This window comes from Hemiscyllium ocellatum, chromosome 27, assembly GCF_020745735.1.
Source record: "Hemiscyllium ocellatum isolate sHemOce1 chromosome 27, sHemOce1.pat.X.cur, whole genome shotgun sequence".
Lineage (NCBI taxonomy): Eukaryota > Metazoa > Chordata > Chondrichthyes > Orectolobiformes > Hemiscylliidae > Hemiscyllium > Hemiscyllium ocellatum.
The window spans coordinates 13,046,521-13,118,609 of NC_083427.1; the positions used below are offsets into that span (position 1 = coordinate 13,046,521).

At 44.2% G+C, this 72,089-nt stretch overlaps 1 protein-coding gene and 1 long non-coding RNA gene across 3 annotated transcripts; one reads left to right on the forward strand and one right to left on the reverse strand.

The window, feature by feature from the left end:
* Positions 1-16,916: 16,916 nt before the first annotated feature.
* LOC132828735 (gastrula zinc finger protein XlCGF26.1-like) lies at positions 16,917-36,225 on the reverse strand. 2 transcript variants are annotated; one of them, XM_060845857.1, is made up of 3 exons: positions 36,132-36,225; positions 35,231-35,276; positions 16,917-24,459 (listed from the first exon to the last, which is right to left on the reverse strand). In XM_060845857.1, exon 3 carries the CDS (start codon positions 24,125-24,127, stop codon positions 22,442-22,444), a length of 1,686 nt encoding a protein of 561 aa, XP_060701840.1. In that variant the 5' UTR covers positions 24,128-24,459; positions 35,231-35,276; positions 36,132-36,225; the 3' UTR covers positions 16,917-22,441. The 2 variants fall into 2 exon arrangements, with proteins under 2 accessions (XP_060701840.1, XP_060701839.1); XM_060845856.1 differs by having other exon boundaries at positions 35,922-36,225.
* On the forward strand, positions 36,218-59,441 carry LOC132828736 (uncharacterized). The gene is made up of 5 exons (XR_009646149.1): positions 36,218-36,401; positions 46,693-46,851; positions 47,733-47,803; positions 50,024-50,178; positions 59,139-59,441. It is a non-coding gene; the product is annotated as an uncharacterized LOC132828736 (long non-coding RNA).
* The last annotated feature ends 12,648 nt before the right edge of the window (positions 59,442-72,089 follow it).

Below are 72,089 nucleotides of genomic sequence, written 5' to 3' on the forward strand. Positions count from 1 at the left end.
CCCAAAAGAAGACAATTAACTCTTTTTGATGTAACATAAAGGATGTTGGAGAAAGAGACACTTTTAAATAGCAATTGCAACTGGAGAAGATATGTTTGTTACCAAGAGCAGTTATATCATAACAACATGGAAACAGGCCTTTCAGCCCAATAATTCTGTACCCGTCCTCCAATTAGCAACCCATTCCCCTACAGTATGTTTTCTCCCTGACTAATGCACCAAACCTACATATCCCTGACCATTATGGCAATTTACCACAGTTACTTCACCTAATTTGCACACGTTAGGATTGTTGTAAGAAACCAGAGGGCCTGAAGGAAACCCACACAGATACGGGGAGAATGTGCACACAACACACAGATAGTCGTCCGCAGCTGGAATCAAAGCCAGGTTCCTGCTGCTGTGAGATAGCACTGCTAAACACCGAGCCATTGGGCCGCCCTAAATGATTCACTCAGACCCACAAAAGTGTATTAAAAAATTGAAAGGAAGTGATGTATTAGCTTAAATATTGGAAGGAAAGGCACCTCAAATTCCCTGATCACAATTTGTGATGTGTTTTCGGCATGCCATAATAAGTTAGCAACATGAAGCCACTAAAATAACTGCAATTCTTGAATTTCTGATGGAATGACTTCGACCAGAGATCACCAGCGTCAAGAATGTGGATAGTTCATTAGATACTGTGGTGTTTTAAGCCATGAAGCCATTCCTGAAAACACTGAAGATGCACTAAGCAACAATGGAGACGATCGTTGCTCATAATCCGAACTGAAATATTAAAAACATGTCTAAAACAGTAGACCAGACGCTGGGAATTTTGCAGCAAATTGCTTAGCCCTCTGCTTTCAAACTCCTCATCAGTGTGAAGTAATATTCAAAACTTACCTGAATGAATGTAGCTCCAAGAACACACAAACAATTCCTTACGTTATTAGAGAAGGTCAAAAAAAAAATGGACTGGATGCCTTACATTAACATTTAACCCCTCAAGTACAGATGTACAGAGAGTAGTGTGCACATTTAAATTGCAACTGCGACAATTTGCTTAAGCTTCTTTCTCAGCCCTTTCCAAACCCGTGACCTGAGGTTTCTTGAGCCAAATACACACTTGCAAAGGAAAGCCATTGGCTACACAACATACTGTCTTGAAAACTTATCGATATTCCTACACCATCACGTCATTGAAACCCTGGAAACATTTTACATAGGGATCGAGACGTGTTCAAAACATTTATTGGTTTCTAACGTTGACTTACCAGGACCTTCTCAAAGAAAATTATGGATGAGCTTTGTGATGACAAATAATACTGAACTTACCAACATTACTGGAACACTGTCAAAGGACTTTTAAAAGAAATCATTTAATAGCACTAATTACCTGGAATGCCAATAGACGCAAGGACTGGATAGCAAATGGCAAACACCAGTTCTTTTCTTGACCCATGCATCTCTATAGGAAATCCTCACTGAGGTTTTAATTGCATTCAAGGATTATTGCACTTATACCTGATGTTTACCTTCAGGGAGAAAACTAGACCATTTTATCATTCAAATTAATCATGTTAATTGAAGAAAACAGACTACAACATCTGCTAGCGAATTTATGATAACACTTTAATGAACTAAAATATATTTAAGGAAAATTAAGTATTGTACATGGAATAAATACAGACTATGACAGTGTTGTACATATGATTTTCATACTGTTTAAGGATTAAAATGTATTCTTGTGCTTCAGAAAATTGTGACATTGTTTTTCTCAACGCTGTATAGGATAGCCTTCGGAAAATATTTAATGAACAACGATGTTACGATGTTCTGATGCAATGGGAAATGATGTAAACCCCTGGTTCCATATTCTTTTCACCACGTTGGCAGACACGAATTTGGATAGCATGATCCTGGCTTCTAAATCCTCCAGGAGAAAGTGAGGACTGCAGATGCTGGAGATCAGAGCTGGAAATGTGTTGCTGGCACTCCACACTTGTTCACATTGTTTTAACAAGTCTATCCACTACTCTCTCCATCTATCTATCTATCCATCTATCTATTTATATATCTATCTATCCATCTATCTATTTATATATCTATCTATCTATCTATCCATCTATCTATTTATATATCTATCTATCTATCCATCTACCTATACGTCTGTCTGTCTGTCTGTCTGTCTGTCTGTCTGTCTATCTATCTATCTATCTGTCCATCTATCTGTCCATCTATCTGTCCATCTATCTGTCCATCTATCTGTCCATCTATCTGTCCATCTATCTATTTATATATCTATCCATCCGTCTATCTATCTATATATCTATCCATCTATCCATCTATCTACCTATCTACCTATCTATGCAATGAAATATTTTTTCTCTTAATGTGACTGAACAAGACTCAGACCTATTTTACTCAACACATTTAACTTTGTTAAATTCAATGCATCCTGTTCCTGATTATTGATGCGGTATTTGGGATAATCTGAATGTCTGCAAACGTTATTTACATTATGTAACCTTGCCGGTTGGCAGCATCAACGTCAGCAATGTTACAATCTTCCTAGGACAAGTGTTGATTATTGTAATGAAATTCACTATGGACAAGACATGTGTCCTCTAATTTCCATCCTGAACATCAGTGTAATATCTAAGTCAAAGTGAAAAGAAAAGGAATGCAATAAAATACAAAATGCTACCTCACTGATGTCTTACAGTGTCAGGGACCCAGATTCGATTCTTGCCTTGGGAGTCTGTCTCCACAGACTGTGTACGCGCTTCCCGCACCGGCATGCACTTAGAAAAAAAACAAAGAACAAAGAAAATTTACTGCTCAGGAGCAGTCCTTTCGTTCTTCCAAGCATGAGCCGATCGAATTCCACTGTCTAAACCTGTCGCCCAATTCTTAAGCATCTGTATCCCTCTGCTCCCCACCTTCACATGAATCTGTCTGGACACACCTTAAACGAATCTATCGTGCCTGGCTATACTATCACTGCTGGCAACGAATTCCAGGAACTTACCACCCGCTCTATAAAGGACTTGCCACGAGTATCCCCCTTAAACTTTTCACTTCTCAACTTGAAAGTGTGACCTCTCATTATTGAATCCTTCACGCTGTGCCCAAAAGCTTATCCCGATCTAACCTGTCTACACCCTTCATGATTTTTTAGACCTCAAACATGTGACCCTCAAACTCATTTTTTTCTAATGAAAACAGTCCTAACCTACTCAAATTCTCTTCATCGCAAGCACTTTGCATACCAGGCAACATCCCCTTCTCTGTACCCTCTCCAAAGCGACCTCATCCTTTTGGTAATATGGCAACTAAAAGTGTATACAGTATTCTAAATGCTGCAGAACCAATGTGTTGTACAATTTTAACATGACCTGCCAGCTCTTATACTCAATACCCCGTCCGATGAAGACAAGCATGTCATTTGCCTTCTTGACCACTCCATCCACCTGTGAAACAACCTTCAGGACACAATGAAACGCAACTCCCAGATCTCCCTGATGATGAACTTTTAACAAGGTTCTTCGGTTTACTGTATAATTCGCTCTAGAATTAGACATCGCAAAATGCACAACCTACATTTGCCAGGATTGAAATCCATCTACCACTTCTCCATCCAACTCTCCAGTCTATCTATATTTTCCTCTATTCTTTGACAGTGCCCTATGCTTTCTGCTACGCCACCAATCTTCATGTGGTCTGAAAATGTACTGATTGTACCAACAGTGCGCTATTTCAGATCACTTATGTATATCACAAACAACAGTGGCCCCAGCACTGATCTCTTTGGAACATTACTGGTCAACTGGTTTCTTCACTGTTTGCAGCCGGTTTATTCACAGAGTTAAAAGGATGTGCTGTTTCCGTGGATTGATTATGATAAATTGTCCAGTGTCCAGGGATGTGAAGGCGAAATGGAAAATAAATGGAACGGGGAGGGTTACATGGAGAGCATAAGGGACTGAGTCTGTGTGATGCAAATTGTCCGTGCAGGTTGATGGGACAAATGGCCGCTTTCCACATTACAATCATAGAGTTCTAAAGTACAGACACAAGCATTTTGGCAAAATACTGGCTCCTGCCAAAATCAGATATCCATCCACATTAAGCCCATTCCTCTGCATTGCCGGATTTCCTTCTAATCCTTTCCTGTTTATGCCTTTAAATGTTGTTAATGTGTCTGTTTCAGACACTTCGACTGGCAGCTCAACCATTTGCATACTCTCCACTGGTTATAAAAGTTTTCCCTGAGGTTCCTTTACATTCTTTCTCCTCTCAACTTAAACTCATGCACTCGAGTCCTCGAATCCCCAACACTGAGAGAAAGACTGAGTACACTCACACTGTCATGATATTATGCACTAAAATAAAATTCTCCTGCCGTTTCCTACACTCTAGCTTGTCCAAAGTCTGTCCATAACTCAGATGATTGTGTCCAGGCAACATACGTAAACATTTTGAATTTTCTTTTTAATTTAATCACGCCCTTTTCATGTGACTAAAACTCCAAGTTTGGCTCAGAAACGTCACGCATTACGACAATGTAACTTCCCGATTTCTATATTCAATCTCCTGACTGATTTGGGCCAGTGTGCCAAAAGCCTTCTTTCAATGCCCTGTCTACATGTGACTCAAATTTCACAGAACTCAGAGCCTGAACCCAAATAGTCCTCTCTTCCACTGTCCTCACTAAGGCTCTACCATTCACCCTGGAACTTTTACATGGATTTGATATTCCAAAATGCAGCACCTCCCACTGTACCTCAAGGGATTCTTTTGATTACAGCTCCCTGAACCAGAAGAGGAGTCTCCTTTCTTTTCTGTTCAAAGTCTTCGTATCTCCTGTTGTCCAGGGTTTCCTCTTCATGCCAACCTTGTCCTTCACGATCACAGGAGCATATCGACCTTGAACTCTAGCAATCTCACTTTTAAAGTGGTTCCAGATGTTCGATTATCTGCAAACAATCTCTTCCAATACACCCCTGCAAACTTCTGTCTGATTGCATCATAATTCGCCTTTCCCTAATTTAAAACTGGAATCTTTCGTCCCTTTCCATATTGTTTTTTTTTAAATTCGGAGAACTATGACCACTACTCCCAAAATGCTCACCCACTGTCACCTCCACCACCTGTTCTGCACTACCGATAGTAGGTAGGTTTTGCCCCTTGCCAAGTAGCACCCTAAAGATACTGCTGGAATAAACTTTGCTGAACACACTTAAACAATTCCAACACATCAACGTTGTGGCAATCCCTTCCGTGTTTGGAAAATTATGACGGCCCTATTGCTCGTTAAAGATCTCCCTAATTTCAGTTGAGTATTTGTGGGCCTCTAATACAACACCAAGAGCGTCATCATCTCCTGCGTGTTCCACAGGTCTACCCAGAAAGCCTCACCAGGTGATTCTTCAGTTATATCGACTCTGATTAATAATGTAATATTCATCTTAATCAAAAATCTACCTTTCCTTCCCTTCTTTCTACCACCTCTGTCCAACATAAAACACCTCTGCCCTGGCACATTAAGCAGCCAGATCTTTCTCACCATTAAACGTGTTTCTGTAATCGATATAATGTCCCAGTCCCAAGTTCCTGTTCACAACCTCAGTTTATCAACTTTACCAGTCAGCCCTCTTGTACAGCAATAAATACAATTTAGTGAAAAATGATTTCCTTAGTTCCTGTCGTTTTCAAGCTTGACCTCTCCTTTCAACTTAATGTTTCTTATTACGAGATGTCCTTCGACCCTTGCACTTGCCTCTCTACTATTGAGGATCCCTATTCTAGGGATCGTATGATTCTTTGATTTTGTGGGCATCTGTGGAGACAGAAATGGGGTCAATTCTAAATTGTCATCACTTTCCAACAGAATCTTTAAAAATTTACAATGTACTGTCTATTAACTAAAATAATAGACTAGGTTACAAATATTGGCTGATGTCATGGCAAAATAAGTGAAGTCACAAACGCTTTCCTCTTTCAAGAAAAACAAAGTTTGGATTACACAAAATTTATAATTACAACAGATCTCAATTGCAAATTAGTTAGCGGGGTAGTTTGCAGAAAGGATGTAATCCATCAAACAGAGAGACGAAATTGAAATTGCCAAAATGTTGTTTTGGGCGGCACGGCGAATGATTGTGTGGAGTTTGCACGTTCTCCCCATGTCTGCGTGGGTTTCCTTTGGCTGCTCCGGTTTCCTCCCGTAGTCACAAAGATGTGCCGGTAAGGTGAAATGGCCATGCTAAATTGTCCATGGTGTTAGGTAAGGGGTAAATGTAGGGGTATGGGTGGGTTGCGCTTCGGCGGCTCGGTGTGGACTTGTTGTGCGGAAAGGCCTGTTTCCACACTGTCAGTAATCTAATCTAATCTAATCTGAACACAATTCATAAATTGTACTACATTGCTTATGAGCAGAACAGACTCGGATTTTGCCATCGCTGTTCTGCATGGCGAACCTTATCATATGATCTCAATCTTAGGTTAGATTCCCCACAGTGTGGAAACAGGCCATTCGGCCCAACACCGACACTCCAAAGAGCAGATCACTGTGTCATATTTCCCTCTGAATAACGCATCCATCACGATGGGCAATTTAGCATGGCCAATTCATCTGACCTGCCCATCTTTGGACTGGGTGTGAAACCGGACTGCCAGGAGGAAACCCACGCAGACACGGGGAGAATGTACAATCTCCACACAGACAGTCGTCGCCGAGGCTGGAATCAAAACTGGAACACTGGCGCGGTGAGGCAGCAGTGCTCACCACTGAGCCACCGTGCTGCCAACCTCTGATACCAATATTCATGCTCGATCTTCTCACGGTAAACTGCCCATATTCAGCCTGCTGCCTTCATCCAAAAATGCCATATCTACGAAGTTCATCTCAGCTTTTCAATTGCTTCTGGGCAATCTTCCAGATCAGATTTCGAGGAATTGTGATTCCAGACCATTATTAGTGTACTCAATATTTTCCATTTCCCTTAATGGCTCGTTTTCTGTTTAGTTTTCTTATTGCTTGCCTAATTCCAGTCACGCCTATTTGCTCATTTACCAGGAACATTGGTATCACTTCACTGGTTGTTCGACACATTTTCATTTCATTGCCAAAATATCATGTGGTCAGTATATTTCTCTACAGTGACATCAAGTAATGTTGAGAATGGCTACATACAGATCCTTTTATAAAAAAAATCATTCAAATCTCAGTCACGCCAGGGAGGCTGCAAAGCGTTACTCAATAAAGGTTGTTGACATATTGAGCCAACTTGCTCTGACAGGTGTTTGACACATACTTTTCTCAAGTCGACATTGTGGCTGAATTTAGAACACAGAATCATAATGTTGAAGTCGATAGCTTTAACCAAGACCAGGAAGAAAGTACGATCATTGAAGGACAGTACCTGTGAGCACTGATCTATCTGATTGACAGAAACAGACACTAAACGTGGAACAGCATCGTCTCAAAATGGGAGCTTGATATAAAATAAGGATTTGTTAGGCAATATGCACCAACGCCAACAACAAGAAGAAACGACAGTAGACAGACAACAATCGAAAGTGAAGAAAACCACTTTACAAATATTTGTTACAGAAAGTGTATTACGTTCAAGACAATTAAAATGTGTGCAGAACTTTCCATCCTCACTGTTCAGGCAATCAGGCAAGAAGTATATTCAAATATCCACTTCACAAGTGAGTAAAATTATTCCAACATTTATTGATAAAAGTTTCCCCTGCCCACTTTTGCTCGGATTATACCTTGGCGTGTTTTGCATTGTATTAACTCCGAGATTCATGTCATTGGAGTAGAACACGGTCATAAAAAATAGGAATAATCCCACAGGTGAACACTTTCTATATTTTTCATCAGAAAATGCTGGCAAAGCATAGCAGGTCTGTCAACAGCTGCGGACAGAGAAACGGGGTGAACGCTTTGTTTGCAATCTGAGTATTTCTTCGGGCAGGAATCATATTTTGTATTTTGTTTTTTTTACCACAAGCTTTCAACTTCTGTGTCTTCCCCACCCTGAATATTTCCACACGCCCCCACCCCACAAACCCAGATTATTTAACAGTTATGAGGAGAGAGAGATTTCTCTGTCAATGGCATTCTATGTTTTGATTGAACGCTGATCTACAATTTATTCTCTTGCCATGCTTTCCAATTGCCATGTTAAGGTTCACGTCATATCTAACGTCATATCGTTAATCATTTGTTGCTGAAATCTCAACATCTCACTCTATGAAGGAAGAAATCCTCAATTGGAATTTAGTTATTTATTTCAATCAGGAGCAATCTGTACCACCAGCATTTTGTTCCAGTTCCCAGTGGCAAGCACTTGTAATTTTCAAACCCTCTACTCTCTATGGAACCGCTCATAATTTTGCACATTTATATAAAATGTCAAATGACACTCTCTATACCAAAGGGATGCACTGATAACAATACGTACTTTAACTTTATGCGGCTTACTATGGTTTTATGCTAGCTTTGCTTTTGCCAGATACAGAAAAAAATTATTCACAGCTGACATTAGAAAGTTCAGTGGTAGTATCACTGTTAATCTATAATACTTGATTATGTTCCAGAGACCCGTGTTCGAATCCCACTCTGGGAGAAAGGGTGGAATTTCAATCCATACGTATTTAGGTTTAAGAATCTAATGACGATTATGAATCAGTTTCCCAATTGTTGGAAAACCCATCTTTTCTCTAACATCCTTTAAGGAACGGAAGAGGCCATCCTTACCTCGTTTAGCCAACATGGGTTGACTGTCAACTGCTCTCTGGGGCAATTAGGGATTGACAAAAAATGCTACCGAACCAGTAATGGTCCAATCCTGTTAAAGAATAAAGGAATTTCTGCATTGTACAAATCTTTGATTGTAGAATCAGCATACGGAGAAAGCTATTACAAAAGCATGCATACATTTCAACTGATTAAGATAAAAGTTCCAGAATCTGCGCAAATTTTACCCCACGATCATGTGTGGAGGCACGATTGTTCTGAGATTAGCACTGCTACCTTACAATGCCATGTTCCTGGATTCGATTCCAGCCTCTGGCTACTGGCTGTGTTGAATTTGCACGTTCTCCCTGTGTCTGTATATGTTTCGACTCCAAATCCAAAGATGCCCAGATCCGCTGGATTGGTCATGCTAAATTGCCCATAGTTTTGGAGTAAACATAGGGGAATGTGTCTGGAAGGGTTACTTTTCAGGGGGTCAGTGTAGACTGGTTGTGCCAAATGGCCTGCATCCATGCTCTATGAAATCTAATTAATAATTGTGCTTAAAATGCAAATATTGTAAGACAGAATTTCATCTGATACGTTAAATTGATACACCTCCACTTCAGGAATCAATATGTACAACCCAGCACACGTGGACAGATTTTGCTCGGTTTCATTTTCTAACTTTATGAGTTAAAATTTCCATCAATCTATTACATTATATAGCCAGGTTATGAAAAGTAGGATGAAGGGATTCTTCTGCATTTTACCTTTCTGTCTGTCCATGACTGAAGAAACATGATTCATAAACGTAGTGTCTACCGTTCCTCATGAATCATGCGCTGTCAAGAAGTGATGACAAAGTTGAACATAACTTATGGAAAGATCCCTTGCTAAGAAGTCACCAGATTGCCAATCGCCAGGAAAAGCTGCAGAATCTTTAGCTAGTAAGAATGTTAACGTATCCATCCAATTATATTTAAAAGGTGACAGTCACACATTACTCTCCTTAAACAGTCATAGCTGCTCAATGAAGAACAGGAAATCATTTCATTATCCATATCGACGGATCAGTCAAATGGACAGAAAAAGGCACATTCCTGATACTGCAGTTAAACTTGCCGGAGTGCAAAAAGAAGGAAGGGTCAGTAGATCCAAAACGTTAATTCTGAATTATCTTCACAGATGCAGCCAGACCGACTAACCTGTTCAGCAACTGCTGTTTATAAGTAAGGGTTTGTTAAACAGAAAAAAAACCCCTCCAATATCGGCAAGAGAAGACGGTAAATAAATTCAATCTGGAAGCAAGGCACTCTGTGCACAGATGTTAAGGATGGATTTTCCACCATGATACAGCAGCTTATTTCATAAGGAAATCAGGAGGGTGAAAAGTAGACACTAGATGTCCTTGGGTGAGAAGATTAGGGCGAATCCAACCAGACTAACTAGAATAAAGAATAACTAGAAACAGAGTATGATCATTAAACGAGCAGTGTGAAAATGTATATGTGGAAATGCGGGAGTTGGGTGAGGTTCTCAATACATATTTCTCCTCTGTATTTACCGTGGAAAAAAACCATGAAGCATTTGCTGTTGGGGAAGTTAGTGTTGATAATTGAGGACAGTCCATATCACAGTAGAGAAAGTGTTAGATGTATTAGAATTCGTGAAGATGAATAAAATGCAAGAGTCTAGAGAATAAATTGCGGAGTGCCTGGCTGATACTTTTGCATCACCATTAGCCATGGGTGAGGTTCCAGGAAACGGGTGAATAGCAAATGTACGCTTTTCAAAGAATGCCCACAAAGAACAACCTGGGCAAGGAAACTTACCACATCTGCAGCAGGTCAGTAACTTCAGAAGATTCTGAAAGGTACGATATACATGAATTCAGAAAGTCAGGGTTTGCGTAGAAAGTGTGACATTGTGCGTCAGAGATCATGCATCGACATGGATTCCAGTAACGTGTTTGATATGTTTCCACGTGGTAGGCTGCTTGGCAAATTTAACTGGAATAAAATCGACACTGGAATCCAAGGTAGACAAGCAGGAGGCTGGAAGAGCACAGCAAGCCAGGCAGCATCAAGTGGTGGAGAAGTGTTAGTAGGGAAGTTGAAGTCACCCACGACAGCAACCCTGTTACTTCTGCACCGTTCCAAAACCTGCCTCCAATTTGTCCCTCCTTGCCTCTATTGCTATTTGGAAGATCTTTAGAAAACTCCCAACAAAATGACTGCTCCTTTTTGTTTGCGACTTCCACCCACAATGACTCAGTAAACAAATCCTCCCTGACGACCTCCCTTTCTGCAGCTGCTCTATTATCCATGATAAGCAATGGCATTCCCCCACCACTTTTATCTCCCTCCCGATTCCTTTAGAAACACGTGAACACTAGAACATCCAACAACCACTCCTACCTCTGTAATATGCAAGTCTCTGTAACGGCCACAACATCATAGCTCCAAGAATTAATCCATGGTCTAAGTTAACCACCCTTATTCCGGACATTTCTTGCCTTAAAATAGACATACTTCAACCCATCACACTGACTGCAATTGTTTATTCTTTGTCACAGACTCCCTCACAGATATAGCCAGTAATGCGTCTGAGACAATTATATATGCTGAATATAACCCATCAAAATTTTTGGACAAAATTAAGGACAAAAATTCCAGACAGTTTAGATAGAGCTTATTATGGCAGTCATTCAATTTGAAAATTATGGACGTGGCAGAACGTGAAAGCACAACTGCATTCTCATTGTTGAGACATGGATAAAAAACAGACTGAGGTGTTTGGTGGCAGGAGTAAACAATAGACAATAGGTGCAGGAGTAGGCCATTCTGCCCTTTGAGCCTGCACCACCATTCAATATGATTATGGCTGATCATCCTCAATCAGTATCCTCTTCCTGCCTTATCTCCATAACCCTTGATTCCATTATCCTTGAAAGCTCTATCCAACTCTTTCTTAAATGAATCCAGAGACTGGGCCTCCACTGCCCTCTGGGACAGAGCATTCCACACAGCTACCACTCTCTGGGTGAACAAGTTTCTCCTCATCTCTGTCCTAAATGGTCTACCCCGTATTTTTAAGCTGTGCCCTCTGGTTTGGCACTCACCCATCAGCGGAAACATGTTTCCTACCTCGAGACTGACTGAAACAGAATGTAGTATGTAGAATGTTTGCATGCTTCGAGTAAATGTAATATACGTGTGTTGTCATGTGATAACAGAGTAACACTAAGAAATTTAAACGGAGCCATCTTTGTATATTGATGGTACTTTTTTTTTGGGGGGGGCGGGTGGAGGGGAAGTGTGATGATGCCGTCACTTTTACAAGATTATTGTGCCATTTCTTTTTGATGTGCGGTCATGAAGGCAGAGTTACCAAAGTGTCTAGTTAAAAATGGAAGGGATTCTCACAGTTCAGGTATCTTCTCATGTGTTGTGGCTAATGAAATGTGAGAGTCTGAAGAGTTGCAAGCTTCAGTAAAGATATCCCTTGACTTTCTTCTGAAATTTCTGTCTGAAAGTTCTCCCACATTATCTGTAAGAGTCTGTTTCAATGTACTATTTTGCCAAAGGCTATGTTTATGGGATGTTACTGTATTAGAACAGCTAATTAGCAATAGTTACTGCTCTGGGTTGGTTAAGTTTTTCAGTGGTTAAAGTATTTGAAATTTCACTTTATTTTGTTTATGTTTCAATTTGCTTAAATGAATGGTTTTACATCAAGCCAAGTGGTTGACCAGATGCATCACACATGGAACACTCACTTCACATTTGCCTTTAAAATGAAAAAAAAGTTAGGGACTAGGCTAATAACTTGAAATATTTTGAGGGGGGTCATGCCTCATCTAGAGCATGCATCATCAGAAAATTCCATCAATTTAACTGTACTATGTCCATTAGTCTCACATAGTCTCCTCTACACTGGGGAGACAGGGGACTTTTAAGTTAACCCCTATGCTGCCACTGTCACAGTAGTGACTGGTGGATTATTTTAAGGGCTGCTTTACTTTCATTTGCAAATGGGCAGAGGATTTTTTTCCTACAATGAGTTAGTAAGTTTGTAGACGACACCAAAATTGCTTTGTGTATTGGACAATGAAGGTTATCTCACAGTATAATGGGACCTTGATCATGTGAACCAATGGGCTGAGGAGCAACACTTGGAGTTTAATGAGATAAAGGTGGTTTTGCATTTTGGGAAGGCAAACCAGGGCAGGATTTGCAGAGTTTGTATTAAAGCCCTGGTGAGTAATTCTGAGCAGAAACCTGGGCATGTGGGTGCATGGTTCCTTGAAAGCACAGTTTTTTGCGAGTCAGGGCATTGAAGAAGGAGGTGGCATGCTTGCCTTCAGTGCTCAGTGCATTGAGTATAGGAGTTGGGATGTCATGTTGTGGGTGTACAAGACATTGGTGGGGCCATGTTTGGAATCAGTGTTCAATTCTGATCTCCGTGCTATAGGAAAGATGTTGAACTTTGTACTCAGAATTTTTTTCCAAGGATGTAACCATGTTTGAGCTACAGGGAGAGGCTGAATAGGCTGAGGCTATATCCTCAGTGTGTCAGAGGCTGAGGGGTGACTTTGAAGGGATGTATAAAATCATGAGGGGCATGGATAGGGTGTGTAGTCAAGGTCTTTTTCGCAGAGCAGAGGAGTCCAAACTTGAAAGAGTAGGTTTAAAGTGAGAAGGGAATGATTTAAAAGGGAGCTGAGAGGAAACAGGTCGTACAGAACGGAATGTGCTGACAGAGCAGGTGACAGATACAGGCACAATTATAACATTTAGGAGAAAGTGAGGACTACAGATGCTGGTATTCAGAGCTGAAAATGTGTTGCTGGAAAAGCGCAGCAGGTCAGGCATCATCCAAGGAGCAGGAGAATCGACGTTTCGGGCATGAGCCCTTCTTCAGGAATGAGGAGAGTGTGCCAAGCAGGCTAAGATAAAAGGTATGGAGGAGAGACTTGGGGGAGGGTCGTTGGAAATGCGATAGGTGGAAGGAGGTTAAGGTGAGGGTGATATGCCAGAGGGGGTGGGGGCGGATAGGTCAGCAAGAAGATTGCAGGTTAGGAAGGTGTTGCTGAGTTCGAGGGTTGGGACTGAGACAAGGTGGGGGAGGGGAAATGAGGAAACTGGAGAAATCTGAGTTCATCCCTTGTGGTTGGAGTGTTCCGAGGCGGAAGATGAGGCGCTCTTCCTCCAGCCGTCGTGTTGCTATGGTCTGGCGATGGAGGAGTCCAAGGACCTACATGTCCTTGGTGGAGTGGGAGGGGGACTTGAAGTGTTGAGCCATGGGATGGTTGGGTTGGTTGGTCCGGGTGTCCCAGAGGTGTTCTCTGCAACGTTCCGCAAGTAGGCGGCCTGTCTCCCCAATATAGACGAGGCCACATCGGGTGCAGCGGATGCAGTAAATGATGTGTGTGAAGGTGCAGGTGAATTTGTGGCAGATATGGAAGGATCCCTTGAGGCCTTGGAGGGAAGTAAGGGGGGGGAGGTGTGGGCGCAAGTTTTGCATTACTTGTGGTTGCAGGGGAAGGTGCCGGGAGTGGAGGTTGGGTTGTTGGGGGGTGTGGACCTGACAAGGGAGTCACGAAGGGAGTGGTCTTTTCGGAACGCTGATAGGGGAGGGGAGGGAAATATATCCATGGTGGTGGGGTCCGTTTGGAGGTGACGGGAATGACGATGGATGACGTGATGTATATGGAGGTTGGTGGGTGGTAGGTGAGCACCAGTGGGGTTCTGTCCTGGTGGCAATTGGAGGAGTGGAGCTCAAGGGCAGAGGAGTGGGAAGTGGAGGAGATGCGGTGGAGAGCATCATCAATCACGACTGGGGAGAAATTGCGGTCTTTGAAGGAGGCCATCTGGGTTGTTCGGTATTGGAACTGGTCCTGCTGGGAGCAGATGCAGCGGAGACGAAGGAATTGGGAATATGGGATGGCATTTTTACAGGGGGCAGGGTGGGAGGAGGTGTAGTCTAGGTAGCTGTGGGAGTCGGTCGGTTTATAGTAAATGTTCTAGGTAGCTTTGGGATTCGGTCAGCTACCTAGACATGCAGGTCCTTGGACTCCTCCATCGCCAGACCATAGCAACATGATGGCTGGAGGAAGAGCACCTCATCTTCCACCTAGGAAACCTCCAACCGCGAGGGATGAACTCAGATTTCTCCAGTTTCCTCATTTCCCCTCCCCCCACCTTGTCTCAGTCCCAACCCTCAAACTCATCACCACCCTCCTAACCTGCAATCTTTTTCCTGACCTCCCCGCCCCCACCCCCACTCAGGCCTATCACCCTCACCTTAACCTCCTTCCACCAATCGTATTTCCAATGCCCCTCCCCCAAGTCCCTCCTCCCTACCTTTTATCTTAGCCTGTTTGGCACACTCTCCTCATTCCTGAAGGGCTCATGCCTGAAACGTCGATTCTCCTGCTCCTTGGATGGTGCCTGACCTGACGCGCTTTTCCAGCAACACATTTTCAACAATTATAACATTTAAAAAGCACCTAGATGCGTACATGAACAGGAAACTTTAAGAGGGATATGGGCCAAATGCTGGCAAATAGAACTATATCAACTTAGGATACTTGGTTGGCAGAAACGAATTGCACCAAAGGGTCTGTTTCAGTGCTGTGTAACTGCATGATTCTATGACTCTCCTCAATTTAGGGGTTGTCGTATTCCTCTTTAAATCTACAACCATCGCTTTCTCAATAAACAAACCTAGACCTCACATCTTTTGCAAATGACTGTTTTGTGTCCAAACTCCCTCTCCCTTCCAATGTCCAACATCATGTCACATATCTTTCCAAAAACTCCAGATTTGTAAACCTTCCATCAAGTTTATGCCATTTTATCAAAGCCACAACTTACATCCTGTGTGACTCTGACTTACGTACACTGTCTCTTCTCAAGCTTTGCAGCCTTGGATAAGATTGAGCACATTATTCTGCTCCACTGTCACATAACTGGAGGTAGAGGACGACATTCTCATGTTTCCATTCTTCTCAATCCCATCAGAACCAGGGTTCCACTGGCAACATCTACCACATCTATCACATTCCCACTGTTACTTTTGGTGTTGCGAAAAGACCCAGTCTTGGCCTCCTCTTATTTCTTATCAACATTTTCTTACAATGACATTATTTGAAAATAATGTATGTTGTCACATGCACACTTAAACCTCCTAGCTCTATATCATCACTACTTCTTTCACAACTCTGTACTATTGTCGAATGGTGGTGTTCTCTGATATCCAGCAGGGGATGTATAGAAATATGTACTGAAAAGTTTGAAGACAATATTTTCATTCACTCCTTGCTCTGTCACTTTCCTTGGCAAGTGTCCAAAACTGAGCCAGACTTTTTGCAGCTTCGTGTCATGGTTAAACTTGAGATACATTTCTGACTCGGTTATGGGTCTCCAAACTAGTTTCCAGTCACACACTCCAGATTGTGTCCCTGCCGATCTAAAAGATGGTGACTCAGGCTGAGGACTAAAGAACTCTTGGTACTTCTCTCCTCCATCTTCAAAAGCCTCACATGGGTAGGGGGTTGTGGCAGGGTTTGGGAGGTTACTTAATGGTCTGTCGCTCTGTTGATGTCCCTCTACCTCCAGTATTCAGTGACTGACTGGACACCCTCAGCTATAGTAGTGAATGTTGAAAACAGTGTACCCAAAACGCTGAATCTATGATTCCAGCCTCGTCTTTCAAGATCTTGGCTACATTCTCCCCCAATTAGAGACCTGAATAAAGCAAGAGTTGTTAGTCCTCACAGACTTGGTAAAGTCTATGCTGAACAGATTTCAGCTATTGGGTATCCTTGTTGATGTTTCTCATGTTACCTGACCATCATACACTCACTCCAATTCATTGATCACCCCATGCAAGGTCATGTCCAAGCGTGTAGCTTAAAAACAATCGTGAACAATAAAATATAAGAGTTACTTTTTAAACAGTGGAAGACAACTTTCAGGGAAACATCAAGGGGTGTAACTAATATTCAGTCAAAGCAACAGTTGTACATGTGAAACACAGAAAAGATCACTTTTAATAGATCATAAGTTGATAATTCATCAGTGAGCAATGATAATTGGTGACCTTGGATTGTACCTAAGCACAATCACAGGTTTCGAACAATTACAAGATAAAAAAAATACAGGTTTAACTTGAAAAAAAAAACATAAATGATAAAACTAAATCCTATACAAATGATTGCCAGGTGGGAAGGTGTACAATTTTGATTATGCTTTGTAAAACAGCACACACACATTTAAAAAAAAAGTCTTTCATTTATTTTGTTATTAATGTCAAATGATTGCAAAAGAATCACCATTTGGGTCATTAGTTCAGAGCTGCCTCCTCCTCGGTCTTTTCTCACAAGCTGAGACTGTCTGATTTATACCGAAAGAGACTCGGTCAGTCAGCGATCAGATTTCACTGCACTATGATAAAAGTGATGTCTATCTGAGTTACATTCACACACACTCACTCATTCAGATATGGAAGGAGATGGCCTAGTGTTATTATCACTCAATTATTAATCCAGGACACCCAGATAATGTTCTGGAGACTCAGGTTTGAATGCCACCACAGCCAATGTTGGAATTTGAACACAATAAAATAAAACTGAAATTAGGAGTCTAATGGTGACCATGAATCCACTGTCGATTGTCAGGGAAAAAAAAAATCTGCTTCACTAGTGTCCATCAGGAAAGGAAGTCTGCCATCCTAAGCTGGTCTGGCTTACACATGAGTCTACACCCACGGCAACATGGCTTACTCTCAATTGCCCTATGAAATAGCTTAGCAAGTCTTCCAGTTGTACCAACCACTACACGGTCTCACAGAAATGGAACTGGACAGGCCACCTGGCATTCATCTGGGCACCGGAAAAGACAATGGTGGAAGAAGCTGCCAACCATGCAAAGTCCTCGTCACTAACTTCTGGGGCTAGTGCCAAAACTGTGGGTGAGCTATCTCACAAACTAGTCAAGCAACAGCCTGATGTAGTCATACTTACGGAACCATACCTTACTATGTTCCAGGCACCATCCCATGATATGTTCTGTCGAACTGGCATGACAGACCCAACAGAGTGGTGCACAGAAGGGACGAAGTTGTTCTGGGAATCATCAACATTGACTCTGGACCCCATGAAGTCACATGGCTTCAGGTTAAACATGGACAAGGAACTCGCCTGCTGATTACCACGTACCGCTCTCCCTCAACTGATGAATCAGTACTACTCCATGTTGAACACTCAGAGGAAGAATTGATAAAGGCAAGGGCACAAAATGTACTCGTGTGGGAGATTTCAACTTCCACCACCAAGAGTGGCTCAGCAGCAGTACTACTGATTGAGCTGGTCAGGTCCCAAAGGACATAGCTGCTAGACTGGTTCTGCAGCAGGTGGTGAAGGAACCAACAAGAGGGAAAAGCATACTTGACTTCACCCTTACCACTCTGCAGCTGCAGATGTAACTGTCCATAATAGTATCCATAACAACAACCATCACACAGTCCTTGTGGAGACGAAATCCCACCTTCAAGCTGAGAATAATCTCCATCATGTTGTATGGCACTATCACTGTGCTAATTGGGACAGACTTTGTACAGATTGAGCAGCTCAAGACTGGACATTCATGAGGCACTGTTGACCATCAACAACAGAGCACAATCTGTAATGTCAAGTCTCCCACTCAAGCCATGGAATCAACCCTGGTTCAATGGAGAGTGCAGGAAGAGGTGACAATCTGGTGAAGCCACCAAACAGAAATACTGCATGCCAAATAAAGCAGTAAGTGATAGAAAGAGCTAAGCAATCCCACAACCAAAGCAACAGATCGGAGCTTTGCAGTCCTGTCACATCCAGTCATGAATGGTGGTGGACGATTAAACAACTCAGTGGAGGAGAAGGCTCCCCACATAACTTCATCCTCAGTGATGGATAAGCCCACTGCATCAGTGCAAAAGATAAGGTTGAAGCTTTTGCAGCAATCTTCAGCTGGAAGTGCCGAGTGGATGATCCGTCTCGGCCTCCTCCAGTGGTCCTGAGCATTACAGATACCAGTCTTTAGCCAATTTGATTCACTCCACATGATAGCAAGAAACAGTCGTAGGCACTGGATATTGCAAAGGCTACGGGCCAAGATAGCATTCCAGCAATAGCACTAAAAACTTGTACTGTAGAATTTGCTGCACCCCTCGCCAAGCTGTTCCAGTACAGTTAGTTACATCTACCCGACAATGTGAAACATTACCCAAGTGTGTCCTGTACATAAAATGCAGCACAAATCCAGCTTGGCCAACTACCACTCCTTCAGTGTACTCTCGATCATCAATATAGTGATGGAAGGTGTCATCAAACTGCTCAGTGACACTGCCAGGGCCACTCAGCCCCTGACCTCATTTCAGCAATAGTTCAAACATGGTTAGAAGAGCGGACTTCCAGAGGTGAGTTGAAAATGACAGCCCTTACCATCAAGGAGCTCTAGCGAAACTGGAATCAATGGGTATCAGAGGGCAAACTTTCCAGTGTTTCGAGTCATACCTGACACGTAAGAATATGATCGTATGGTTATTGGAGGTCAGTCATCACAGCTCCAGGACATCTGTACAGGAGTTCCTCAGGGTCGAGTCTTAGGTCCAATGACCTTCAGTTGCTTCATCAATGACCTACCCTCTGTCATAAAGTCAGAAGTGGGGTTGTTCACCCATGATTGCACCATGTTCAGTACCATTCGCAACTCTTCAAACAGCGAAACAGTCTGTGTACAAACCCAACAAGATCTGGACAATATGCTGGCTTGGGCAGACAACTAGCAAGTAACATTCGTGCCACACAAATGCCAGGCTATGACCATCACCAACAAGAGACAATCTAACCACTACCACTGGATACTCAATGGTGTTACCATCACTGGATCGCCCACTAGCAACATCCTGGGAGTTATCACTAATCAGAAACTCAATACATAAACACAGTAGCTACAAGAGCAGGTGAGAGGCTAGGAATACTGCGGCGAGTAACTCACCTTGCGACTCCCCAAAGTCAGCTCACTATCAACAAGGCACAAGTCAGGAGTGTGATGGAATACCCCCCTCTTGCCTGGATGAGTGGAGGCCCAACAACACTCAACAAGCTTGACAACATGCAGAACAAAACACTCTGCTTGATTGGCACTGCATCCACAAGCATTCACTCTGTCCACCACTGACACTCAGTAGCAGCAGCGTGTACTATTTACAAGATGCACTGCAGAAATTCACAAACAGCAGAAATCCTCAGACAGCATTTTCCAAGTCATGACCACTTCCATCTAGCAGGACAAAGGCAGTAGATATAAGAGAACACAACTATCTTCAAGTTCCTCTCCAAGCCAGTCACTGTCCTGACTTGGAAATTTATTGCTTAATCCCTCACTGTCACTCGGTCAAAAAAGTGAAAGGAGGAAAGTGAAGTGGAAAAGTGGAGAGGTTCAAACAGGAAATATCAGACTTTAGGGATCAGGCAGCTAAAGGCACTGTCAATTTTGACTTTATCCATTAATGATATAGATGCAGGAACAGAGGAAATTCTGGCTAAGTATGCAGATGATACATAGATAGGTAGAGGGACAGGTAGTACTGAGGAGGCAAGGAAGCTGCAGAAGGATGTGTACTAGTTAGGAGAGCGGGCAAACAACTGGCAGATGGCCTACAATGTGGCAAAGCACTTTGATAGAAAGAATAGAGGCATGGACTATTTTCGAAATGGGAAGAAAATTCAGAAGCTTGAATCACAAAGAGACTTGGGAGTTCTAATCCAGCGTTCTCTCAAGAGAAACTCGCAGGTTGAATCGGTAGTTAGGAAGACAAATGCAACGTTGGCATTTATTTTGAAAGGACCTGGATATAAAAGCAGGGATATAATTCTGAGGCTCTCTAAGGAGTTGGTCAGACCACATTTAGAATGCTGTGTGCAGTTTTGGGTCCAATACCTCAGGAAGGATGTACTGGCCCTGGAGTGAGTTCAGATGCTTCGACAAGAATGGTCCCAGGAATGAAAAGCTGCACATATGATGAACATTTGAGGACACTGGGTGCATACTCAATGGAGTTCAGAAGGATGAGGGGGGGATCTAACTGAAACTGACAAAATACTGAATGGTCTTGACAGAGTGGAATTTGGGAAGATGTTTCCTTTGGTAGGAGAGACTAGGACCCAAGGGCACAACGTTAGAGTAAAAAAAAAGAGGTTTTAGAATAGAGATGAGCAGAAACATTGCCAAAAAGAGAGTGGTGAATCTATAGAATTCATTGCCACAACAGGCTGTGGAGGCCAGGTCACTGAGTATACTTAAGATGAAAATAGATAGATTTCGATTGTCGAGGGGATCAAGATTACAGGGAGAAAGAGGGGTTGAGATATGGGCCAAGTACAGGGAAAGTGGGCTTGCATGGATGGACATTTTGGTCGGCATGGCCCAGTTTGGGAGAAAGGGCCTGTATCCATGTCAAAGGACTCTAGGAGAAACATATCAGCCATGATTGAATTGCGAAGCAGACTTGATGGGCTGAATGGCCTAATTTCTGCTCTTACACCTGATTGTGAATGAAAGGCTCCACCTATGTGGCTCTGATATCCCAGGTTCAGGATCAATTTTGATCATCAGGCTGCAGTTTGCTGTCCTGGTTCCAGAGGAATACAATTCTATAAATAAACTTCTTGGTATATCTCTATTTATTGATATCGTAAAATGTGAGGACCAGTTGATTCCTTTGTAAACATGGAGATTGAATCATGGTGGATATTGTGTACAAATCAATAATACAATAAGAACATGATTTGATATTTAAGGAGAAATCAGGAACTTTGGCTCCTCTTCAGTGCACAGCTGTGCCTGAACAGACTGTCTTTTACCCTGGTTCTTATCGAATGGACACCTTCCTCTGGCCAGTCACACCCGATTTGAATGATTCTCATCTCACTAATCCACATGATGGTCTGTGTATTCATTGTTCTTGTTTTCCTCGAATCTCAAGACTGCTACGCCCTGTTGTCATTTAACTCACACATGTCCCTGTAAACGCTTTCACAACATTTTACAAATTTGTTAGTTTTTAGCTGCAATAATCTCCCAGGACGCTTCTACCTTGGTACCTTTTCTAGTTTGTTGTGGTTCTGTTCGCTGAGCTGGGAATTTGTGTTGCAGACGTTTCGTCCCCTGTCTAGGTGACATCCTCAGTGCTTGGGAGCCTCCTGTGAAGCGCTTCTGTGATGTTTCCTCTGGCATTTATAGTGATTTGTATCTGCCGCTTCCGGTTGTCAGTTCCATCTGTCCACTGCAGTGGCGGTATATTGGGTCCAGGTCGATGTGCTTATTGATTGAATCTGTGCATGAGCACCATGTCTCTAGGAATTCCCTGGCTGTTCTCGGTTTGGCTTGTCCTATAATAGTAGTGTTGTCCCAGTCGAACTCATGTTGCTTGTCATCTGAGTGTGTGGCTACTCAGGACAGCTGGTCATGTCGTTTCGTGGCTAGTTAGTGTTCATGGATGCGGACCGTTCGCTGTCTTACTGTTTGTCTTATGTAGTGTTTTGTGCAGTCCTTGCATGGGATTTTGTACACTACATTGGTTTTGCTCATGTTTTATTTCAGAAACATTCTGAATCCAATGTAGAAAGGTGAATTCCTAATTATCCAACCCCTACAGACTGTGAACTCGCTGGTGTCTCACCAGGTCAGATGACCGCTTGAACCCAGTCCCGCAGTGAGAACACTGGAATGGTTTCTCTTCGGTGTGAACACGTTGATGAGACATCAGGTCCCTGGCCATTTTAAAGCATTTCCCACAGTCTGGGCACTTAAAAGGTCTCTCTTCGGTATGAACTCGCTGATGTCTCAGCAAAGTCTGTTTGTTTTTAAAATTCTTTTCACATTGAGAACAGTTAAAGGGTCTCACAACAACATGAACGCTCTTGTGTGATTGCAGGTTGGATGAACAAGAAAATTTCCTCCCACACTCAGAGCAGCTGAATGGCTTCTCCCCAGTGTGAAGTCGCTGGTGTCTTAGCAGGTGAGATGATCTGCTGAACCCAGTCCCACAGTGAGAGCATGTGAATGGTTTCTCACCAGTATGAACACGTTGGTGGACTGTCAGTTCCCATGCACTTTTATACTGCTTCCGACAGTCTAGGCATTTGAAAGGTCTCTCTTCACTGTGAACCCGCTGGTGTGTCAGCAGATGGGTTGACTGAATGAATCCCTTCCCACACAACGTGCAGATGAATGGTCTCTCCCCAGTGTGAATTCGCTGGTGCACCTGAAGATCATTGCTGCTTTTGAAGCTCTTCTCACAGTCTGGGCATTTGAAAGGTCTCTCATCACTGTGAACCCGCTGGTGTGTCAGCAGATGGGTGGACTGAGTAAATCCCTTCCCACAAACTGAGCAGATGAATGGCCTCTCCCCAGTGTGAATTCGCTGATGTAACTGAAGGCCATTGCTGCTTTTAAAGCTCTTCTCACAGTCCGAACATTTAAAAGGTTTCTCTGTCGTGTGTACTCGCTGGTGGGTGAGTAGATGCGTTGACTGAGTGAATCCCTTCCCACACACTAAGCAGACAAATGGCCTCTCCCCAGTGTGAAGTCGCTGGTGTGCAGTGAGTTCAGATGAACGCTTGAACCCAGTCCCACAGTGAGAGCACCTGAATGGTCTCTCATCGGTATGAACACGTTGGTGAACTGTCAGTATCCATGCACTTTTATATTGCTGTCCACAGTCTGGGCACTTAAAAGGCCTCTCTTCACTGTGAATTCGCTGGTGCTTTAGGAGGTGAGTTGACTGAGTAAATCCTTTGCCACACACTGAGCAGATAAATGGCCTCTCCCCAGTGTGTATTCGTTGATGTACCCGAAGATCATTGCTGCTTTTAAAGCTCTTCTCACAATCTGAACAGGTGTAGGGTCTCTCCTTAGTGTGAACTTGCTGGTGTTTCAGTAGGTGGGATGACTGAGTGAATCGCATCCCACACTCCGAGCAGATGAATGGCCTGTTCACAGTGTGAACCCGCTGGTGTCCCCGCAGGTGAGATGAGTGCTTGAACCTGATCCCACAGTGAGAGCATCTGAATGGTCTCTCGTCGGTGTGAACTAGTTTATGCGATGCCAATTCCCACGCATGTTTATAGTGCTTTCCACAGACTGCACATTTAAAAGGTTTCTCATCACTGTGAACTTGCTGATGCGCCAGAAGTTTGAATGAGGCAGTGAACCCCTTCCCACATACTGAGCAGGTAAATGGTCTCTCACCAGTGTGGCTGCGTCGATGTATTTCCAGCTCAGATTGGAATCTGAATCTCTTACCACACTCTCCACATTCCCAGGGCTTCTCCATGCTGCAGCTGTCCTGGTGAATCTACAGGTTGAAGCCGCACATGCATAGCACTCTGCTGCGAACAGTGTGTTTTTTCTCCCCAGTCTGTGATACCAGTTAAAGCTCTTTCCACAGTAGGTTCACCAGAACCAATAGGTTCTCTCTCGGTTGGGTCTGTGTCTCAGTGTCTTTCCACTTATATTAATGTTCAAAATATTTTCCTTCATACAGAACATATAAATATTTCTGCTTCCATATTCAAAGGGTATTAATATTTATTAAGTTATTTTACGTGATCTCAACATAATGTTTGGTTAGAGTTCCAATATGTAAATCTTTCTCTTCAAAATGTCCTGCAAAAGGAATTGACAGATTTCATCACTGTCAGAATCAGATAGAAATTCAGAAAATTCTAGTCTCTATAGACTAAATGCCAGCCCCACTGATTCTCACTCCTTCCTGCACTTAAATGGCAATGTGTTGGTCAACTGCTTCCAAACCTTTTAACAAACCCACACACCAGGAGATATTGCTATGTATCACTAATGAAACATTAATCTGAAACACCTTGACTGACCAGTCTTTTATACTGAACTGACTGTAGAGAGAGGGTATGAACAATTATGAAGGGAGTTTCTTCAAACCATGGTAGACTAATTAGGAATGTTAGGTCACATGGGATTCAGGTTTGCCAACTGGATACATAGTTGGCTTAACAGCAGGAGACATAGAGTGATAGCGGCGGGTTGTTTTACCGACTGGAGGCCTGTCACCAGCAGTGTCCGACAGGAATTGGTTCTGGGTCCTCTTTTGTTTCTCAGTTATATAAGTGATTTGGGTGAAAATACAGAAGGCATGATTAGTAAGTTTGCAGATGACACAAAAATTGGTGGCATTGTAGGGAGTGAAGAAAGTTTTCTAAGATTACAAAGGGATCTTGTTCAAATGGGTTAACGGGCTGAGAAATGGTAGATGGAGCTCAGTCTGGATACAAGTGAGGCATTACATTTTGATACAACAAACAGGGGCAGGACTTATACAATTAATAATAAGCCCGAGGGTAATGCAGTAGAACAGAGGGATCTCAGGGTTCAGGTACATTATTCTTTGACATTTGTGTCACATATAGACAGGATGGTTAAAAAGGTGTTTAGCACACTTGCCTTCATGGTTCAGGCCTTTAAGTATATGAGTTGGAAAGTCATGTTGCAGTTGTACAGGATGTTGGTGGGGCCACATCTGGAGCATTGTGTCCAGTTCTGGTCGCTCAGTTATAGCAAGGTTGTTATCAAACTAGAGGGGGTTCAGGAGAGATTTACCTTGATGCTGCTGGATATGGAAGGTTTCAATTAGAGGTAAAGGCTGACAGGCTGGAACTTCTTTCACTGGGACATAGGAGATTGCGAAGTGACTTTATAGACATTTATAAAACCACGAGGGTATAGATTGGGTTTATAGTAGGTGTCTTTTCTCTAGGATTGAGGAATTTTAAGACAAGAGGGCAGATTTTTAAGGTGAGAAGAGAGATTCAAAACAGACAAGTGGGCAATTTTTTATTTTTACACAGAAGGTGGTTCACCTGTGGAATAAACTTCCTGAAAAAGTGATGGATGTGGGCACAATTGTAAAATTAAAAAGACTGAAATAAGTACATGAATAAGAAAGGTTTGGAGTGATATGGGCCAGGAGCAAGCAGATGGGATTAGTTTAGTTTGGGATGATTATCAGCATAAACTTGTTAGACTGACAGATCTGTTTTCTTATGAAAACAGAGTGCCATGTGAATCTGATGATCAATGATTAACATTATATCTGGGCCTCAGCGTAATAGATATGCAGGCCTTTGGGACAGGTAGAGGGGGAATGAGACACATGGGAATGTGCTACAGATTGTCAGCTTTGATTTGATGCGCGAATGACCTCAATTTCTCAGAATGAATCTCTTTTTGACCTGTTTAACCTGTTCTGAGAACTTAAACCCTGAAGCAAAGCTATCATTTAGGTAAACGTGCTCCGTGCTCCCAGCACCTATTGAGGACAATGTAGGTTTTCCTTCCAAATTGAACATATGTTACATGGATGGTTTAACCAGGATTGTGAATATCTCCGAATTCTTACAGCCATACCAAAGATGAACATTTCCCCCTCAGACTGGAGATATAAACAAATTTCCTTCCAAACATAATGGGCGGTGATATTCATATCCGATAAGATGTAATTACAAAATTGTCTTAGTTTCAGTTTGCTGTGACAAAGGAAAGCAATAGATGCACCATTTTCCCAAAAACACTGAATATTATCCACCCAGGCCTTAATATCAACATTATCCCACTAGCCCTTAAGAGCAACTTACCAACATTATCCACCCAGGCCCCAATATCAACCTGTTCAGGTCCGAGTATCAAACTGCGAACATTACCTCACAAGACCCCAAAATCAAAGTGCGAACATTATCCACCCAGGCTCTAATATCAACCTAGAGAAGGGCTCATGCCCGATACGTCGATTCTCCTGTTCCTTGGATGCTGCCTGACCTGCTGTGCTTTTCCAGCAACACATTTTCAGCTCTAATATCAACCTACCAACATTATCCTACCAGGCCCCAAAAAAACCTCTGATAATTATCCCATTAGGTCCCAATGTCAACACGCACAAACTCGAATATCAAACTGCGAACCATACCTCTACCGGAACCCATATCAAATGACAAACATTATCCCGTCAGGGCCCCATATCAAACTGTGAATGTTATGCTACCAGACCTCAATATCAAAATGCAAACATTTTCCCATCAAACCCCAACATCAAGTTGTAAAAAATTATCAACCTAGGCTACAATATCAAACAATGAACATTATCACACCGGGTCCCAATATTAAACTGCGAACCTTAACCCATCAGACCCCAAAGTCAACCTGCAAACCTTACTCCACTAGACACTGACATCAAACTGCAAACCTTATCTCCCCACACCTTAATATCAAAATTGAGCCTTATCCCATGAGACCTTAATATCAAACTGAAAAAATTATCCAACCAGGTCCCAAAATCAACTTAAGACCATTATCCCACTAGGCCCCAATGTCAACCTGCACGAGCCCGAATATCAAATTGCCAACCTTATCCCACCAGACCCCAATAACATATTGTAAGCATTATCCCTCTCGGCTAAAATCAAACTGCGAACCTTATCCCACCAGGTCCTGATAGTAAACTATGAACCTTTTTACACCTGACCCTAATATCAAACTGGAAGCCTCATCTCACCAGGCCCAGATATTAAAGAGTGATCCCTATCCCGCCAAACCCTGCAAACCGATCCCACTCGACTCCAAAATCAAACTGCGAACATTATCCCAATAGACCCCAATATCAAACTGGTAACATTATCACCCCAGGTCCCAACATCAAACGGCGAGCATCATCCCACCAATCAGGCCCCAATAATAGAGTGTGAAACTTATCCTGACAGATCCCAATATTCAAGTGTGAACTTTAGCCCACGAAGCCCCAATATTAAATAGCGAACCGTATCCTGCAGACCCCAATATCAAACTACGCACATTATCCCAGCAGACCCCAATAACAAACCGCAAAGACTAGCCCACTAGACCTCTGCAACAAAGTGCGAACTTTATCCCACCAGGCCACAATATCAAACTGGAAGCCTCATCCCACCAGACCCCAATATTAAACAGTGAACCCTATCTTGCAAGACCCCAACATAAAACTGTGAAATCATCCCACCAGACCCCAAATGTTAAACTGAGAACATTATCCTGTCAGACCCCAAAATCAAACAGCGAACTTTATCCCAACGGACCCCAATATCAAACTGCGAGCTGTATTCCAACAGACCCCAATATCAAACTGTGAGCCTTTTTCCAGCAGACCCCAGTATCAAACTGCTAGCCTTATCCAATCAGACCCTGATATTAAACAGTGAATCTTTTTCCACCGGACCCCGATGTCTTATCCCACCAGGCCCAAATATAAAAAGAGTGGGCCTTACACCACCGGACCCCAATATGATACTGTGAACCCTATCCTGCCAGATCCCAATATTAAACCTCGAACCCTATCCTGCAAGATCCCAAAATCAAATTGCAATTGTTATCCCACCAGACCCCATAAATCAAATCGCGAACCTGATCCCACCAGACCCCAATATCAAACAGCATACATTGCCCCACCAGGCCCCAATATCAGCTGACCAATGTTATCCCACCAGGTCCCAAAAACAACCTACGGCCATTACCCATTACAGCTCACCATAAACCTGTACAAGCCCGAATATCAAACTCCGAATATTATCTAGTAGAACCCAATATGATACTGGGAACATTATTCCACCAGACCCCAATATCAAACTGGAAACCTTATCCCACCAGGCTCAAATATTAAACAGTGAACCATATCCCACCAACCCGAATATTAAACTGCGAACCCATCTGACCAGAAACCAAAATCAAACTGCGAACATTATCCCACCGGAACCCAAAATCAAACTGCAAACATCCCAGCAGACTCCAATATCAAACTGGTAACATTATCACTCCACATCCCAACATCAAACCGTGAGCATTATCCCACCAATCACCAATATCAAATTGAAAGCCTTGACCAACCAGGCTCTAATATTAAAGAGTGAATCTTATCCCGCAAGACCCCAATATTCAAGTGTGAGCCTTAGTCCACAGGCCCCCACATTAAATTGCAAACCATATCCCAGCAGACCCCAATATCAAACTGGAAATGTTATCCCACCAGACCCAAATATTAAAGAGTGAACCTTATCCCGCCAAACGCTAATATTAAACTGCAAATCCTATCCTGACAGACCCCAATATGAAACTGCGAACCTCATCCCGTCAGATGCCAATATTAAACTGTGAACCCATCCCAAGAGACTCCAATATCGAACTGTGAACATTATCCCACCAGATCCCAATATTAAACTGCCAGACTCAAATGTGAAACTATGAACCCATCCCACCAGACCCCAAAATCAAACTGCAAACATAATTCCACCAGACACCAATATCAAACTATGAACCTGATCTCACCAGATCTTAATATCAGGCTGTGAACTTTATCCCACTAGAATCCAATATCAAACTGCAGACATTGCCCCACCAGGCCACAATATCAGCCGACCAACATTATTCCACCAGGTCCCAAAATCAACCTACGACCATTATCTCACTAGGCCCCAACATGAACCTGTAAAAGCCCAAATATCAAACTGCAAACATTATCCCACCAGAACCCAACATCAAACTGTTAACATTATGCCACCAGATCCTAACATCAAACTGCGAACCTTATCCTGCCAGACCCCAATATCAGATTGCGAGCCTTCTATCCCCAGACTCCAAGATTAAACTGGAAACCTTATCCCACCAGACCCCAGTATGAATCTGCGAACCCTATCCTGCCAGATCCTAGTATTAAACAGTGAAAGCTATCCCACCAGGACCCAATATTAAACTGCAAACCCATCACACCAGACTCCAAAATCAAACTGTGAACAATATCCTACCAGGCCCCAATTTCAAACTGCAAACATTATCGCAGCAGACAACAATATCAAATAGGTAACATTATCACCCCTGGTCCCAACATCAAACGCGAGCATTATCCCCCAATCACAAATATCAAACTAAAAGCCTAGTCTAACCAGGCCCCAATATTAAAGTGCGAAACTTATCCCAACAGAATGCAATACTCAAGTGTGAATCTTAGCTCACAGGCCCCAATATTAAATTGCGAACCATATCCCAGCAGAACCCAATATCAAACTGCGACTATTTAGCCCCGCAGATCCCAATATCAAACTGTGAACCTTATCCCAGCAGACCATAACGTTAAACGGCAAACATTATCCTAGCTGACACCAATATTATACTGGGAACATTATCCCACCAGACCCCAAAATCAAACGATATCCTGACAGACGCCAATACCAAAGTGCAAATCTGTTCCCACTCGACGCCAAATATCAAACATTGCCCCATCAGGGCCCAAAATCAGCCTACCAACATCATCAACATCTCGGGCATAAGCCCTTCTTCAGGATTCTTCAGCATCTGCAGTCCTCACTTTTTCCTACCAACATCATCACCCCAGATCCCAACATCACACTGCGAACATTGTCCCATCAGACACCAATATCAAACTGAAAGCCTTGTCCAACCAGACCCCAATATTAAAGTGCGAAACATATCCCACCAGACCCCAAAATTCAAGTTGGCAGAAGTGGATGCGGCAGATTAGAGTCAAGATTAGAGTGGTGCTGGAAAAGCATAGCAGGCCAGGTAGCATCCAGGAAGGAGGAAAATCAATGTTTCGGGCAAAAGCCCTTCAATTTTCCTTCTCCTTGCATGCTGCCTGACCGGCTGTGCTTTTCCAGCACCACTCTAATCTTGACCTCAATATTCAAGTGCAAACCTTATCCCACAAGATGCAAATAATAAATTGTGAAGCATATCCCACCAGACCCCAGTATTAAACTGATAACCAAATCCCACTAGACCCCACTATCAAACTGCAAACAGTCTCCCAGCAGACCCCAATATCAAACTGTGAACTTTATCCAACCAGGCCCCAATATAAAAAAAAGTGAACATTGTTGTGGACTGATGAGACAACGAACTGAAAGCCTTATCTCAACAGTCCCGAATATTAAAGTGCGAACCTTATCCCGCTAAACTCCACTAAGAAACTGCAGACAATATCCTACCAAGCGCCAATATCAAACGGCGGACATTATCCACCCAGGCCCTAATATCAACCTACCAACATTATGCCACCAGGGCCTAAAATCAACCTATGACAATTATTCCATTAGACCCCAATATCAACATGTACAGGCCTGAATATCAAACTGTGAACATTATCCCACCAGACCACAAAATCCACCTGCGAACATTGTCCCACCAGAACCCAATATCAAATGGCAAACCTCATCCCACAAGACCCCAATATGATACTAGAAACATTATCCCAACATCTAACTGAGAACATTGTCCCACCAGTCCTCAGTAATCCCAAATATTAAAGTGCGAACCTTATTGTTCCAGATCCCACTAAGAAACTGTGAACCTTATTGCACAAGGCCCCAATATCAGACTGCAAGCCTTATCCGACCAGATGCCAATATTAAACTGATAACCATATCCCACAAGGCCCCAAAATCAAACTGCGAACATTATCCCAGCAGACCCCAATGTCAAACTATAAAACTTATCCAACTAGGCCCCAAACATTGTATCAGCCGTCCCCAACATCAAACTGAAAGCCTTATCCCAACAGTTCCAAATATTAAAGTGCGAACCTTATCCCGCCAGGTCCCAAAATCAATGTACGACCATTATCCAATAAGGCCCCAATATCAACATACAGGTCCGAATATCAAACTGTGAACATTATCTCACCAGACTACAAAATCCACCTGCGCACATTTCCCCACAGAATCCAACATCAAACGGTAAACATTATCCCCCCAGGCCTCCATATCAGACTGCAAATATTATGCCACCAGGCCTCAATATCAAAATGCAAACATTATCCCATCAAACCCCAACAGCAAGCTGCAAAAAATTAGTGTTCCAGGCTAAAATATCAAACTACAAACATTATCTCACCAGGCTACAATACCAAACTGGGAACATTATCTCACCAGGTCCCAATATTAAACTCTGAGTCTTATCCTACCAGACTCAAGTACCAAACTGCAAATATTATTCCACTAGACCCCAGTGTCAAACTGCTAACCATATTCAACCAGATTGCAATATCACCCTGGAAGCTTTATCCCACCAGGCCCAAATATTAAAGAGAGTGAATTCATCCCACTATACCCCAAAATCAAACTGAAAACATTATCCCACCAGTCCCCAAAATGAAACTGTGAATGTTATCCTGCCAGACACCAATATCAAACTGCGAATTTGTTCCCAGTAGACCCCAAATATCAAACATTGTCCCACCAGGCCCTAATATCAGCCTACTAACATTATCACCCCAGGTACCAACATCAAACTATGAACATTATCCCACCAGGCACCGAATTCAAACTGAAAGTCTTGTCCAACCAGATCCCAATAGTAAAGTGCAAAACATATCCGGCCAGACCCCAATATTCAAGTTGGCAGAAATGGGTGCTGCAGGTGCTGGAGATTAGAGTGGTGCTGGAAAAGCACAGCGGGTCAGGCAGTGTCCGAGGAGGAGGAAAATCGACTTTTTGGGCAGAAGCCCTTTGGCTTTTGCCTGAAATGTTGATTTTCCTCCTCCTGGGACCTGGTGGGATAAATGTTGGTACATTGATATTAGGGCCTGAATGGATAATGTTCACAGGTTGATACTGGGGCCTTATCCAACCAGGCCCCAATATAAAAGTGAACGTTGTCCCACCAGTCCACAATAACAAACTGAAAGCCTTATCCCAACAGTCTCAAATATTAAAGTGCAAACCTTATCCCGCCAGAGCCCACTAAGAAACAGCAGACATTATCCCACCAGGCACCAATATCAAACTGAGATTATTATCCACCCAGGCCCTACCAATATTATCCCACCAGGCCCCAAAATCAACCTACGACAATTATTCCATTAGGCCCCAATACCAACATGTACAGGTCTGAATATCAAGCTGCACGGATTATCCCACCAGACCCCAAAATCAAACTATGAACCTCAACCCAACAGGCCCCAATATCAAATTGCAAACATTATCCCTGCAATATCTGATACCCTTGCAATAGGAAAGATGCTGTTAAAATTGACAGGCTTCAGAAAATATTTATAAGCATGTTGGTAGGTTTGAGCTGAAAGAAGAGGCTGAATCAGCTGTGGCTATTTACCCTGGAGTGTCAGAGGCTGAGTGGTGACCTGAGAGATTTATACAATCATCTGTTTTCCCTGAACTGTCAGAGTTGGAGGGGTGACCTTATGGAGATTCACAAAATCACAAGGGGTATGGATAGGGTAAACAGACAAGGCCTTTTCCCTGGAGTGAGGGAGTCCAGACTACAGGACACATGTTTAAGGTGAGAGAGGAAAGATTTAAAAGGGACATAAGGGACAACTGTTTCATGCAGAGGTGGTACATTGGAGGATCTGAAACCCGAGTCGAGGCTGAGGTAATTAGTTGTTGTCAGGGACAACCACTTTACAGGTGCTCTGAATAACTGAGGTAGCAACAAGATGGCTTCTCAATGCAAATAACATGACAAAACAGCTTCTAGGGTGTACATTGACAATTCTGCTAAAGCTGCATAAAATGGCTGTTAACGAGTTTTGTGAAGATTTGTAGCTCAGGTTATTTGCAGCTCAAGAATGGCTTTTAAGTTACTAACTGCTAATTCTGCTATTGCTGCACAAGTGATTAACCACAGTCTGCTTTAATAGAGATTAGAAGACAATGCTGCCTTTAAAGCATAGAAATAACAAGACTAGACATTACTGGCCATCCTAACTGACCTTCAGTTGCAGGTGCAATGGCTCGGTTAGTGAGATAAGGATAGCCTGTGTGGTGGAAAATGAAGTTGGTTCCCAGGAAATATCATTGGACCAAATAACTGTCAAATAAAGCAGTATCGTGTATTAACTGGTAATTGTTTAAATGTACTATGCGGTCATGGCCTGTACCCCTCTTTAAGAAGGGAATAAGAATGTGTGTTTTAAGCCATGTGCGCGGCTCCACCGAGGAACAAGGAAGTGCACAACCTCTATTTCTGGATGCACTGTGCCCGGCTATATGAAAAATAACGAGTGAAGTTTTAACAGCCAGACAATTGGGAGTGTTTATTCACTGATTGCGGAACACAGATTCCCCACCAGGGAGGTCCAGATCTACACATGGAATGAACTGCCAGAGAAAGTGGTGGAGGGTGGTACAATGCCAACATCCAAAAGACATTTGGATGGATGAATATGAACAGGAAGGGTTGAGGGAGACATGAGCCAAATGCTGGAAAATGGGCCTAGGTTAATTTGGGATATCTGATCAGCATGAATGAGTTGGACCAAAGGGCTTGTTTCCATGCTGTCCATTTCTATGAATCTATGAGTGTTAGAAGCCAACATCAAATGTCATTATAATCTTGCCTTTGCTGTATAGTAGATAAAGAAAACTTAGGAAATAGGATGCAGTATAGTAAAGATGCCAAGTTACAGAGATCATGACAACATGATCAAGCGTAGGAGTAGGCAATTCAGCTCCTTGAGCCTGATCAGTTGTTTGATAAACTCATGGCTGATCTCACCTTGATCTCAACTTTAATTTCCTGCCCACTCCCATAATCTTTCAACCCATTCTCATTAAAACTCAGTTCTCTCTCTTCCTTATGTTTACTCAATGTCCTAGCATCCACCAGATCTTGGGGTAGTAAATTCCACATAGACACAACCCTTTGAGAAAAGTAATTACTCATGGGCGGCACGGTGGCTCAGTGGTTTCCACTGCTGCCTCACAGCACCGGGGATCCGGGTTCAATTCCCTCCTCAGGCAACTGGCTGTGTGGAGTTTGCACATTTTCCCTGTGTCTGCGTGGGTTTACACCAGGTGCTCCGGTTTCCTCCCACACTCCAAAGATGTGCAGGTTAGGGTGAATTGGCCATGCTAAACTGTCCACAGTGTTGGGTGTAGGGGAATGGATCTGGGTGGGTTACTCTTCGGAGGGTCAGTGTGGACTTGTTGGGCTGAAAGGGCCTGTTTCCACACTGTAGGGAATCTAATCTAATCATCGATTTTAAATCTGATCCTAAAATTATGACCAAATGATCCGGTTGCCTCCTTTCTCGATCACTGATCAACTTTGTCAATCTCATTATTCCCCAGAGCTGAAAACTTGTTGCTGGAAAAGCGCAGCAGGTCAGGCAGCATCCAAGGAACAAGAGAATCGACGTTTCAGGCATGAGGCCTTCTTCAGGAATCATTCCTGAAGAAGGGCCCGTGCCCGAAACGTCGATTCTCCTGCTCCTTGGATGCTGCCTGACCTGCTGCGCTTTTCCAGCAACACGTTTTCAGCTCTGATCTCCAGCATCTGCAGTCCTCACTTTCTCCTAGAACATTATTCCCCAGACCCAACTAGAAAGCAGCGAACATTTGAAAATACTCACCACTGGAACAAGTTCAACTTCCATTTTTAACATCTCATACTGGAGTCTGTGGCAGAAAAGACATCAGAAACAAGAGTCAGCAAACACACACACAGCAGAGGAAATACTTAGGATGTAGAAAATGTCATAGCACCTTCATTGAACATACTGTAAAGAACGTCAATGAAATCCATCAACATCAGTCAGGGACAAATATTCAGAAGAGAATAGCATTTCTCCTGATTTGAGATCACTGTGTATAAATCCTCCCTCTCTAACCCTGCATCCTTGTCAGTTCAGCATACAAATTTATAATATTGCCTGCTTGTGTCCCAGGATGAGCACACAACATTCCTTGCTGTGACTGCCACTCCTTGTGGTCGACATTTGGGGATGAAGTCTCCTCAGGGTCAGGATTCCCTGTCCTGAGTCTCCATGTGGCTGAAGAGAGCTGCAGATCTTTGAGCAATGGCGGGGGTGGTCCCATGGGTACTCACGTTCAGACATCAGGACTTGCTTCCTCCCCTCTCCTCCTGTCCCATCAACGAGACATTGGGGGTGAAAGGTTAGTCCAGATTGATGGACAGGTTGTCACCATTCTGGAGGGCGGGGCAGCAAGCTCCACCCACTCATTCCAAAGACGGGGCACCCCCCAACAAAGATGGCGGCCACACACCCGCGCAATGCCCCCTACAAAGATGGCGGCCGTCACCTTCGGGGGCCCCCCCCTGCCTCCGCGGGCAAGCCGCCGGTGTCCGGTTCGCCCCACAAACGGGTGCCGCTTTCCGCGCTCCGACCCTCACTAGAGGCGTCCGTGGAACCTTTCGTTCGTTTCGCCCGATCCGTCGCTCCATTTTGTAACATTCGCCGAGCGGATTGGGAAGGGGTGGGGTGGGTGCCAGAGAGTGAGAATTAAACTGACCGCCGCCGTCGTCTTCGCTCGCACGTTCCGCGCGCATGCTCCCTTCGCATCGCGGTGTGCGCCTGCGTGCCAACGGACTTTACGGCGCGAGCGGGGAAGATCAACCGACCTTCCCCCCCCCCCCCGCGCACGCTCCAGTTGCCGGGCGGTTGTGCGCCTGCGTATAACGTACTTCTGGTGGAGCGGGAACTTTCGAGAAGGCCGAAGAAGCGGGGAGGCGGTTTGCCCGTTCAACCGGAGCAGGCCGGCCGGCCACGGCGTCCCGTGCAGGTGGGAAATAAATCGCGCTGCTGGCCGTCTGGGCCAGAGATCGCTGCTGTAGTACGAGGTAATGCGGCGGTCGGGGTCCAGGCTGTGTTGCTGGGGGGGACACACAGCACTATGCCGCTGTGGGAGTCAGTGAATGGGCTGCAGGAGAGTGCACAGCCCAGGCAGCGGCTGGGTATGGAGTCGGTGTACCCGGTCCCGGCAAATAACTCGCCTCCGTGGGTGAAGTTCACTGCGAGCAGAGGGGAAGAGGGAGGGGGGGGGGGGGGGGGGGAGAAGGGAAAGGTGTTGATAGTCTTCAGGGATACGGAGGTGAACCAGTTGCTGGGGGTGAGGGATGAGCGGTTACACACTCTCTTCCTGACCTGTTACCCGAGAGTGTGGTAAGTTTGTGGGGTAGAGGGGCAGATATTTAGTGTCCCCCCCCCCCCCCCCCCGTGTGAGGTCTGGTTGGTGTCCCAACTTCACTCTGAGGAAGTTACAGTGGGAAGTTATAGTTTTGGGAGATACAGGACCTAACCAGTGGCTGATAGTAAGGGATGAGTGAATATGCATGCAGGAGTTGTAAGTAGTTGTTGGTTAATTATTCTCTGTACTTTACTTCTTAAAGTTGTTTAGGGTGTAGGTTTGCTCGCTGAGCTGTCTCCCTAATATAGAGGAGGCCACTCTCTGAAGCGTTCCGTTGGGGAGACAGGCCGCTTACTTGCGGAACGCTTCAGAGAACACCTCCGGGCCGCCCGGACCAACCAACCCAATCACCCCGTGGCTCAACACTTTAACTCTCCCTCCCACTCCACCGAGGACATGCAGGTCCTTGGACTCCTCCACCGGCAGAACATAACAACACGACGGCTGGAGGAGGAGCGCCTCATCTTCCGTCTGGGAACCCTCCAACCACAAGGGATGAACTCAGATTTCTCCAGTTTCCTCATTTCCCCTCCCCCCACCTTGTCTCAGTCGGTTCCCTCAACTCAGCACCGCCCTCCTAACCTGCAATCTTCTTCCTGACCTCTCCGCCCCCACCCCACTCCGGCCTATCACCCTCACCTTGACCTCCTTCCACCTATCCCACCTCCATCGCCCCTCCCCCAAGTCCCTCCTCCCTACCTTTTATCTTAGCCTGCTTGGCTACTCACTCTCATTCCTGATGAAGGGCTTATGCTCGAAACGTCAAATTCTCTATTCCTGAGATGCTGCCTGGCCTGCTGTGCTTTAACCAGCAACACATTTGCAGCTGTGATCTCCAGCATCTGCAGACCTCATTTTTTACTCTAATTATTCTCTGTACTTTACTTCTTAAAGTTGTTTAGGGTGTAGGTTTGCTCGCTGAGCTGTAGGTTTGATATCCAGACATTTCATTACCTGGCTCGGTAACATCATCAGAGGCGAGCTCCAAGTGAAGGGAAGCTGTTGTCTCCTGCTTTCTATTTATATCTTTCTCCTGGATGGGGTTCCTGGGGTTTGTGGTGATGTCATTTTCTGTTTGTTTTCTGAGGGGTTGATAGATGGTGTCTAGATCTATGTAGATATTTATGACATTGTATTTGGAGTGCCAGGCCTCTAGGAATTATCTGGCATGTTTTTGCTTAGCCTGTCCCAGGCGAATTGGTGGGTTTTTTTTTCATCCATGTGTGAGAGAGGGTTGTGTCGTCTTGTGGCTAGCTGGTGTTCGTGTATCCTAGTGGCTAACTTTCTTCCAGTTTGTCCTATGTAGTGTCTGCGGCAGTCCTTGCATGGAATTTTGTAGATGATGTTGGATTTGTCCATGAGTTGTACTGGGTCTTTTAAGTTGGTTGTTTTAGTATTCAAACAAAAACTCAGCGAGCAGAGCTCCACCCTAAACCTCAACCTGAGCTACAAACCTTGCAGTAAAGTTGTTAATTTGTACTTTAAATAGTCTTTGGACTTAAAATCTGATTGAAGATTTGTAGCTCAGGTATCCGTTGTTGTGGTTCTGCTCGCTGAGCTGGAAGTTTTTGCTGCAAACGTTTCGTTCCCTGGCTAGGGAACATCATCAGTGCTGTTGGAGCCTCATGTGAAGCGCTGCTTTGATGTTTCTTCCGGTATTTATATTGGTTTGTTCTTGCCGCTTCCGGGTGTCAGTTTCAGCTGCAGTGATTTGTATGTGGGGTCCAGGTCAATGTGTCTGTTGATGGAGTTTGGGGATGAATGCCATGCTTCTAGGAATTCTCTGGCTGTTCTCTGTCTGGCTTGTCCTATGATAGTGGTGTTTTCGGCCTAAGAGATAGACCAAGGAACGAGGACATGCCACAACCAAAAGGACTAGCCACTCTACCATACGTCAGGAGCGTCTCAGAACTGACAGCCAGACTACTGTGACCCTTAGGATTAATAACAGCACACAAGCCAACATCCACGCTCAGACAACAACTCACTAGAACAAAGGACCCAATACCCAGCATGAGCCAAACTAACGTAGTTTACAAAATACCATGCAAGGACTGCACAAAACACTATATAGGACAAACAGGAAGACAGCTAACAATCCGCATCCATGAACATCAGCTAGCCACAAAACGACACGACCAGCTATCCCTAGTAGCCATACACTCAGACAACCAGCAACATGAATTTGACTGGGAAAACACCACTATCATAGGACAAGCCAGACAGAGAACAGCCAGAGAATTCCTAGAAGCATGGCATTCATCCCCAAGCTCCATCAACAGACACATTGACCTGGACCCCATATACAAACCACTACAGCTGAAACTGACACCCGGAAACGGCAAGAACGTCCATCAACAGACACATCAACCTGGACCCCACGTACAAATCACTGCAGCTGAAACTGACACCCGGAAGCGGCAAGAACAAACCAATATAAATACCAGAAGAAACATCAAAGCAGCGCTTTACATGAGGCTCCAACAGCACTGATGATGTTCCCTAGCCAGGGAACGAAACGTTTGCAGCAAAAACTTCCAGCTCGGCGAGCAGAACCACAACAGTCTTTGGACTCTTAATCTCACAGATTACTATATGGAGTAAATCTTTTCCGTGTTGCTGGTTTGAATTAAGCAGGTAGTTTTACCCTATGTCGTTACAGTTTAGTGGGCTCTGCCCTGGATTTCAACTGATTTGAATACATTTGGGGGTAATAAAAATCTGTGATTTAAACCCTTGCAGCCTGGTGTCCTAGATCTTTTAAGTAAAATGTAGGTGAGGCAATCTGTTTAATTTCTGTTACTTGTGTTTGATTATAAATTGAAAGTGAGAGAAGTGGATTAAATATTGCGTGTGAGGTTTTGGGATTTGAAGACGATTCTCAAATTTTCAGAGAAACTGTAGAAAGAAAAAGGCCATACATTAGTTTCGGGTTTAACCAAGGGCAGAAGTAAAGCTGAAATTATAAAGGTGTTACTTAAACACTTTGACGTGTCAGAGAAACAGGCAAGTGTAGTCGAAGTAGAAAAACTTAAATTGCAATTGAGAAAAATTGAGTTAGAAGATAAACAAAAGGAGAGAAAAATAGAAAGAAAGCGAGAAGGTTCTTAGCTGAGCAAAAAGACAATTTGAACTGGATGTCGTGACTTAGTCAGTTAACAGGATGGAGATTAAAAATGAAGGTAGTGATATAGACAAATATGTCAAAACACTCTTATTTTGATGAGAAAGATGTTGAAGCCTTTATTTAATTTTAAAAATTGGCTAGGCAAATGGAGTTGTCTGAGGATTTATGGGTAGTGCTAGTTCAGATTAAATTGGTAGGCAGAGCTAGTGAGGTATTTGTCACATGTTAAATAAGGTGACAAGATTATTAAAAAGGTTAAAGAGGCTATTTTAATTGGTTTTGAATCTGTAAAAGAAGCTTATACACAGTGGTTCAGAAACACAAAGGAGGAACCAGGTCAGACTTGTGTTGAGTTTGAAACAAATTTGATAAATGGGTGTATTTTCTGAAAATAGATAGGATCTTTAAGGCTCTGCAATAATCTTTTCTGCTGAAGGAGTTTAAAGACTCATTCCCAGAGATAAGGATTCATGTGGAGGAACAGTCGGTTCAAAAAGTGGGAAGGGCAGCAGAATTGGCAGATGAATGCATTTTGGTGCCTAAGCCAAGCTTCCAGCCAGACCTTTGTCCTGTGAGGGAGAGAAGTTGGATGAAGGGGAGCTCGTACACCATGAGACCGAGCGCTGGTGAGGGTTTACCACTGGTTAAAGAAGGTGGACAAGAGGTGAAAGACCTCAGGTGTTTTGCTGTATGGAAAGAAATACGGACCGTTACAGCACCGGTGGTTTCGGAAGGGGGACAAGGAAAATGTGTTTTTGCTGCTGGAAAGTGGGGCATGTAAAGTCACAGTGCTAGTTATTAAGGAAAGGCACTGTGGGAAAAGATCTGGTGAATGAAACTAAGCCAGTGGCATTAGTGAAGGTAGTAAAGGAGACACCAGCAAGAGTCGACAGCCTAGGCAAGGGCTGGGTATGGAGTTCGTACCTGATCTCTGTGAAGAATTCGCTCTGTGGGTCAAGTTTATTCAGAAAGAATGGGGGAGGAGGAGGACATTAAACTTCTGAGATACAAGATCTAACCAGTGGCTGATAGGAAGGAATGAGTGAATATGTACTCTTTTCTGATCTGCTCCCTGAGAATATGGTAATTTGTGAGATAGATGGACAGAAATTTAGCAATCCCCTACTTAAGATCAGGTTGAAGTACCAACTCAAGACAGGGAAAGTTAGTGGGACTGATCAACTGTGTCAGTTCCAGGAATTCAGTTTGTTCTTGGGAATTATTTAGCGGGAATTGAAAAATGTGGTGCTGGAAAAACACAACAGGCCAGGCAGCATCCGACGAGCAGGAGAATCGACATTTTGGGCATAAGCCCTCCTTCAGGCTTATGCCCAAAACATCAATTCTCCTACTCCTCGGATGCTGCCTGGCCTGTTGTTTTTTCCAGCACCACATTTTCCAACTTTGGTACTTCAGCATCTGCAATCCTCACTTTCTCCTAATTATTTGGCAGGATTCAAGGTGGGACTGACTTGTAGAGAAGCCCAAGGAAGACCGAGATGGGGAGAAGGATGGGAAGGTATAATTTTAAGTACAGAATCTTTTTGCTGTGCTGTCAGATGAAGTGTCAAGAGATCATGAAGAGGTCAAATAGGTTATTTTAAGTGCTTGTGAATTGACACCAGAAGCAGTGTTTAGACAGTGGTTCAGAAATACAAAGAAGGAACCAGGTCAGACTCTAGTTGTAAAGAATGAAACATAATCATCTTAATCGATGGTGTGTGCTTTGAAAATAGATAGGACCTTTTGAGGCACTCAGATTATTTTGCTGGAGGAATTTAAAAACACACTTTGAGGTGGTAAGTGTATGGAATGAGCAGCCAGAGGAAGTCATGGAGGCTCATAAAGTTGCAACATTTAAGAGGCATTTGGATGGGTATATGAATAGAAAGGTTTGGAGGAATATGGACCAGGTTCTGGCAGATGGGATTAGATTGGATTGGAATATCTGGTCGGCATGGACGAGTTGGACCGAAGGGTCTGTTTCCGTACTGTACCTTTCTATGACTGAGTTCATGCGGAGGAACAGAAAATTCAGGAAGTGAGAAGGGCAGCAGAATTAGCAGATGAGTACATCTTGGTGCATAAGACAAGCCTCTGGCCAGAATTTTATCTTCAAGGTTTGTGCGAAGATTTGTAGCTCGGGTGCTCGTTGTTGTGGTTCTGTTTGCCGAGCTGGAAGTTTTTGTTGCAAACGTTTCGTCCCCTGGCTAGGCAACATCATCAGTGCTTTGGAGCCTCCTGCGAAGTGCTTCTTTGATGTTTCTTCCGGTATTTATAGTGGTCTGTCCTTGCCGCTTCTGGGTGTCAGTTTCAGCTGTCCGCTGTAGTGGTTGGTTTCCTAATATACCATCCACTACAGCGGACAGCTGAAAGTGACACCCAGAAGCGGCAAGGACAGACCACTATAAATACCGGAAGAAACATCAAAGAAGCGCTTCGCAGGAGGCTCCGAAGCACTGATGATGTCTCCTAGCCAGGGGACGAAACGTTTGCAACTAAAACTTCCAGCTCGGCGAACAGAAGCACAACAAGAATTTTATCTTGTAAGGGATAGAAGTTGGAAGAATGGGAGATCACTCATTATGAAATCAAGAGTAGGGAGCACTAATAAGAATTTACTGCAGGTTTAAAAAGAAGCCCAAGAGATTGGAAAAGAGGTGAGGCCATAGGGGTTTCCATATAGTAAAGCCACACTACTGGTTGTTAAAGGCAAAGATGTGGTAAACGAAGCTAAGCTGGTGGCATTAGTGAAGGTAGTAAAGGAGACCTTAAGAATAGCTGTGGCCTCATTCCTGATGACTGACTTTTGCCTGAAACGTCAATTTTCCTGCTGCTGGAATGCTGCCTGAGCTGCTGTGCTTTTCTTGCACCACTCTGATCTAGAATGTTAAAAATCACAACACCAGGTTATAGTCCATCAGGTTTATTTGGAAGCACTAGCTTTCGGAGCGCTGCTCCTTCATCAGGTAGTAGTGGAGCAGGACCACAATGCAGAATTTATAGTAAATGTTTAAAGTGTGACGTAACTGAAATGATATGTTGAAAAAGACCTGGATTGTTTAAGTCGCTTATGTGTTAGAATGGGCACGGTCTGATTTCAGTTCCTTCATATGTAAATCGCAGAAATTTTAGTTACGTTCTCAAGTGAACATTATCTAGGCCAACATGATATTAATTGTTAATGTATTGAGGGTGTGAATGAGGTGCTCGATATGAGGCTGTCTGTGTCCCAATGTTCAGTCTGATTCTAATCTTTTAAAAAAAATGGACTTGCAGATTCTTACATGGGCTCGTACAGCTTTTGTTCCATAGCTACCGCATGAAGGAGCAGTGCTCTGAAAGCTAGTGCTTCCAAATAAACCTGTTGGACTATAACCTGGTATTGTGATTTTTAACTTTGTACACCCCTTCCAGCACTGGCACCTCCAAATTTGGAGGATGGATAGGGAGAACCTTTTTCCTCAGATGGCGATTGCTGGCATGAGAGGACATAGCTTCAAAAGAGTGGTGAAAGTTATAGGACGCACCTCAGATTTTATTTCTTTACTCAGAGTAGTAGGGCTGTGGAGTGCACTGCCTGCCACAGTAGTAGACTTGCTATCTTTAAGGGCATTTCAAATGGTCATTCCATAAGCATATGGACGAGAATGAAATAGTTAGTTGGGCTTCAGATTGGTTGGTTCCACCGGTCGATACAACATCGATGGCTGAAGGGCCTGTGCTGCGCTGTAATGTTCGATGTTCAGCTCCAGGATTCCAGTCTGCCGGTTGTTCTGCTCCACTGCTGTATTCAGTCCACCGGCTGTTGTCCCACTTTGGGTTTTCAGAATGACCGTAACCCAAAGCTTATTTTTCTTTATTCGTTAAGAGATTAGATTGGATTCTCTTCAATGTGGAAATGGGCCCTTTGGTCCCACAGAGCAACCCACCCAGGCCCATTCCTCTACATTGACCCCTGACTAATGCATCTAACACTATGGGCAATTTAGCATGACCAATTCACCTAACCTGCACATCTTTGGACTGTGGGAGGAAACCGGAGCACCCAGAGGCAACCCACGCAGTTACAGTGAGAATGTGCAAACTCCACACAGTTGCCAGAGGCGGGAGTTGAACCTGGGTCCCTGGCGCTGTGAGGTAGCAGTGCTAACCACTGTGCCACTGTTGGGCTTCTGCTAATGATCCAGTATGAATTTGAACTTGCACGATTGTCAGCCCCTCAAAAGTCATATCCAGGTAAGAGTCAACCCCCTAAATTTAACTCTTGAAAAATAGTTAAAAGAATTTGACTATTACTTGAGTATTTAATCTGCCGTTTTTTTTGCCCACTCCACTCAATTAAACCAGTCTCTGTCCCTCTCTAAACTCGTCATCACTTGCCTTTCCACCTACATTTGTTTCACCTGCACGTGATAGTACACTGACTTTGTTGTGGTTCTGTTTGCCGAGCTGGGAATTTGAGTTGCAGACGTTTCGTCCTCTGTCTGGGTGACATCCTCAGTGCTTGGGAGCCTCCTGTGAAGCACTCCTGTGATCTTTCCTCTGCCATTTGTAGAGGTTTGAATCTGCCGCTTCCGGTTGCAGCGGACAGCTGGAACTGACAGTGGCTGGTATATTGGGTCCCGGTCGATGTGCCTATTGATCGAATCTGTGGATGAGTACCATGCCTCTTGGAATTCCCTGGCTGTTCTCTATTTGGCTTGTCCTATAATAGTAGTGTATTAGGATAAGCCAAACAGCCAGGCAATTCCTAGAGGCATAGCACTCAACCACAGATTCAATCAATACGCACATCGACCTGGACCCAATATTCCAGCTCCTGCAGCGGACAGCTGGAACTGACAACCCGAAGCGGCAAATTCAAACCACTACGAATGCCGTAGGAAAGATCACAGAAGTGCTTCATAGGAGGCTCCCAAGCACTGAGGATGTCACCTAGACAGGGGACGAAACGTCTGCAACACCAATTCCCAGCTCGGCGAACAGAACCACAACAACGAGCACCCCTGCTACAAATCTTTTCGCAGACTTTGAGTACACTGACTTTCCTTCAGAAATGCAGAAGAGGGAATAGTGACTGATTTCATAGTCATAGAGATGTACAACATGAAAACACCCTTCAGTCCAACTTGTCTATGCCGATCAACTATCCCAACCCAATAGAGTGCAGTTTGCCAGCACTGGCCCATATCCCTCTCAACCCTTCCTCATCATATATAGTGGAACCTCAATTATGCGAACGAGATGGGTGGGTACTATTTTGTTTGGATAATTGATTATTTGGAAAATCAATTAAGTGCCTTTCCTCTGCGGCTTGGAATTTTAAAAGTTGCTCTCTGTTCAGGAGACTAGCATCAGTGCACAGTGTGTGACACCCTGCCCCTCCCATGCAGCACGGCCGCCAAAACTTGTCTCGCCCTGCTTCTGCTCCCCAGCACCAAGTGCACGAGCCCCCTCCCTCCCCCCCTCTTTCCCCCCAAACACAGTTCCCCCCACCACCACCTCCGGCCCCTCTCTGGGGCATCCAGACTGTGCACCAACAAAACTGCTGCAGCTGCCTTTTGGGGGGGTAAGTCTCCAAACAGTGCACACCACTTTTTATTGCAAAATTTTGACCAGTTCCATGTTTGCCCTGCACAGGACAATGTTGGAGTGATTATTCCTGCGAAGCAGGGGGAAGAGATAGTGTAGGGAGAGGGAGGGCGGGAGGTCAGTCATTTGGAGACAGTGCCTACTTAGTCGCTGTAAACAAAAGACGTGATCGCAGTTGAAAACAAGTCTTTGATATCATGTTTCTATCGGGAGCTCGGTCTCCTTCAGATAATCAAGGTTCCCCTGTACTTATCAAGATGCCTTTTAAATGTCGCAATTGTACCAGCCTCCACCACTTCCTCTGGCAACTCTTTCCATACACCCACCCTCTGTGTGAAAAAAGTACCTTTTATATCTTTCCCCTCTCACCCTCATCCTATGACCCCTAGTTCTGGACTCCCCCACACCAAGGAAGAGACGTTCATGCCCCTCATGACCTTATAAACCTCTGTAAGGTCCCCCCTCAGCCTCCAGCTTCAGGGGAAACAACCCCATCCTATTCAGCCTCTCCCTAAAACTCAAATCCTCCAACCCTGGCAATATCTTTGTCAATCTTTTCTGAACCTATTCAAGTTTGGCAACATCCTACCGATAGGAAGGAGACCAGAATTGCACGCAATATTCCAAAAATGGCGTAACCAACATCCTATATAGCTGAACCATGACCTCCCAATTCCTATGCTCCATACTCTGACCAGTAAAGGAAAACATACCAAATGCCTTATTCACTGTCCTATCTACCTGCAACTCCACTTTCAAGGAGCTATGCACTCCAAGGTCTTTTGTTCCGCAACACTCCCATAAAGATTTTGCACAGACAATTCAGATTCCCTACAATGTGGAAATAGGCCATTCGGCCCAACAAATCCACACCGACCCTCGGAAGAATATTGCACCCAAACATCTTCCCCTACTACCCCTGACTAATGCATCTAACCCTTGATAGATATAAACAAAGGGTGGTGTAGTAGCTTTGTTGTTTTTTCTTTTTTTTCCAGGGTTATGCTTTACTCTCATCACCAGTGAAATAACTCCACAAGACCGTCACCAGGTCCCCCTTTATGTACACGTGGAAAGTCCTTGAACACTGATCCAGCTCCCTCCGAGCCAGCTCTCGGTGAACACAACCTCTGACACTCCTGTTTTTTTTTAATTTTTCCCCAGCACCCATGTTTGTGTGCAGGTGTGTGAGACAGTGAAAGACACAAGGGGCAAGAATCTTGATTCAGTTTCCACCGTCAGGAAGAAAAGAAACACCCGAGTGGCCAGTGGCAAGCAGTGCCCTTTTCATCAAAGGGAGTAGGAACTTTGTTTTGTGATGGGGTAAGTGTGATCTTACAAGTAATAATCTTTGGCACCTCCACATCATGAGTTCCAATCTTGAATTGTGTGTACAATGTTAAAAAATCGCACGACACCAGGTTATAGTCCAAAGGATTTATTTGGAAGCACGAACTTTTGAAGCACTGCTCCTTTGTCAGGTGGTTGTGCAGTATAAGATTGTAAGGCACAGAATTCATCGCAAAAGGTTAAAGTGTTTTGCAACTGATGTGATATTTGAATAAACCTAGATTGCTGTCAAATCTTTTAGTTTAGATTAGATTAGATTACTTACAATGTGGAAACAGGCCCTTCGGCCAAACAAGTCCACACCGACCCGCCAAAGCGCAACCCACCCATACCCCTACATTTACCCCTAACCTAACACTACGGGCAATTTAGCATTGCCAATTCACCTGGCCCGCACATCTTTGGACTGTGGGAGGAAACCGGAGCACCCGGAGGAAACCCACGCAGACACGGGGAGAACGTGCAAACTCCACACAGTCAGTCGCCTGAGGCGGGAATTGAACCCAAGTCCCTGGCGCTGTGAGGCAGCAGTGCTAACCACTGTGCCACCATGCCGCCCAATATTTTAAGATTGGTTGTTGGGTTTGGTTCATTAATCTGTAAATCCCAGTCCTACTTTCAAGTCACTTTCTTGGGATAACTTTAGGTTTTGTAAAACATTTTGGCTCAGCCAATACATTTAAGGTTAGGGTCTGTATCCCAATCTTGAGTCAGACTGGTTCTACTTCCAAAGTAGGAATTAATAAATATTACATGGTTTGACTACCTGACGGTTGTATGTGTTTTGAGTGAAATAGAACATGTCTGCAAATGCAAATTCACCCCACAGACTTTTGTTTTTGTGTGTTTGGTAGAGTATGTGCAAGAGTATGATGGTGTATACGAGAGGGAGTCTGCGTTGAGAATGTGCATAAGGTATGAGCAGGTAAGGAAATAATTAAAATAAGGGGTGTGTGTGAGACGAAGGCTCAGCTTGGATCAAATAAGAACTAAAAGTAAACAATGAGGTGCTGGGGGCAACTGTAGTGCTTTCACAAGGTGAAAAAGCATCCATTATGTAAAGGCAAAAGTGAGGGCTGCAGGTGCTGGAGATTAGAGTCGGGAGTGTGGTGTTGGAAAAGCACAGCAAGCCAGGTAGCATCCGAGAAGCAGGAATATCAACGTTTCAAGCAAAAGCCCTTCATCAGGAATGAGGCTGTGAGCCTTGGGTGGGGAGATTATTGGGGGTGGGGTGAGGCTGGGGAGAAGGTAGCTGAGTGTGATAGGTGGATGGAGGTGGAGGTAATAGGCATAGGTCAGGGAGGAGGGTGGAATAGCAGGGGCGGGTTGGAAGGAAGATGGACGGGTCTTGATGGTGCCTAGCTAGAAGGCTGTAACTGGTATAAGGTGGGGAGGGGAAGTGAAGAAACTGGTGAAATCCACATTGATGCCATATGGTTGGAGGGTCTCAAGGCAGAAGATGAGGCATTTTTCCTCCAGGTGTCTGATTATAAGAGTGTGGCACTGGAGGAGGCCCAGGCTCTTGGCCGAGTGGGAGGGGAAGTCGAAGTGTTCGGCTACAGGGCAGTGGGATTGGTTGGTGCAGGTGTCCCAGAGATGTTTTCTGAAGCGATTTGCGAGTGGGCACCCTGTAGAAGAGATCGCATCAGGAGTAACAATACGGTAGTGATGTGTGGAAGTCAAGATGAGACATTGATGTATGTGGAAGGATCCTTTGGGGTCTTGGACAGAGGTAAGAGGGGAGGAGTGAGTGCAGGCCTTGCATTTCCTGTGGTGGTAGGGGAAGATTTGGGAGGGGAGTGGGTTGTATTGGAGGTGGGGGGATTGAGGCATGGACCTGACAAGGAAGTTGCAGAGAGAATGGTCTTCATGGAAAGTAGATATGGGTGGGGGTGGAAATATATCTCTGGTGTGGCATCTGTGTGCAGGTGGTGGAAATGGTGGAGAATGGTACCATGTATATGGAGTTTGGTGGTGTGGATGGGGGGGGCGGGGAGAGGACTTCTGTTCTTGTTGCAGTTGAAGGGGCGGGATTTGAGTGCAGGATGTGGACGAGATGCGCTGGAGGGCATCATCAACGATCTGGGAGTGGAAATTGTAGTCTTTCAAAAGGAAGCCATCTAGTGTGTTCTGTAGTGAAACTGGTCCTCCTGGGAGCAGATGTAGTGAAGGCGGAGGAATTGGAAATAAGGAATAGCAGTTTTTTTTTAACAGGAGGCAGGGTCGGAGGAGGTGTCATTCTGGTAGCTTTGGGAGTGAGTGGGTTTGTAGAAAATGCCGGTGAGTTGGACACAATTGATGGAGGTGGAGACATCCAGGAATGGGATGAAGGTGTCTGAGAAGGTCCGGTGAATTTAAGATCAGTGTCAAATGTGTTAGTGAAGTTGATAAACTGAACTGTTCAACCTCCTTGTGGGAGCACGAGGTCGCACTGATACAGTCTTCAGTGTAGCAGAGGAAAAGGTGGGGAGTGATGCAGGAATAACTCTGGAAGATGGACTGTTCTACGTAGGCAACAAAGAGGCAGGCGTAGCTGGGACCCAAGCGAGTGTCCACGGCTACCCCTTTCATCTGGAGGTAGTGGGAGGATTTAAAGGAGAAATTATTAAGAGTGAGGACCAGTTCAGCGAAATGAATTAGTGCGTCAATGGAAGGGTCCTGATCGGGAAGGCGGGAGAGGAAGAAACTGAGGGCTTGGAGGCTTTGATCACGGCAGATGGAAGTGTATGTGGACTGGATGTCCATGGGAAGATGAGGCATTAGGAGCCATGGAATCTGAAGTCTTGGAGGAGGTGGGTGGTATCCTGATTATATGTGGAGAGTGTGGGTGGGGGAAGGTGGGGGGTGATGTTTAGGACAGTATGGAGGTATGTAGAGATGAATTCGGTGGTGCAAGAGCAAGCTGAGACGATGGGTCAGCCGCGGTAGTCAGGCTTGGGGATCTTGGGTAGGAGGTAGAACCAGGTGGTGTGGGATTCTGAACTAAGGTTAGAAATTGTGGGTGGGAGAACACCTGAGGCGGTGAGGTTGTATATGGTCTGGGAGATGGAGGTTAGGTCCTGATGATTCTGTTGGCAGAAAGGGCTGTTTGGCAGTGGCTGCTTGAAGGCTCGGTGACGTTTGTTTAACGGTTTAAATTTGAAAGTTTTTTTTAGAAAAAGCGCGGAGCAGACCTGGAAGCTGGTGTAGCGCAAGCTACAATAAAGGCGCGCAGGAGAAGAACCCGAGGCACTACAAAGGTAGAGCCTCCCACTCGCCGCCCTCCTCTAACCTAATAATAAGACCCACTGTGGTAAGAAGGTAAGTGCTGCATTTTACTTGTTCTAATGTTTAGACCTAGTTTTTTTAAGGTTACTTTTAGAGGGATGGCAGTGAAGGCAGTGCAATGTTTCTCTTGCAACATGTTTGAGGTGAGGGATGCCATGGTCGTCCCTGCTGATTACACTTGCAGGAAGTGCACCCATCTCCAGCTCCTCCAAGACCGTCTTAGGAAACTGGAGCTGGAGTTGGATGAACTTAGGATCATTCGGGAGGCAGACGTGGTCATGGATCAGAGCTTTAGGGGAGTAGTAACTCCAAAGATTGCAGACAGATGGGTGACAGTGAGGGGGTCTTGGAGGAAGCAGCCAGTGCAGGGACCCCCTGCGGCCGTTCCCCTCAATAACAAGTATACTGTTTTGGATACTTATTGGGGGGACGACTTACCAGGGGTAAGCAATGGGGTTCAGACCTCTGGCACGGAGCCTCTCCCCGTTGCTCAGAAGGGAAGTGAGGAGAAGAACAGAGCAATTGTTATTGGAGACTCGACAGTTCGGGGCACAGGTGGTTTTGTGGGGGCGAGAGAGACTCACGTTTGGTATGTTGCCTCCCAGGTGCAAAGGTATGTGATGTCTCTGATCATGTTTTCCGGGTCCTTAAGGGGGAGGGGGACCAGCCCGAAGTCATGGTCCACATTGGCACGAACGACATAGATAGGAAGAGGGATGAGGATGTTAGGCAGGCTTTCAGGGAGCTAGGTTGGAAGCTCAAAGTTGGAACAAACAGAGTTGTTGTCTCTGGTTTGTTACCTGTGCCACGTGATAGAGAGTCGAGGAATAGGGAGAGAGAGCAGTTAAATGCGTGGCTACAGCGATGGTGCAGGAGGGAGGGATTCCGGTTTCTGGATAACTGGGGTTCTTTCTGGGGAAGGTGGGACCTCCTATAAACAGGATGGTCTACACCTGAACCTGAGGGGCACCAGTATCCTTGGGAGGAGGTTGGCTAGTGTTCCTTTGGGGGGTTTAAACTAACTCTGCAGGGGCATGGGAACCTAGACTGTAGCTTTAGGGTGCAGGACCTGGAGTGTAGGGAGGTTAGGAACATGGCACCAATCTCGAAGGAGGGTGCCTGTAAACCAGAAGGTGGCTTGAAGTGTGTATACTTCAATGCGAGAAGTATACGAAATAAGGTAGGTGAACTTGCAGCATGGATTGGTACCTGGGAGTTCGATGTTGTGGCTATTGTGGAGACATGGGTAGAACAGGGACAGGATTGGTTGTTGCAGGTTCCAGGGTTTAAATGTTTTAGTAGGGTCAGAGGTGGGGGTAAAAGAGGGGGAGGTGTGGCTTTGCTTGTCAAAGATAGTATTAGAGCAGTGGAAAGGACGATGGATAAAGACTTGCCGTCTGAGGTAGTTTGGGTTGAGCTTAGAAATAGGAAAGGTGAGGTCACCCTGTTAGGAGTTTTCTACAGGCCTCCTAATAGTCCTAGAGACGTAGAAGAAAGGATTGTGAGGATGATTCAGGAGAAGAGTTCTGGGTAACGAACCAGGCCAGGTATTAGAATTGGAGGTAGTTGAGCACTTTGGGGACAGTGACTTGGCGTGGCTTGGAAAAGTAGGCTTCAAGGGAAGGGTGCAATCGATATGTGGAGCTTGTTCAAGGAGCAACTATTGAGTGTCCTTGATAAGTATGTACCTGTCAGGCAGGGAGGAAAGGGTCGTGTGAGGGAGCCGTGGTTTAATAAGGAATTGGAATCCCTTGTTAAAGGGAAGAGGGCGGCCTATGTAAAGATGAGGCGTGAAGGTTCAATTGGGGCGATTGAGAGTTATAAGGTAGCCAGGAAGGATCTAAGAGCAGCAAGGAGGGGACATGAAAAGTCCTTGGTTGGTAGGATTAGGGAAAACCCAAAGGCTTTCTATAGGTATGTCAGGAATAAAAGACTGGCTAGGGTAGGAATAGGTTCTGTCTAGGATAGTAGTGGGAAGTTGTGTGTGGAGGCTGAGGAGATTGGGGAGACACTGAATGAATACTTTTTGTCAGTATTCACTCAGGAACAGGACATTGATGCCGATGTGAATATTGAGTCGCAATTAATTAGAATGAATGGCTTTGCGATATGTAGGGAAGAGGTGTTGGAAATTCTGGAAAGGGTGAATATAGATAAGACCCCTGGGCCTGATGGCATTTACCCTAGGATTCTCTGCGAAGCAAGGGAGGAGATTGCAGATCCATTGGCCTTGATTTTTATGTCCTTGTTGTCTACAGGAATAGTGCCAGAAGACTGGAGGATAGCAAATGTGGTTCCTTTGTTCAAGAAGGGGAGTAGGGATAACCCTAGTAACTATAGGCCGGTGAGTCTTGCCTCTGTTGTGGGCAAAGTCTTAGAGAGAATTGTAAGGGATAGGATTTATGAACATCTGGATAGGAATAATGTGATCAAGGATAATCAGCATGGTTTTGTGAAGGGCAGGTCGTGCCTCACAAACCTTATTGATTTCTTTGAGAAGGTGACTAAGGAGGTGGATGAGGGTAAAGCGATAGATGTGGTGTATATGGATTTTAGTAAGGCGTTTGATAAGGTTCCCCATGGTCGGCTACTGCAAAAAATACGGAGGTATGGCATTGAGGGTGAGTTGGAGGTTTGGATTAGGAATTGGCTGGCTGGAAGAAGACAGGGTAGTAGTTGATGGTATAGGTTCATCTTGGAGTGCAGTTACCAGCGGTGTTCCGCAAGGATCTGTTTTGGGACCATTGCTGTTTGTCATTTTTATAAATGATCTGGAGGAGGGGCTAGAAGGCTGGATGAGCAAGTTTGCGGATGATACGAAAGTCGGTGGAGTTGTTGACAGTGAGGAAGGATGTGGCAGGTTACAGCGGGATATCGATAAGCTGCAGAGCTGGGCAGAAAGGTGGCAAATGGAGTTCAATGTAGCTAAGTGTGAAGTGATTCACTTTAGTAAGAGTAACAAGAAGATGGAGTACTGGGCTAATGGTCGGATACTTGGTAGTGTGGATGAGCAGAGGGATCTTGGTGTCCATGTGCACAGATCTCTGAAAGTTGCCACCCAGGTAAATAGTGCTGTGAGGAAGGCATATGGTGTAGTGGGCTTTATTGGGAGAGGAATTGAGTTCCGGAGTCCTGAGGTCATGTTGCAGTTGTATAAGACTCTGGTGCGGCCACATCTGGAGTATTGTGTGCAGTTTTGGTTGCCATACTATAAGAAGGATGTGGAGGCACTGGAACGGGTGCAGAGGAGGTTTTCCAGGATGTTGCCTGGTATGGTAGGAAGATCATTTGAGGAAAGGCTGAGGCACTTGGGGCTGTTCTCATTGGAGAAAAGAAGGTTTAGGGGTGACTTGATAGAGGTGTACAAGATGATTAGGGGTTTAGATAGGGTTGACCATGAGAACCTTTTTTCACGTGTGGAGTGAGCTATTACGAGGGGGCATAGCTTTAAATTAAGGGGTGGTAGGTGTAGGACTAATGTTAGGGGTAGATTCTTTACTCAGCGAGTCATGAGTTCATGGAATGCCCTGCCAGTAACAGTGGTGGACTCTCCCTCTTTATGGGCATTAAAAAGGGCATTGGATAGACATATGGAGGAAAGTGGGCTAATGTAGATTAGGTGGGCTTGGATCGGCGCAACATCGAGGGCCGAAGGGCCTGTACTGCGCTGTATTTTTCTATGTTTCTATGTTCTATTCATTATATAAAGCCATTTAACAAAATGAAGAAACATTCAGTGTATAAAGTCAATTAACAAGATGAAAAGTATTCATTATGTGAAGCCAGTTAAGAAGGTTAAGAACATTCATTGTGTAAAAGCAATCTTTACAATTGACACTTGCTGATTGTAACGGTCACCCAATCAATATCTACGTTGCCTTATCTGAATGCTCCTCCCTGTAAATGACTATATAATTCATTAAGGAACTGCTGTTCCAGAGTAGACAGAACTCCTGTCTTGTGCGCATGGGTGATCATTCTCTCTCCCTATAGGGCTTGGAGTAAAGATAAAGGAGGTAAAATCATATATTGTCTCTCTGAGCGGTTGCTTCAACTGATACAAGGATAGCGAGACAGGACAACGTGTGTGTGTGTGTGTGTGTGTGTGTGTGTGTGTGTGTGTGTGTCTGTGTGTCTGTGTATGTGTCGTCATGAGATCGCCCATATTGCAACATGAATCCAAGGTACCGGTTGAGCCAACCCCATGGGTACTGAACTTGGTTGTTAGCCAGTCTGTGTTGTTGCCTGTCCCGAAGTCTGCCTTCGAGGGTGGTCTACCGAATATCTGAGGTCGAATGTCCCTGACTGCTGAAGTATTCCCCTGCTGGGAGGGAACACTCCTGTCTGGTGATTGTTGCATGGTGTCCATTCATTCATAGTGTCTGCTTGTTCTCGCCAATCAACAATGCCATGGGTCATCCTTGCCTAATCGGTGTATGAGCTGAAATGTCTTTTTTTTCATAAAACCTTCAATTATCTCGAATGTCACTTAAAACAATTTCAGGGATTTAGGTATTAACGAACCAAAACCTGCAATCCACTATAAAATATGTAAAACTTAATAGCAATCTGGGTTCGTTCAATTAATTGTTTCAGTTGCATAACACTGTCAGTTTTTGCTATAAATTCTGTCTTATGATCCTGCTCCACAGCCACCTGATGAAGGAGCAGTGCTCAGAAAGCTAGTGCTTCCAAATCAACCTGGTGTTGTGTGATTTTTAACTTTGCACATTCAAGCCTGACTGACCATTCTCAAAGGTCGTGGCGATCTGTCCTCTGCCTCAATTTCTCATTCAATGACGACCCTGATCACCAACAACTCCTCGATATTTCAATAATCTATCTGTCTTCTGTATGAAAACTTTGTTATAACCTTCACAATTCTCTTGGGTAGACCATTCCAGGAATTCATTTCGCATGTGAAATTTCTTCACATCTCAGTGATAATTTACTGTTTCTTACTCTGTAACAATGTCCTCCAGTTCAAGATTCACTCACTGATGGATAATCTACCCTATAAAGGCCCCTCAAGCTGTTGTGAATTTCAATGAATTAATGCCTAACTTATTATTTTTGATCTGATTTTGCAAAGTTTCAATGGACCCCCATGAGCCCTTGCCTTGGCAATCGATCTCCCTTGTGGGACCTTATGAAAAGTCTTGCTGATGTTCAAAAATTTGATTCAAGTTGACCAGCTGTAACCTCTCTAAACCAAAACCATGCAGACTGTTCTTGATCAATCTTTGCCTCTGCTAATGCAAAATAGTTCTGTCCCTCAGAATTGTTTTCAATATTTTCCTTACCATCAAGGTTAATTTGACTGTCTTTTCTTCGCTTATTCCTCATTCTCCTCTTGAATAAAAGTAGCATTTTGGTTGTCATTCAGTCATGTAGCACCTCTCTTGTGGCCAGAGTGGTATTGAAAATCTTTGCAAACACCCTGCTATTTTGTCTCAAAAGCCATTAATTCCCCGTTCCCCCAACCCGCCCAAAACCGCCTCCTGTGTGCCCACACCCTCCCTTCAGAGCAGCCAGACTGGACACCAACAACAAGACTGCTGCTGCTGCTGCAGTTGCCTTTGTGGGGTAAGTCTCCAAATAGTGTGTATACACAGCCACAGGGAAAGGGGGTTGCGGGGGGGGGGGTAGTAGGGTACACCCCTCTGTACAACTCCAGGGAAAGTGTGGGAAGAAAGAGGGCAGGCAGTCAGTCATTTGGAGACGGTGTCTGTTTAATCACTATAAACAAAAGATGCGATCACTGTTGGAAACACGTCTTTGATGAAATATTTCTATTGGGACCTCGATCTCCTTAAGATAATCTGATTTTTGGATAATTGAGGTTCCTCTGTATAAAATCCCAGTAGTGCAGAAAGAAGTCAATTGAGATCTCGAGTCTGCACCAAACCTCTGAAGACTATCAGACCCAGACCCAATGCTGTATATCTCTCAATTTGTAAGGTTCATATGATCTGATGGTCCCACCCTTCTCATTTATGGAAACACACTGGCCCTGTGCTCTACATATTTCCTTTGTGATTGCTTCCCACTAGTGAGAGACAGATTTACCTGAAAATATCTGTTCATACCTCACTCTGACCAAATCATATCTGATCTCATTAAATTCTGTTGATTTAGAACTTCGATTTCTGGCCCATTCTAGTCCTTTTCCATAACAACCTTGCATCTGAAGGGATCATGGTGACTGTCTGAAAAATGCTGCTCGACTTCAACCACTTGCCTGGCTTTGTCACTGTAGGACCTCCCTCTCCCTTGTAGGGGCTTCACCATACTGGCTTAAAAAACACTCTCTCTTTTCTGCATTTCTTAAAAGAATTTGTGTAAAGTTCACACAATGGGAAAGTGATTTTCTGTTGTATCACAATGCTATTGCTTCCCTGAAGTTCGCCAACTTGCTCATCTATATCTCTTGGAGCAATGGTGTGTCTATAGTGCACTCTCAGCAATCTGATTCGTTTTTCTGTTTTGTTTCTGAGTTCTGTCCATACAGGTTCATTTGACAAGTTTTCTAATGTATCATCCCTCCTTACTTTTGTAAAAGATCTCCTGAACAAAAATGAGAACCATCAGACATAGGAGTGGAAATAAGGCCATTCGGCCTATCGAGTCCACTCCGCCATTCAATCATGGCTGATGGGCATTTCAACTCCACTTACCCGCATTCTCCCCATTGCCCTTAATTCCTTGTGACATCAAGAATTAATCAATCTCTGCCTTGAAGACATTTAGTGTCCCAGCCTCCACTGCACTCTGTGGCAATGAATTCCACAGGCCCACCACTCTCTGGCTGAAGAAATGTCTCCGCATTTCTGTTCTGAATTTGTACCCTCTAATTTTAAGGCTGTGTCCACGGGTCCTAGTCTCCTCGCCTAACGGAAACAATTTCCTCGCGTCCACCCTTTCCAAGCCATGTATTATCTTGTAAGTTTCTATTAAGTCTCCCCTCAATCTTCTAAGCTCCAATGAATACAATCCCAGGATCCTCAGCTGTTCCTCGTATGTTAGGCCAACCATCCAGGGATCATCCGTGTGAATCTCTGCTGGACACGTTCCAGTGCCAGTATGTCCTTCGTGAGGTGTGGGGACCCAAACTGGACACAGTACTCCAAATGGGGCCTAACCAGCGCTTTATGAAGCCTCAGTAACACAACAATGCTTTTATATTCCAACCCTCTTGAGATAAATGACAACATTGCATTCACTTTCTTAATCACGGACTCAACATGCATGTTTACCTTTAGAGAATCCTCGACAAGCTCTCCCAGATCCCTTTGTACTTTTGCTTTATGAATTTTCTCACCGTTTAGAAAGTCCATGCTTTTATTCTTTTGACACTTTCTGTCTCACGTGACAATCCTGTATCATTGGATATTGATTGTTAATTGTGTTCCTCTTTCAACTATTTCTCTGATGGCATGTCCCCACGTTTTTATTGCTGTCCTTGATTCAACTGCCTGTTCCGTCTGATTCCGAGCATTGGTATAAATACCATTTAACCTTGTTAATCTTGCTTGGGCATTAATTGGTCTGTAAAGTCTATACCTTCCTTTATTCTCACTTTTTACCCCCTTCTAACCGTTTTGAATGCTCTCTGTGGACTCCTCCACTGACTAAATTAATTTATATACTCCTAATAGGAAACGTAAACCTCAAATACATATTGGTCCCATTCCAGTCCAGGTGCAACCCCATCTGCCTTGAACAAACAGTGTATACGATGGCATGCTGTGTTATCCCTGGGTTTAATTCCGCCCTTGGGCGTCAGTCTGTGTGGAGTTAGCACATTCTCCCCATGTCTGCATGGGTTTCTTCCTGCAGTGCAAACATGTGCCGATTAGGTGAATTGGTTCTGCTAAATTGGCCATAATGTCTGGGGATGTGCAGGCTAGATGGGTGAGTCATGGTAAATTCTAGATTACAGGTGGAGAGTGAGAGCGGGTAGGTTTGGGTGGGATGGTCTTCAGAGGATCAGTGTGGATTCAATGGGCTGAATAGTGGTGAAGAAACTGTTATTTTCTTGCACTGCTGGAGGAAAGGATGATGGTTGTACAGAGATGGACAGTAGATGCAGGAGTAGGCCATTCTGCCCTTTGAGCCTGTACCACCATTCATTATGATCATGGTTGATCATCCTCAATCATTATCCTGTTCCTGCCTTATCTCCATAACCCTTGATTTCAAAGAACCCTCCAAAGGAAAATAATTGACCTTGGAAATATGATAAAAACTTGATGCATCATAGTTTTAACAAAGATGATTTATATGATTTTTTTCCCCACATAGGTAGGCGGATGTTTGGGCTGCCCGTGACTAAGTAGCACAAGATGGTGAAGAGCTGCCCATGCCTAATGTCATGGAACATGGCTGATAGTAGTTTAGGGACCTTGGGAAAATATTTGCTTTTTGTAGTCTTCACAAGTACAATAGTAGCTCTGTAGACCTAAGGTAACAGAACTGGAATAGAATGTGCAGTCATTTATGCAGATGAAATACAGAACATTTAATTAGTGACTCTGTCTAAAATACTAATAGTTAAGATCCTTCAAATAATCATAGACAAAGCTTCTGGGGTAGTTATAGATTAAACTATTAAAAAATGCTTTAGAGGTGAAGATTCAAATACAATTGAGAGCAAACCAGTCTCTGACAGTAAAAGCAGCCCCCATATAATGTCAGCGATAGATGAATAATAGATACTGAAATGAGCGGACCCTAGAGTGTGGGTGAATGAACACGTTGGAAGGCACAAAAGGATAAAGATCGGGATGACGAGTAATTACAGTTTGAAAGAAAAGATACTGCTCCCAACTAGCTAAAATTCTAACATTAGATGTGACCATGTAACTTGGCTGGAGCTGGTATTGTAACAATTAATTAAAAGCAATATTATTTTATAATTTCTGTAATGAGGTGAATAAGGAATTTAAAAGGTCCTCAAATGATAAGCAAGTATCCCATTAATTGCTTCCCAGAAATTTGAAGCTGCCAATGTACTTGAACAGTGTCCATTGTGAGAAGCCCCAAGAAGAGATAAGCGAGACTTCAAAACATCATGAGACCATGGAGGATCAGGGGTTGACCAAATGCCTGGCCATCTCTTGTCAGTCATATGATAAGCTAAATTGAATGTGAATGTAATTAATAATTGTTTGTAAATGTTGAAGGTGGGGGGATGAAACAAATGTATGTTTTCCTTTGTTCGGTGAAGGTATCCAGATTTTCAGAGGGTTTCTTCCTACCAGTGTAATTTCAATAAACTCTGATGTTGGAAGCAACCTTCTGGGTGTCAAGTTAATCATTTGATTATTTCACCCCTTATTGCTGTAAACAAGCTGTCTTCATACAGAAATTGGGATTAAAATTACAAAAATGCCACATGCATTAAGCAGCAATAAGATGGCGAAAGTTTGCAGAGGAAGAGAGCCATGGAAGAGAAACTCATTGACAGCTCTGTACATTTGAGTGGTTGTTACATCCACATCAGAGTGGGAAACCTTAAACCAGCCAGGTGAAATGGTCGATTTGTTTTGGCTAGTAGATCATAACAAGAGACCAGTCTAAACTATGTGGAAAGGTCACGATGTAACCTAGCTCAGCCAACATGTCCAGAATCATTGTCCTTTTTCTTTCAACGTCATCTTCGATTCTCAGAATGCAAATTAAATTCATAACCTTCCCAAATCCCAAGCTCCAGGAGATACCATTCAATCCATGACATGTCAGTGCTCACTCAAATCAGCCAATCAAGGGTTAATCTTTCCACCAGCTTCCCTCCTGTCTCTCTCTCTCTGTCTCTGTGTCCTTTGAACCCTTCAGTCAGTGAATGTAATTTACAGAAGCATGCTTTTCTCACTCACACTTGAACCATTTCTAACTTTGAGAGTTTGTGTTTTTTCCAACCTGTAAGGCTAATGAGACATTCGCTTTCCAGAGCAGCCAAGATGAGGGAGTTGAACTTCATAAATTCAAATCTGCAAAGTTTGGTAAACTTAAAAATGTATCACGATTTTTATGTTACATGCATCTTCCACTCAGCTTATTAAATTGCAAGTTCTTTTCCTTTTGAGTATGAGCTTTGTTTAGAGTCTTCGATATAAACATAAAGTTAGTTATTGGACACTCTACTGTGAAATATGCGTGTCTCCAGTCTTTGGCATTATAAGGAAGTAATGCCACATATTCCACAAGTGAACAACTGTTTTCACCTTATTTACCCCAATCCATTTATAATTAGGACAGATGCCCCCAAACCTTCTGAACAAGCACCTTCCTGCATTCTCTGCAGCAGATGTATCAAATCTATGGTGACACGCTTTCTCATATGGGCCACGTGCAGTCAGGCAGGACTTGTTTAGTTTGGGATTATGTTTGGCATTAACTAGTTATAACTCTGACTATAGCTACACAGAGTGGTGGGTCTGGGAAAACCGTGGTGTGGGGGTGGGGGAGAGCAGTGTGTTGAACCCGGCGATTGCAACAGGGGATGGGAGGAGGAGGGTGAGCAGAAGCATTTCTTAAATTCACAACTCAACACTGTTTTTCTGTGCACTTTTGTTTCCTTTCCCCGAGGAAGGTTTTCCAGGTAATTGAAGAATTGCAAAGGTTTACCAGAGTGATTCTTGGGAAGGTGGGACTGATATGTTAAGGAATGACCACTTCGAACTGTTTTCACTGGAGTGGAGAAGAATGAGGGGAACCTCAGAACAATGAATCCGAGGCAACTTCTCGGTGCACACAAAGAAATTGATATGTAAATTTGGCAAGTAAAAATGCCAAATGATGTACAATGTGGAAAAGTGTGAATTTGTTCTGTCCGTGGCATGCTGCAGCATTCCAGTGAATTACAACACAAACTGGAAGAATAACAGTTTTGCAACAGGGCCAGGGAGCTGCTGGGAAGTTAAAATCCTCTTTTTATAAACGTGCTAAATGGGATCGGTAACGTCCATTTCTGCAGGAGCAGTGAAACCAAGGACCAGAGGGATGCCAGGAAGGTAAATTTATCATTTAACAACGTATCTTGTGAATAGGTGGAGTGCATGCTGAGCAGGAGGAGACACAGGACTGCTGAGTGAGATAATATATTTGGGTGGTTGCTGTACCTGAAACATTACTTAGGTAGCGTCTCCCATCCATCATCCTCCTCTAATCGAAAGAAAAAGGTTCTGTGTGACAATTTGGCAAGATTACTAGCTTTTTCAATCATCTCTTTGGGAAGTCAGACAGTAGGAATGGATGTTAGCACAGTTGCAAGCTCTTCCTGTAGAATGTGGGAGGTAGTGGCTCTTCCCGCCACTACTTCATGTGCGGGAATTGCACCCAACTCCAGTTTCTCGGACAAGGCGTGAGGGAACTGGAACTGGAGCTGGGTGGACTTTGGATCATTCAGGAGGCAGAGGGACTAATAGAGAGGGGTTACAGGGAGGTAGTCTTACCTTAGGTACAGGAAAATTGGTAAATGGGTTACAGTCAAGGAACTGAATGGGAACAGGCAAACAGTCCAGGGATCTCGTGGCTGTTTGCACCAATATTAAGTATACTGTTTTGGATATGACTTGGGAGGGAAGGAGAAGCGGAGACGTGCTAACAGAGGAGTGCCATAGTGAACATGTCTCTGGCACTGAGCCTGGCTCTGTGGCCCAGAAGCGAAGGGGAGAATAGGAAAGTACTAGTGGAAGGGGAAGGGGGAGCAGCCAAACGCCGTGGTGCACGTTGGCACCAATAACATAGCTAGCAAAAGGGATGAGGATTGAACAATTGATTTCAGGGAGTTATGTTGGAAACTAAAAAGCAGGACGAGCAGTGTAGTAATTGCAGTTTAACATGTGCTCTAGGGCTGGTGCAGTATAGTGGGCTTGAGAAACATAGATCATCGGGTTACCTTCTGGGAAGATGGGATCTGTACATGAGGTACGGACTGCACTTAAACTGGAGGAGCACCAACATCCTGGGCCGAAGATTTGCTGGAGCATTTTGGGAGGGTTTAAACTAATTTAGTACGGGGATGGGAACCAGATCCACTGACGAGGCAGTAGTTGTTGAACAGGCAGATATTGAAGGCAGAGAGTCTGTTAGGAAAGATACACTGTTGGCAGGGCAAAGGGATGGGTTAAAGTGCATCTATTACAATGTAAGGAGTGTCAAGAATAAGAGTGACAAACTTGGAGCATAGATGAGTACTTGGAACTACAATGTTGTGGCCATAACACAGACATGGATTTCACAGGGGCAGGATTGGTTGTTAGATGTTCCACAGTTCAGATATTTTTTAAAAAGGACAGAAATGGGGTTTACGAGAGGAAGGGAAGGAGGATTGCTAATTCAAGAGTGCATCACAGCTGCAGAAAAGAAAGTTGTTCAGGAGGGTTTGTGGAGTGAGTCAGTATGGGTGGAAATCAGTAACAGGAAAGGAGCAGTCACTTAATGGGCTTTTTCCATCGATTCCCCCTATTGACCCTGTGCAATGTGTCTGAGAGGCCTTTGTTAGGAAAGAACAGTGCCTCTGTCAGACTGTTGAAGAATTCTTGTCAGACCAGATCAGTGCCTCCAACATGCCGCACAGCAGTCTTTCACAGACCGAAGCAGTGCATCCGATGCTCTATGAAACGGTTTTTGCCAGAATAGCATTTTCAGTAGTTGGTGCCACAGACAGTCCACAGGGTCCCTGGTCAGACAACATCGTAGTTCAGACACTGCAGGGCATGCTGCACAGGGGCTTGGTAAGACTAGACTGGTACCTCACGCACTATACGAATTGCTTTGTGAGCAAAGGTCAATGACTCAGATACACAACAGAGGCTGCTTTGACACAGCAGATTGATGCCAACTAGAGACTGTACAGGGACCTCAGACTGATCAGATCAGTGCCTCAGACAGTTTGACGTGTGAGATTGGTGTGTCACACCAACGACAGAGTGGCCTATCACAGATCAGATTGGTGCCTAAGTGAGAGTGCCTGGAGCTGGAGAAAGGCCAGATCAGTGCCTCAGACAGACTGCACAGTTCACTCTCAATCCAGAATTGTGCCAGAGACACACTGCACAGAGGCCTTTCACAGACTGGATCAGTGCTTCAGACACATGGCAAAAGGTTCTTTGTCAGACCATATCAGCGCCTCAGATGTACTGCACAGGGGGGTCTGTCAGACCAGATTGGTGCTGCAGATTCGGTGCAGAAGGCCTCTCATCAGATGCTTCTGGTACCTTGACATACTGGGAGAAAAGAGGACGGCAAATGCTGGAACTCAGAGCCCCAAAGTGTGGTGCTGCTGGAAAAGTGCAATTTGTCAGGATCAGAGTCAAAACGTGTGGGGCTGAAAACTACAAATGTTAGGAGATCACAGTGTGTCAGGCAGTATTGCAGAGAGACGACAAGTTAACATTTCGAGTGTCGATGTCTTAATCAGAGCTAGAGCATAGAACATAGAACATTACAGTGCAGGATAGGCCCTTCAGCCCTCGATGTTGCACCGACCTGTCATACCAATCTGAAGGCCATCTAACCTACACTATTCCAAGTACATTCATATGCTTGTCCAATGATGTCTTAACTGTACTTAAAGTTGGCGAATCTGCTACAAAGTTGCAGGCAAAACAATTCAAACCCTTACTACACGCTGAGTTATGAAACTACCTCTGACATCTTTGGTATATCTATCACCCCTCAATTTAAAGCTATGTGCCTTCGTTCTCGCCATCAACATTGTTGGAAAAAGGCTCGCCCTGTCCACCCTCTCTAACCTCTGATTATCTTATATGTCCCTATTAAGTCACCTCTCAACCGTCTTCTCTCCAACGAAAACAGCCTCAAGTCCCTCAGCCTTTCCTCATAAGACCTCACCTCCATCTCGGCAACATCCTTTTAAATCTCCTCTACACCCTTTCCAAAGCTTCCGCATCCATCTTATAATGCAGTGACCAGAACTGTACACAATACTCTACGTGTGGCTGCACCAGAGTCTTGTACAGCTGTAGCATAACCTCATGGTTCCAGAACTAGATCCGCCTATTAATAAAAGCTAAAACACTATGCCTTCTTGACAGCCCTGTCAACCTGGGTGGCAAGTTTCAAGGACCTGTGCACATGGACACCGAGATCTCTCTGCTCATCTGCACTAGCAAGAATCTGACCATTAGTACTTTGCATTCCGGTTATTCCGACCAAAGTGAATCACCTCACACTTGTTCGCATTAAACTCCATCGCCACCTCTCAGCCCAACTCTGCAGCTTATCTATGTCTCTCTGTAACCTACAACATACTTCGTCGCTATCCACAGCTCCAATGACTTTAGTGTCATCTGCAAATTTACCAACCCATCCTTCAACGCCCTCATCCAGGTCTTTTATAAGAATGACGAACAGTAGTGGACCCAACTACCACCCTCTATTCTTTCAGTAAGCCAATTACTGATCCAAAATGCAATATCTCCCACAATCCCATTCCTCAGCATTTATTTACAATAGCCTACTGTGGGGAACCTTATCGAATGCCTTTCTGCAATCCACGTTCACCACATCAACCAGTTTACTCTCATTTACCTGTTTGGTCAACTTCTGAAAGAACTTAATAAGGTTTGTGAGGCACGACCTACCCTTCAGAAAACTGTGCTGTCTATCCTGAATCAAATTATTTTTTTCTGGATTATTATAAATCCTATCCCTTATAACCTTATCCAACACTTTACCAACAACTGAAGTAAGGCTCACTGGTCTATAATTACCAAGGTTGTCAAAGCTTGTGAGAAGATTTGTAGCTCGGGTGCTCGTTGTTGTGGTTCTGTTCGCCCCGCTGGGAATCTATGTTGCAGATGTTTCGTACCCTGTCTAGGCAGCATCTCAATGCTTGGGAGCCTCCTGTGAAGCGCTTCTGTAATGTTTCCTCTGGCATTAATAGCGATTTGTATCTGCCGCTTCCGGTTGTCAGTTCCAGCTGTCCACTGCAGTGGCCGATATATTGGGTCCAGATTGATGTGCTTATTGATTGAATCTGTGGATGAATTCCATGCCTCTGGGAATTCCCTGGCTGTTCTCTGTTTGGCTTATACTATAATAGCAGTGTTCTATTCTGAAAGTGATCTGTTTATCATGACCCTTTGCTTCCTGTCACCCAGTGAACTTTCAATCATAGTCAGTGTTTTGCCCAAATGCTATGTGCCCTAATTTTGCTCACGAAGCTCCTATGTTGGACTTCTGAAAGTCCAGGTATACTTTATCCACTGGCTCTCCCTTGTCCATCTTCATAGTTACAAAGCATTCCTGAAGATTAGTCAAGCACGATTTCCTCTTAGTAAATCCATGCTGAGTCTAAACTGTCCTGTTACTGTTATCCAAATGAATGGTGATTTCATCTTTTATTATTGACTGCATTATCTTTCCCACCACTGACGTCAGGGTAACTGGACTATAATCCTTTTTTCTCTCTCCCTCCTTTCTTGAAAAGCGGTAAAACATTAGCCACCCTCCATTCCTCAGGAACTGATACTGAATCTATAGAAGATTGGAATATGATTAGCAATGTGTCCATGATATCAAGGGCTACCTCCTTAAGTACCGTGGGATGCAGAACATCAGGTCCCAGGAACGTATCAACTTTTATACCTAACAGTCTATCAAACACCATTTCATGCCAAATATAACTTCCCTTCAGTTCATCCATTACCCTAGGTCCTTCAGCCACTATTACATCTTGGGGAAGATACAAGCGACTTCCCAGTGAAGACAGATCCAAAGTACCTCTTCAACTCTCCTGCCATTTCCTTGTTTCCCATGATAAATTCATCCGTTTCCGTCTTCGAGGTCCCAATTTTAGTCTGATCAATTTTTGTTTTCTTTTCACATACCTAAACAAAGTTTACTATCCACCTTTATTTTTGGCCAGTTTCCCTTCGTACCTCATTGTTTCTCCACGTATTGTCTTTTAGTTGTCCTCTGTTGCACTTTACATGTTTCCAAGTCCTCCAGCTTTCCGTTCATCTTTGCTATGTTACACTTTCTCTTTTATCTTTATGTAGTTCTTAACTTCCCTTGTCAGCCACAGCTGCCCCTGCCTCCACTTAGGATCTTTCTTCCTCTTTGGAATGAAATTATCCTGCACCTTCTGCATTATTTCCAGAAAGACCTGGCATTGTTATTCCACTGTCGTTCCTGCTAGGGTATTGAACCATTGAACTTTGGTCAGCTCCTCCCTGATAGCTCCATAGTTCCCTTTGTTCAACTGAAATGCTGGCACTTCTGGTTATCCCTTCTCCCTCTCACATTGCGGCTTAAAACTTATCATATTATGGTCACTATCTCCTAATGGCTCCTTTACGTCAAGGTCCCTGATCAAATCCAATTCATTGCACAATACCAGATCCAGAATTGCCTTCTCCCTGGTAGGGTCTAGTGCAAGCTGTTCTAAGAATCCATCTCGGAGGCACGCCACAAGCTCCCTTTCTTGGGGTCCAGTACCATCCTAATTCTCCCAGTCGACCTGCATGTTGAAATCCCCTATAACGCCTGTAGGAATACCTTCAAGACAGGCCAATTTCAACTTACACCCTATATCCAGACTATTGTTTAGCCTACAGATAATTCTTATCAGGTAATCTCCCCTTAGAGTTTCTCAGCTCTATCCATGCTGACTCTACATCTCCCAATTCTATGCTCCTCCCCCACACTCACAAAGGATGACTATCATTCCTCACCAACAGGGCCACCCACTCCCTCTGCCCATCAGTCTGTCCTTTTGATAGCACGTATGGTCTTGTATATTCATTTCCCAGGCCCCGCCCACTTGAAGCTCCATCTTCCCACAACATCGTACCTGCCAATTTCCAGCTGAACCTCAAGCTCATTCACCTTTTTTTTTATGTTTCATTGATTCATATATCATGAGTTGGATTTACTACTCTCCTCACCCTTCCTATCAATCATCAATCCCTATTTCACTTGTGCATACGATATGATTGCTTCTTGAGTTTTCTGTTCTGTTGATTCTGTTGTCTTTCTTAAATTGTCTTATTTTCACTTTCCGCTCAACATTCTTCTTGAATTCCCAGCTTGTCCCTTCCCCTCCTCAACCCCACTCTCTCCCCGCCCCCCCCACCCCCACCCCCCCATCACCCTACGACTTAGTTTGTTCTGGTATGGACCTAATACAGTCTGCCTGAGACACCGATCTGGTTTGTGTATGGGTTCTGTGCAGTCTGTCTGAGACACTGATCTGCTCTGTCGAAGGGTCCGGTACAGTCTGAGAGAATGATCTGGTCTGTGTATGGACCCTGTGCAGTCTCTCTGCGACATCAATCTGGTCTTTCTCTGGGCCCTGTGCAGTCTTTCTGAGACACCGGTCTGCTTTGTCTATGTATCCTGTAAAGTCTGAGACACCGATCTTGTTTGTGTGTGTGCTCTGTGCAGTCTGAGACACTGCTCTGGTCTGTGTTTGGGCCCTGTGCAGTCTGACTGAGACACCACTCTGGTCTGGCTATGGGACCTGTGCAGTCTGTCTCAGGCACCAATCTGGTCAGTTCGTGGGCTCTTCACAATCTGTCTGATGCAACAATCTGGTCAGACAAAGTCTCCAGTGCTGCCTTCCTGAGGCATTGATCTCAGGTAATGAAGGATTGTGGAAATGGCACTGATCTGGTCTGACCAATATCACTCTGAGACACTGATCATAACAAAGGTGACTTAGCACTGTGTCTCATGCTCCAATCTGCCAAAAACCCTCTACAGTCTATCTGAGGCAACAATCTGTTCTGTCTCTGATCTGCAGTCTGTCAGAAACAGTGACTGTTTTGTCAAAGGCTCCTGTGCAGTATGTCTGAGGCACAGTCTGGTCTGTCAAAGATTCATGTGACGTCTGTCTGAGCCACTGATCAGATCTTACGAAGTCCCATGTGCAGTGTGTCTAAGGTAGCATTCTGCTCTGAGGAAGGTCTCTATGCAGTTTGTCTGAGGCCCCAGTCTAGCCTATCGTAGGCGCCACTGCAAGCCTATTCCACCAATCGAAAGCATTATGGCTGACCTGTCTCTAATATCAACTGCACTTTCCCATCTTCCCCAGATAGCTTGGGATTCTCATCGAATACAAATCTTAAGATATCAAATTCCAAACCCTACGTGTTATCTAAAGGAAGACATTCCTTCTCATCACTTCCAAAAGGGTAGATAAAGAGGTTTTGAACTGTGCCTCAAATTCAATGATGCAGTCTCTCAGAAGTGTAAACTGCCTCTCAGCATGCTCACTGTTAAGACGATTCAGGGTGGCGTGTGTTTCATCAGATCCCGTCCTATTGTTTCGGCAGCATTTGGAGTGGGAGGAGTGAGAGCGAGCACCAGATGCCCAATGGGAAGGAAAATTTAAACTTTGAAAACTTACCTCGGGTACAGGCGGACTGCACACTGAGCAGGAGTAGACACGGGTCTGCTGAGTAAGTGAGGCTTTATATTTGGGCAGTTGCTTTACCCAAAACACGACTCAAGTATTGTCTCTCATCCTCCACGTATAATCAAAAATAAAAGGTTTTTGTGCACCGGATTTGTAAGGTAACTAGTTTATTTTTTAAAAGATTTTCAGTAGTCTCGGGAATTTTGAAGAGTGCGAATCGAGGTGAGGACAGTTGAATGTTCCTCCTGCACAATGTGGGAGATAAATGTCACCACTTGTCTCTCCGCTGAGTGCATCTGTGGGAAGTGCGTCCAGCCCCTTGATAACTGCGTCCGGAACTGGAGCTGGAGCTGCCTGAACTTCGGATCATTTGGGAGGCGGAGGGGATTATTGGGGGGAGTTACAAGAGGTGCTACCTCAGGTAAAAGAAGGTAAATGGGTTACCGTCAGGGGATGGAATGGGAATCAGCCGGCAGCGCATGTATCCCCTGAGGCCATTCCTCTGAACAATAAGTATACTGTTTTGGATACTGTTGAGAGGTGGGCGCTGTGGATGATTTACCAGGGGAAGCAATGGGGCACAGATCTCTGGCACAGAGTCTGTCCCTGTTGCTCAGAAGGGAATGGGGAAGGCAAGCAGAGCATTAATCATTATGGATTCCATAGTTAGGGGGACAGACAGAAGGTTATTTGGGAACGAGAGAGACCCACTGTTGGTGTGTTGACTCCCAGGTGCCAGGGATCATGATATGTCTGATCGTGTTTTTGAGATCCGTGAGTGGGAGGGGGACAGGCCCAAGTCGTGGTCCACATAGGCACCAAAGGCATAGGTAGGAACAGAGATGGGGAGTTAAGGCAGAAATTCGGGGAGCTAGGGTACAAGTTCAGAGTTAACAGAAATGTTTACTCTGGTTTGTTTCCCGTACCACGTGATCACAAGGAAAGGAATATGGAGAGAGAAGACCTCAGTACCTGGCTACAAGGATGGCGCAGGGCGGAGAGGTTTGAATGCTTGGATAATTGGGGCTGTTTGTTTGGTAGGTGGAAACTCTACAAACAGAAAGGTCTTCACATGAACAAGGATGGGTTTAAACTAATTCAGTAGGTGGATGAGAACCTAAGTTGTAGTTTGTGTATACACGATGTTGAGAGTAGCGAGGCCAGAAATAAGGTATTAGTGTCTCAAGAAGGCACTGGCAAGCAAGAAGTTGGTTTGAAGTATGTCTACTTCAATATCAGGAGGATTCGGCAAAAGGTGGGTGAACTGGCAACATGGTTTGGTGTCTGGGACTTTGATGTTGTGGTCATTTTGGAGACATGTGTAGATCAGAGACAGGAATGTTTATTGCAGATTCTGGGATTCAGATGTTTCAGTAAGAAGGGAGAAAATGGTAAAGGCGGGGTGGGGTGGTTGAGACATTGTTAGTCAAGGATGGTCTTACGCTTGTGGAAAGGACATTTACGGACTCATCAATTGAGGTAGTATGGGCTGAGGTTCGAAAAGGAGAGAGAGATCACCCTGTTGGAAGTTTTCTGTAGGCCTCCAAATAGTTACAGAGATGTAGAGGATCGGATAGCAAAGATGATCCTGGATAGGAACAAGAGTGAAAGAATAGTTTATTTTCAGGAGGGCCTTTAACTTACTAAATATTGACAGGGAATATTATAGTTCAAGTAAATTAAATGCATCAGTTTTTGTCCAATGTTTCTTGATACAGGATGTAGATAGTTCAACAAGGAGCGAGGCCACATTGCATTTGGTCCTGGGTAATGAATCCGACCAGGTGTTAGATTTGGAGGTAAATGAGCACTTTGGTAATAGTGACCACAATTCGGTTATGTTTACTTTTGTGATGGAAATTGATATGTATATACCACAGAGCAAGAGTTGTAGTTGGGGCAATGGCAATTATGATACTATTAGAGAGAGTGTAGGATGCATGGTGTGGGAGGTAAACCACAGGGGATTGACACATTTGAAATGTGGAGCTTATTCAAGGAACAGCTGCTGCGGAGCCTTGATAAGCATGCACATGTCAGACAGGGAGGAGGCTGACGAGCGTGGGTAGCGTGGTTTACTAAGGAAGTTGAATCGCATGTCAAGAGGAAGAAGAAAGCCTTTGTTAGGATGAGATGTGATCGCTCAGTTATGGCCCTTGAGAGTTACAAGTTCGCTCGGAAAGACATAAAGAGAGAGCTAAGAAGAGCCAGGAGGGGACATCATAAGGCTTTGGCGAATAGGATCAAGGAAAACTCTTAGGCTTTCTATAACTATATCAGGAATAAATGAATGACTAGTGTAAGATTATGGCTAATCAAGAATACTAGCAGGAAGTTTTGTGTGGAGTCAGAGTAATCGTTTTCGTCAGTATTCACACTAGAAAAAGATAATGATGTCAAGCAGAATACTGAGATACAGGCTACTAGACTCGATGGGATTGAGTTTCACAAGGAGGAGATGTTAGCATTTCTAGAAAGTGCAAAAAAAGATGTCCCCTGGGTCGAATGTGATTTATCCTAGGATTCTTTGAGCGGCCATGGAGGAGATAGCAAAGCCTTTGGCTTTGATCTTTGTCACTGCTGTCAACAAGAATAGCGTTAGAAGACTGAGACGAGGGTAAATGCTGTTCTCTTGTTCAAGAAGGGGAGTAGAGACAGCCTTGGTAAATAAAGAACAGTGAGCCTGACTTCGGCTGTGGGTAAATTGTTAGGAAACGTTGTAACAGATAGGATTTGTAATAATTTAGGAAAGAATAAGTTGATTCAGGATAGTCAGCACGGTTTTGTAAAGGTAGGTCGTGCTTCACAAATCTTATTGAGTTATTTGAGAAAGTGACCAAACAGGCAGATGAGTGTAAAGCAGTCGATGTAGTGTGTATGGATTTTCGTAAAGCGTTCGGAAAAGTTCCCCATGAGAGGCTATTGCATAAAGTACGGAGACAAGGCATTGAGGGTGATTTTGTGGTTTGTATCAGAAATTGACTAGCTGAAAGAAGACAGAGGGTGGTGGGTTGATGGGAAATATTCAAACTGGAGCTCAGTTACTAGTGGTGTACCACAAGGATCTGTTTTGGGTACACTGCTGTTTGTCATCCTTATTAATGACCTGGATGAGGGCGAAGCAGGATGGGTTAGTAAATTTTCAGATGACACTAAGTTTAGTAGATTTAAGGAGAGTAACAAAGGATGATATAGGTTACAGAGAGACATAGATAAGCTGCAGCGCTGAGCTAACAAGCAGCAAATGGAGTTTAAAGGGAAATGTGTGAGGTAATTCACTAGGGAAGGAGAAACAGGAAGGTATCGTACTAGGTTAATTGTAAGATTCTTGGTAGTGCAGATGAGTAGATTGGTCTCAGTGTCCAGATCAATCGAACATTGAAAGTTGCCACTCAGGTTGGTAGGGTGGTTAAGAAGGCACGTGGGATGTTAGTTTTTATTGGTAGAGGGATGGCGTATTGGAACAATGAGGTATGCTGCAGATGTACAAAATTAGTGTAGCCGCACTTAGAGTATTGCATACAGGAGGTGGTGAAGAGGAGATTCACCAGAT

Coding starts and splice junctions, on each gene's coding strand:
- LOC132828735 (XM_060845857.1), bottom strand. CDS start 24,127: ATGGAGAAGCCCTGGGAATGTGGAGAGTGTGGTAAGAGATTCAGATTC.